This window comes from Camelus dromedarius, chromosome 15, assembly GCF_036321535.1.
Source record: "Camelus dromedarius isolate mCamDro1 chromosome 15, mCamDro1.pat, whole genome shotgun sequence".
In the NCBI taxonomy this organism is placed as follows: domain Eukaryota; kingdom Metazoa; phylum Chordata; class Mammalia; order Artiodactyla; family Camelidae; genus Camelus; species Camelus dromedarius.
The window spans coordinates 19,040,254-19,101,201 of NC_087450.1; the positions used below are offsets into that span (position 1 = coordinate 19,040,254).

Here is a 60,948-nt window from a genome sequence, read left to right on the forward strand (position 1 = left end):
CTGATCAGCAGATATCTCCCTTTGCAATGAATAAGTAACTTGGGGAGTGACACCCTGTTCTGCCTCGTTCACTTTTGTAGCTCTCAGTTCCCAGCTCTGGCCAACCCCAGTAGATGCATGAGTTCTACCTTGGTCCTACAAACTAGAGTTGAGCACAAGCACCCAGATCTCACCAAGGCATTTCCTTTAACGGATTACCCTGGAGTAACCGAGACCCTGCAGCCCCGAGAGAAGGCAGTAGAGATCCTGGCGCAGGTGCAGGAGGGTAAGCTTCCTCTGCAGATGCCTCACGCTGAACTCCCAGACCCACGCTAAGTGCTTGGGAAGAGCTGCTTTCTTTCAGAGACTGCTGGGGGCGGCTACCCAGAACTTGGTAGAAGGCAGAAAAACAAAGATTTTAAAAGCTGTCATTTCAAAGCTGGGAACAGTTTTCTGCCTGCAGTAAGGAAAAAAATCTCCTTTTTTTCTTGGAAAACCACCTGCCTCACTCGTTAATGTTATGCAAATGTTAAGCAGAAAATGAACTAAATTGCTTATTATAATGTAAAAGGGTGTCTAATGTTTTTGCAGAGTCAAATTTCTTCAGTTTGTTAGGAGAAATATGATTTTGTTGTTGTTTTTGTTTTGGGGTATGTATGTGCGCACACGTGTATTGACTAAGCATGGTTTGAAAATTTTCTGCATGTTAGAGTGGATCTTTACTGGGATGAACACATTATCCAAAAGTTTCTTGGTTCCTGGAATTCTGAAATACTTTAAACCTTTTAGCAATAAAGATGGGGAACAGTCCACTAATCTCTACTTATCTCAAAACAAATATAAATCCCCCTTCCCAAGCCCCAGGGGCAGACAATGCACCCTAAGGATTCACTCTCCGTAGGGTCTTGGGCAGCACTGGGACTGATTCTGCATGGATGGATGTGGTTGTAGCCCAGGGTCAAGATATCAAAGTCTTGTCATCTTTATTAATTAAATGTTTTCACCTTAAGAATATAAAAACAAATATATGTATATTTATGCGTGTATGTGTATGCATGATTGGGACATTGTGCTGTACACCAGAAATGGACACATTGTAACTGATGGTACTTCAATTAAAAAAAATGTTTTCACCTTAAGAATTTATCTATTAAGATAGTCATATAGTTTTTCTGTTTGAATTTGTTAATACGGTGACTTTAATTGATAGAATAAATCCTACCTGGTCATAATTATCCTTTTTAGCTACTGTTGGATTCCATTTGTTAAAATTCTGTTTAGAATTTTTGCATCTATGATTATGCTAAATATTGGTCTGTGGTTTTCTTGCAATGTCTTTGCCCAGTTTTGATATCAGAGCAATGGTGGTCACATTAAATGAGATGGGAAGTGTCCCTTCCTCTTCAATTTCCTTGAAGAGTATTTGTGAAATTGGTATTGTTTCTCCCTGAAATATTCAGTAGAATTCACCAGTAAAACCAGCTGACCCTGCCTGTATGTAAGACTCAGCTGGGCTCAGAGTGGAGAAAGCAGGAAGAAGGAATCCCAATCTCTGCAACAAGGAATCTTCTCTCCTGCTTGATGTGAATGGGAGCAGATCGAGGCTTTGTGGACCCTGAAGCTGACATAATTTTGTGACCCTCTTAAGAGAAAAAACAAAACTCCAAATATGCATAAATTTTTTTTCTTAAAATAAGGAAATTACAACAAATTAAAAATTGTATAAAGAGTAGGAATAAAGGAATCCTAACTCCCCAATTACAGATTTTCATAAACTGCCTAAGACCCTTCTATAATGCGTTTCCCCTACATGTTTTGGTCTCCACACTCTGATCGTACCTCACAGAACAACATTTTTGTGAAATGATTTTTTTTTTTAGAGAGAGAAGAGAAGGATCATTCAGTCTTTCTTCTACCATGTTTGATTAAAACTTTCTTTTCATGGATGGTTTAGAAAAACCATCATTTCAGCTTCGTAATTCATTTGTAATGCCATGTATATTGTTAGGATTCTTCCCATATTTGGGGAAAACTATCAAGTTCCTCCCACATAGGAGCTATAACTAGTTTTAAGAACTTTCAAGTTTTCTTATTCAGTGAATCATATTATTCTTTGAATTGACTACATTTATCACCCAGTTTGCCTCCAACATCCTCATAGTGGCTTATTATGAGCTTTAGGTTATGTCAGTATTTCATATCAGAACAGCAGAAACTTAGGCAGACTCTACATAGAGGTGCGTGGGAGAGGCTATTTCAGGCAGAGGGTGAAGCATGAGCACAGGTGGGCCCAGCAAAGACGGAAGTTCCATGAATCAAGAAAAGGGTACAGGGATGGTGGCAATGGGTGATAAGAACAGGGTATTTGACTAGGTCAGAAAGTGAAAAATAGTGTCAAATGTAGCAAATATCTGAAGACAGACTCTCATGCCTTTAAGTTAAGGAATCAAGCCATTGATGAACCACTGAGAAAATGAAAGTCAGTGTAGTCTAGCATTAAATCCATGAGATGAGCCTTGGACTGAATCCTAAGTTTGCCAAGTACCAGCCTGGGAAAATTTGCTAGTAACAATGTGACTCTACACAGAAGGACTGCAAACCGCATGCATGTATATCTCTCAGTCCCACAAAATGTCTCTCCCAATCAACTTCTGCTTAGTCAGATCCAGTCAGATCCTCAAAATGTCCCCACTCATTGCTACACCACCAGACTCAAGAGGAAATATGAGGGAGGGAAAGCTGAAGTAGTAAGAGGCACCAGCCCTTACTGATTTCAGTTAAAATATTTTCTGTCCACTTTACAAAAACGTATGACTATGTGAACATACTGCTTAAGACTTTCCCAGGGCTGTGCAAGGGGATTAGGCAAGTAAGGGGCCCAGAAATTTAAACCTCACTAGTTTCCTAGTAGATCTATCTCTTGGTGGAGAGCATAAAACAAAACACATGCACAATGTATCATTTATCTCCTGTTGAGTAACAAATTATACCAAAACTTAGTGCTTCCACATACATTTATTATCTCATAGTTTCTAAGGGTCAGGAATCTGGGCACAGCTGAGTTGGGTCCTCTGCTTTTGGTCTCTCAACAAGGCTGCACCCACAATCTGTTGGTCTAGGGTCTGCAGCCTCACCTGCAGGCTCCACTGGGAAGAAGCAGCTTCGAAGCCCATTCATGCAGTTGTTGGCAGGACCCACTTCCTTGAGGACTGTTACAGGCCTCGTTTCCCAGAGGCCACTCTCAGTTCCTTGCCACACAGTCCTTTCCAACGGGACAACTTGCTCTATTAAAACTACCAAAAGAGAGAGTCTGCTAACCGGAAACCATTTATAACCTAATCATGGAAGTGACATCTCATTATCCTTGTTGTATTCCATTGTTTAGAAGCAAATCTCTAAGTTTAGACACTTGGAACCTCCATGGAGAAGCTGGTCTCTGGAATAATTTTCTATCTCCTTCCACTGGCGGGGACACTGGGCAGGACTTGACCCAGATGGTTGGCCTACAGTGTGGGGCAGAAATTAGGAGTATTTGTTACCCACTGTGGCTGTAGGCAGGGCTGGAGATTGAATGGCTGACTCCAGTCAAATATCTCGTACTGAGATTCACGTCCCAAAATGAGTCCTTCAAAGCAGGACTGGGACAGACATCAAAACTAAGAGCAGAGGCACACAGGAGTTGGAGGACAGGACAAGAGTGATCCAGGTAGTCCTTGAGGTTAGTGACTGGCACCTGTGGCCAGGTGTTTACTATCCTCAGGTTATTCTTGAGTGGGGGTTTGAGTCCATGTAAGGGGCCAGGATAGGACAGACAGAAAGGATATAAGAGCCAGTAGGGGGATGAGTGAAATGGGTGAGGGAGATTAAAAGGTACAAGCTTCCAGTTACAAAAAAATGAGCCATGGGGATGACGTGTACAGTGTGGAGAATACAGTCATTAGTAATGTAATAACCTTGTATGGAGACAGATGGTAACTAGACTTATCTGGTGATCATTTTGTAACGTATATAGACAGCGAATCACTGTGTTGTGTACCAGGAACTAACATAGTACTGTAGGTCAATTACACTTCAAAAAACAAACTCATAGAAACAGAGATCAGATTTGTGATTGCCAGTAGAGGGTAGGGGGAGAGGGAATTGGATGAAGGTGGTCCAAAGGTACAAACTTCCAGTTACAAGATAAAAAAGTACTAGGGATGTAATGTACAACATGATAAAATATAATCAACACAGCTGTCTGTTATGTATGGAAGTTGTTAGGAGACTAAGTCCTAAGTGTTCTCATCAAAGGAAAGCCCATATTTCTTTTTCTTTTGTTTTGTATTTTTATAAGATTATGGATGTTTACTGAACTTATTGTGGTGATCATCTCATGACGTAAATCAAATTATTATGCTGTACACCTTACACTTATACAACGCTGTCTTTCAATTATATCTCAATAAAATTGGAAGAAAAAATATTCAGGTAAAAAGCGCCCCACCCAAAATAAAATAAACATTAAAGAGTTAGCAATGATGTGGAACAAACACGTCCCTGCTCGCTCTTCCTTTCCTCTCTGGAGACCTTTTGATTGTCACGCTAACTTTTCTTCCTCCAACAAATACCACCACGTTCATCTATTCATTATTCAACAGCTCTCTACTGAGCTCCTATTATGGACAAAATACAGGGGAAACACAACAGATACCTGCCCCTGTGGAACTTTTCACCTACTTTCCCATGAAAACCGAGTGGAAGAGAACAAAGATTAAATTCAAACCAAATCAGTCAATCTGGTTAGTACAAAAGCTTAAGAAAAACACTGGAAATCTGAAACTATGATCTATTGGCTCCCATACGTCTTCTTTCGACAAATGTTACTATGTTCACGCATTTATTCAACAACTACCTCCTGCAGTCCGATTGTGGGCGGGTGCAGAGGTGAACAAGACAGACACACCCCCAACCCTGTGGAGCTTCTCTTTTGGAGGATGGGAGACAACAGGCAGACAGACGTCAGTGTCCTGAAGACAAGAAAGTGGAGGAACAGGACAGCAGGCACCAGGGACTCGGGGACAAACAGGACAGACTCGGCCTCATCGTGGGTGAGCCCCTGTCTAACAGGGTGACAGATGGGAGGGCAGCAAAGGGACTGAGCCAGGAGAATAGCAGCCTTCGCCCCAACTGCACCCCTGTTTCCAAGCAACCAGCTCACAGACAGGCAGGGGTCTCAGGGCACCGTGGAATCAGAATGATAGAATTTCAGCATCAGAAGAGATGAGGCCTTTGATTTGTCACCAGAACTGGGAAGAAGCGTATGGACACCTGAGGGGAAGCGTTAAAAAGACAGTTCTCATGGACAGTAACCCTCGGAGAGCCCAACGTGTCTGCTGCTGGTATTGGAGGAACAGTCTGATTTGACTGATTTGGTCTGTTTTGTGTAACACTTGGTATTGAGGCCCTGCCTTACCTTTTTTTTTTCTTCAATATGGTGACTTTTTTTTTTCAGTAACAACTTTATTGAGATATAACTCATATACCTCACAAATCACCCATTTGAAGTATACAGATCAATAGCTTTCAGCATATTCACAGGGGTGGGCAGCATCACCACAGTGAATTTCAGATGATTTTCATCATCGCCAAAAGAAACTGCACACCCTTTATCACTCCCCATCTTCCTCCACCGTCACCTCCAGCCCTAGGCTATCACTGACCTGCTTCACCTTCCACTGCCGCTTTGAAATGGAAAGGTCACATGATCTAGGAGCCTCAGTCTTCTCACCTAACTGTATCTTCTTGGTGGTCACACATCTGCATCAACTAACACTGTGGGTCCATGAGCAGGACACCAGGCTCTCTCTGCACAGTGAAGTGCCAGGGTGGGGCTGGGGTCTGACTCTCAGATGACAAAACCCGAGTGGAGTAGCTGATGGAAGGGGGAAAAAAAGTCTCTAGACAGTGGGGTCAAAGGCCAAAGGACAAATACAAGCTCACGGCTGGGGACCTGGGCAGAGATGCCCCAGCACTGGTGGCACTTCCTGGGACTGTGATGGCCTTGCTCATCCTCCTCTGGAGGGTCTGGGGAGACAGTCCCACAGCAGGGTAGAGCCGCTGCACTTTGGAGTCAGACACGCCAAGCAGACATTCTGGCTCCCCACTTGCTAACTGTGTGTCTCTTTCCTCACCTGTGAGCTGAAGGAGGAAACCACGGCGGGGCTCTGCGGTCACAGGGCACAGACACCCTGAACCTCCCTCCCTGCAGCGAGCATGCTTGCCACACGGCTGGACACCTGCCACTCCCTCTGAGGCATGGAGGTCTCACCTCCCAACACCTGCCAGCATCAAGCACGTTTTCAGGAGTGGCTACGTGGACTATGAAAGCAGGGGACCGTCGGTGAGTGGTCTCAGGCCCAGGAGAACCCTGGGCAGTGGGGAGCACAGAGCTTCCTAGTAAGCGCCCATCCACCTCCCCCTCATGGCTGGGCCGGGCTGCTCGTTACCCCACCGTGGAGCTGCCGGGGTCAGAACCCAGACTCTCCCCCTACCAACCATAGACCCCACACAGCACAGCTGCACCCCACACACGGGCTGTACAGGCAGCTAATCCCTGACCAAACTCTTCCCGAACTGCTAGCATCTTCTTCCAAGGAACTGGATTTCACACAAGCAAACACACGCATGCATGCCTCTTCCTTTTCTTTTTTTGGCTCTTCACGTGTCAGCAGAGCAAACACTTACAAACTGAGCCTATAAACTTGACCCTGAGAGAGAATCTGTAAACTCTCTCATCCAGGGATCTCCAGCCCAGCACTGGACACACTGTGGGAGAACGGAAAGATGACTTCTTACTCCCAGCTCCTGCTTCCTAAGTTTTTCCACACAGATTCTTTGACCTAAGACAAGTATATAAGCTCCCATCCTCAGCTGCCTAGTGGGAGCAGCCAACTTGAAGTCGGGTGCCTTGGTGTAGGAGTCTGGAGGCATCCTCAGCTGGGCTCAACCTAGAACTCAGGGCAGGATCTAGGCTTCTTGGGTCACTCAGGACCAAGAAAGCCAGCTCCAGCAAGCCTGAGAGCAAAGGAAACCAGTGCCTCACATAGCCAGGAAGGCCAGGGGTGGACGTGGACCCAGGGCTCTGAGGCACCCACGTGTCACCATTGCTCTCTCCACCCCCTCTGCCTGTGGCCACACGTGCGCCCTTATTCTTTCCCTCTGCCGGTGGGAAGCTTCCTGCGGAGAGTCAGGGAGCTGGTGGGGGAACTGCCTCAGCCCTCTCCCAGCCTGGGAAGGACTCCTGTGGGCCCTGGAGGGGTCAGGTGCCCAGCCCTCCTGTCCTGAGGCTCAGTCTGCCACCTAGAGGAGGAGGATGGAGGAGTGCATGCTGCAGGCAAAAGTAGTGTTTAAACAGGCCCCTGGATGGCAGCTATTTTCAAACATGGGAACTTCATTTCTGTGTCAAAATAAAGCCCGAGTGTTCTCAAGTAGGGGAAGAGTCTGGAGGCCAAGAAGTCTGCCAAGAAGAGCCATTCTGTAAATAAAGCTGTGTGTGCCAGAAGGACAAGGAACCTCCTGGAAAGCAACCCGCAGCAGGCATCCTGGCGCACAGGCATCTCCTGACCTTGGCCGAGGAGCCCCTGCTCTCATCTAGAGGGAACCACGGTGGCTCTAACTCGGGCACCCTTGCCCAGAGCAGGAAGCAGGGGCTCTCCCACAGTGGGTCTTGGAGCACCCTCCACCCCGCACCTGAGTCTCCTCCACCGGTGTGACCCCGAGAGTGGCTCAGTGCAGCAACCCACCATTCAATGGAAAAAGCTCCACTTTCTACCCAAGAAGGTCTCCCTCTGGCTCATTCCTGTTCCAGGCGTCAGCGAGGTGGGGGGGTCTCTTCTTCAGCCTGTCCCTCCAGGTCCACGAGGAGTATGACCTTGGGTTCTCGGGTTCTGGTTCAGATTCCACCCCAAGGGATATGGGCCAGCAGGGCGCCCCCAACCAAGGTCACCTCTAAAGCAAGCACACCGTGCAAAGACAGATGAGCCCTTCCTCCTGTCATCACGACGTCCCCCTCACCCTGGAGTAGTGGCAGACTCTTGCCCCACCCTGACCCCCACGTGCCGAGATGCAACCTTCTCGAGGCCGCAGATATTCTGAATGAGGATTCCAATTCCAACGTGAGGAAAGGACCAGGACAGGTGGGATCAGCAGGGGATGCAGAGGATAATGAAGGGAAAGGAAGCAATGCCAGAGGAAAACCAGGGACAGAACGGGGCCAGAGGCAGCAGTAATGGTGACGATGAAGAAAAAACACAACAGCGCCTTCAACGAGCACTCACGACACACCAGATTCTAAATGCTTCACATGCACCAACTCAGTTATTTGACAGAATTTCAAGTGGACAAACGTCCTCCGAGACATTCCTTAACTGCAAAGAGAAAGATAGTACCTTGCAGAGGAGAAACCCGGTGAACAAGGTTAAATATGCCAGGAATAGGACATATTGACCCCAGGAGCCCCCGACATGAGGCACTGAGGACAAAACATCGCTTCTGTGGTGTTCTTGCCAAAAATACATAACCTCGTGCTAATCATAAGAAAACATCAGACAAGTCCAAAGTGAGGGACATTCGACAGATAACCAGTACTCTTCAAAAGTATTAGTCATGACAGGCTAGGAAAGGTTTAGAAACCAGTAGATTGGAGGAGGCCAAGGAAAAACAACTAAATGCAATGTGGGCCTTAAACGAGATTCTAGAAATGGACATTAATGGCAAAAACTCATAAAATTCCAATAAGGTCTGTATTGTAGGTAACAGACAGACAATATCGGGGTTTCCTGTTGTTGGTCGGTCTGATGTTCATTTTGATCCCTGTGACACAGTTATGTAAAATGCTAACATAAGGGAAAGGTGGGCAGAGATACACAGGTACTCTCTACTCTACAACTTTTCTGTAAGTCAAAAGTTAATTCAAAATTAACATTTTCAAATTATTTCTGAATTTAAAGTTTCTAAGTGCAAGATTCCACAAACAAATCAATCTCATCTCAGAAGAGTAACTTGTTGGGTTGGTCTCCCAATGAAGAAAAATGCCCAGACTTTGAATGAAGCAAAAAATATTTTCAATGTTCACCATATTATTAAAAATCTGCCACAGCTAGGTTTTTTTAATTGCTATCCTATCTCCTATGTGTCGAGCAGGTAGTCAGTGGGGGGAGGGGGGCCCACACCAATTTCTGGAGGTGTGACCAACAAGACAGGACGTGAAAGGCACCTCCTCCACCTTGCGGGCCAGCAGGCTCTCCCTGGGGCTGTTCCGCATCTTCTGTTTGTCTTGTTTGTCTACTTCTTCAATCCAGTAGGACTCCGTGTGTGAGAAGGTTCTCCAGCTTTCTTTTTTTTTTTTTTTTAACATTTTTTTTATTGAGTTATAGTCATTTTACAATGCTGTGTCAAATTCCAGTGTAGCGCACAACTTTTCAGTTATACATGAACGTACATATATTCATTGTCACATTTTTTTTCACTGCAAGCTATCACAAAATCTTGTATATATTTCCCTGTGCTATATAGTATAATCTTGTTTATCTATTCTAGATTTTGAAATCCCAGTCTGTCCCTTCCCACCCCCACCCCCTTGGTTCTCTCTTTCTTGACCGTGCATCACAACCCCTCCTCCATCATTCCTTCCACCCTGACTCACCGTGGGAGGCTTTCGCAATCAAATAAATAAAGGCATTTCCCACCAACTTTAAGCCAGACAACTTTACCCCTCAATGTTCACCTTGCATTTCTCACGTCCCCCAAGAGGAAAAGTACATGTGAGATGATTGCTATTTATTTCAGGTTTGCCCACGTTTGATCATTTTCTTATTTTTCTCTCTTTGTGTTTCTCTGGGCATCTCCCATCTCACCAGCCAGGAGGATAACAGCAGATCAGAGGCTACAGAATCTGCAGCTCTGGCTCCTGGTTGACTGCTGCTCTAGGTGTGCTGGTCCTCAAGGTCCAAGTGGCAAAACAGGCAGGACTTGAGCTTGGTCACTGTTCCGGACCTTGGCACTCGTCATCTGACCGTGGGTCTCTGCACAGTTAGGTTTTATGCTAGGCCCCCTTGCAAGCCTGCCCCTTGGCTAACTTTGTGATGTGCTAACAAAGTTCTGTGTTTCCCTCCTCTTCTCTACCCACAGACTGGAAATAAATTATCCAATGATTAGTTAACATCTCGTGACTGTTATCCCATTTTGCAATGAGGTGTGACAAGTGGGAAAAAGCATTCTGATCCCAGTGCCTTGAACCCTTGAACAAGAGGAGAAGGAGTCTAGAGGGCCACTGATTCAAAGGAGGCAAGAGCTAGGCCTTTCTCTAGTGTCCAGGGAGACCTTGGGTAGGGCCAGACTGTGGCTGGGAAGGCCTGGCCACTTCCCACCCACTCAGGAATTTTTGGCAGCTGAAGGCGTGCTGCCTGGGCAGAGTCAGATGTCTGTGAACCAGCCCCAGAGCCCCCTCCCTGGTCATCTCCCCACCTCCACCCCACCCCTCAGTACCTTCAGCCACTGAGCTATGCATGGGGGCAGTGTGGAGGACAGGGCAGGGGAACACAGCTCTGCCCCAGGCCCTTTCAGGCCAGTCCCCATTGTCACCACCAGGAGAATAAAGACAAACAAGGGAGGGAAGGAGAGGCCTCACTCCAAGGCAGTCAGAGGAAGGTCAGAGGTGCTCTGAGGGGGAGCACAGGGCAGATATTAACGAGGACAATGCAAGCTAGCAAGTGCTCTGACCCCAACAACAAAGGAACTGAACTTCCATATTAATATTTTTCCTTGATCTGAGGGGCATTCACACGTCCAGCACACTCCTGGGCAACCCAGAGCCACTTGGAGGGGAACTGAAGGTCTGCACCACCCCACCGCACTCCCCACCTGCTCCAGAGGTAAGAGCATTCAAAGAGATCAGGAACCAAGGACCAGTCCTTTTAAATCAGGGGGAAATTCATCCTAGAAACCATACAATGGAACCCCTTCCATTTTGTAAGGCCTCCCCCAGACCCAGGGACTTAGAGCCCCCCTTTCCCAGGAGGGGGTGGAGGCAGGGGACACTGCGGGGCTTGACTGAGATCCTAAGCAGCCTCTACCTGTGGACAAGTATGACCCCGGGGAGTCTGCTGGGCTCCGGGGAGAATGCAGGCAGGCAGGTCCTGCGGAGGCGGAGCTGACTGAGGGAGAGGAGGGAGGCTCGCCAAGGAGAAGGCAAGGTCTCCGAAGAGGGGCGGAGGAGGGGCAGTGGGCGAGAGACAAACTTGAAAGGTTTCCCATTGGTTCTTCACTGGAGGTAGACGGGAAAGGGGACTCAGTGGAGGGGGCGCCCAGAGATAACCTTGAGGAAAGCAGGAGGAGGACCCTAAGGGAGACGCCTGGAGGAGACTGTGGGAGCTCAGAACCAGGGAGGTGACAGGATTAGGAGCCCAAGGATTTCGCGGTGGCGCAGGGTGGGCGGGAGAGCGCCGAGTGCGAGGCTGCAGAGGTTCCGGAGGACAGGGAGCAGTGCCCGGGAGCCCAGGTCAGAAAAGCGCAAGGCCAGAAGTGTTGGCCTCCTCCCACTGCTCGAATCACCTTGAAATGACAATAAGGAATACAGAAATGAAGAAACCCAAGACAGCACCGACAACAAGGATGGTACCAGCAACAGAAGATTTCCTCTCTGAAAGATGGGAAACACACGGAATTGTGTTAACGGACAAACTAGGAGAGCACAATCCAGAACATGAATGAGAGAAGGCGCAGGGGATAAGGGGCCCACCTTCTCGAGGGAGCCCCACATAGGCTTCCTGATTGGAGGAGGTAGTGGGGGTGACTTGCTGGGGAACTGGCTGCACAACAGCTGGATTAACACCCCACCCCTTATACACAAAGTTGGGTGAGCATGAGCTCAGATGCTAAGAAATGAGCAGAGATGCAGTTGTGCAGGTTGGGAGAAGCAGAGCAGAACACCCCAAACAGACCCAGAGCAAAAAGAGGAAAGGCAGCTCTAGCACCTGGGGTCAAATCTGCTCGTTCCCCACCTGCTCAGTCCCTGAAAGGACATTGGCCTAAACCAGTGACATATACTCATACAGACCCTCACTCCCAAAGCAGGGAAGTGGCCTTCGGGTGACCAGTCCTGAAAAAGAAATCCTTCTCAGGAACGTGTATGTCAGTTCAGTCCTTCATTCATAAAATGGCAAATAATCACTCTCTTCCCTAAAAATTGATAAACTCAGTATAACAAAGTCCTGAAATAATTCATGAAGAATTGTCGAAATAAAAGTCTAATTTATTCTCTTGAAGGAAGTCATTGCATCCAAAAAGAACAGGCTGCTATGGAAAGAGGAGTAATCAGAGAACAAGACCTTGTTTTGGAAATTTAAAAAAAAAAGGGAAAAAGATGGCCAAATTAAAATTTTCTATAGAGGGCTAAGTAATAGAATAGTTGTAACTGAAAACCAAATTGTTTCTGCAGTGGATCGTAGCAATAGTCACAGCACAACCCTAATCTACCCAAGGTCACTGTACACTTGAAATGGGTGAATATTGTGGTAGGAAATTTATATCTCAACAGAGCTGTTACAAAAAAAGGAGCCCAGCCCCCTCAGGCCGGAAGGTGGGTCACTATGAGGCCTGTTTCCTGCACTGTTCTTCAGACTGAGCTCCAGTTCCATGCTGCCAGTTGGTTTAACACACACTCCACCTATTGGCTGCCTTCCTTCCCAAAGTTACTTCCCCATGAACCATGGACCTGCACTTCCCAAAACACTAGAGAATAGAATCCTCCTAAGATCTATTTCTGGAAGAACCCCAGCCAAGAATAGGATAATATTTTTTCATTTTGATTCAGTGATTTTAAAAGAAGAGGTGGTTGATGTTGGTGCCAGGATGAGGGTAACTGATGACATTTCAGTAGGATGGTTAGGGAGGCCAGTCTGGGGGAGGGCTTAGCTGATGAGCTGGAAGAGAGTGTCAGTTGAAGACAGGCTAGGAATGGGCTGGACGCAGGATGGCAGGATTCCAGGCAGTGGATGATGCCATGCTGTAGCCGGCTTACTGCTTGAGTAGAATGAAAGAGCATTTCCCTGATGCAGGGCAGCTGTCGGGAAGCTGCAATCACCACTGTTCACTGCCAGGCCCCTGACTTCAGAATAAGCTCTTGGATTACAATCAAATTAAAAACTACTTCTGCTGCTTCAGCACAATCAATACATCCCCTTTCACAATGCACAATAGACAGGAAGAAAACAACTGCCAGCTCAGAAGCCACTATGGTTGCTTGGGTGAAAATTCCTGACCACAGATCAAAGTGAGAGAGGCAGGAAATCAACCTAAATGGGGCCCCATCTTCCAGTTTAAGGGTGCGCGTGCGCGCGCGCACACACACACACACACACACACACACACAGGATTTCAATTATTCTAAGATTTACTATTTCACATTTTAACACCTCTGCAACTGAGGGATATCATACCATTGATACAAGTCACATTCAACTGGCAATGGGTTTTCTTTAGTGGTATACAGAAAGTATTGCATCTTACAATTAATAAACATGGGATTTCATATGTGATGTGAACAAACAAGATTTTTGGCACTCCTTAAAGACAAAAATGCATCATTCTCGGCCTCTGTCTTTCAAGATGATATTAAAGGCAAAAACTTCCAAGTGTATTACTTTCAGACCTGAATGAATTATATTTTAATTTTCCAAATTGATTGTTAACTCTAATAAGGTAAAGTTCAATTTCAAAATTGTTTGGCAGATGTTCCGAACATTTAAAAAATAAAGCCAATGTAGAACTAACAGAAAGGAAAAACGAATTGATCTTATAAATACACAGGCCAGCACATGAAGCATTTATTTTCTGTTCTAAACAAGAATTTTTACTTTATCTGATATTTTTCTTAAGGCAACTCACAGAGAAGTTAACTTTCGGCCCAAGTAAAGGCTTTGTTCATTGCAGCTTTCCTGGAATGAGCCATCCTTTACCTTCATAAACTTATTCTCCCCTTCTGCTTCTGAGGGAGCCAAGGCAACCCAAAACATCAGAACTTCCAGATCACACCAATTGGGGGTAGAAAAGTAGGAGATAGTCAGGGTGCCTTTAATTCTAGATTCAACTTCAAGGGTGACTCCGACTTCCTGCCCTTTTCTATTCTCCCTCAACCAACTCAAGAAAGGAAACCAGGGTCAGGGATGGAATGAGTCGTTCTGGTCGCTTTCATCCTTTCCCTCTTAAGGCCGGGCTGGTTTATGAGAAGTCCAAACTCTTGCAATGCTCCTTTAGCCTTTTGACCTTCAAACTCAAGACCAACATGACTTGGGAGTAACCACGAAAAAGGTTCAAATACCAATTTCCCCTGAGGTTTCAGGTGTTGAACAGTTCCCTAAGAATGAATTAGACTCTGACGCTTACATCCAGGAGCTGGAAGCTCAGGTGAGAATCCGTCTCATGGGCACCAAGAGAGGGCTTCATAGATTTAAGGACCAGTCAGGACCAGAATTGAGCCCAAGTGTGTGCAAAGCTCTAAAGCCAAGTATCCCTGTGCTGGAAAGCCCGTGAGGTCAATGACCAGTGCTGTGGGCGCAGGTCATGACTGCAGGAGAACTTCCCCCAAATAAAGAAGAGCAGAGATCATCTCACCCACCAAGTATCATCAGCGCCAAGGACTTCTGTTCAAACAATGGCACGTGTCAAGTGGAGGCTCACAAAAGGCCCTCAGTAGCCCTTCCAAAGTGTTTCAAAACCTGCTACGTCTCTTCTGTCTCCACAGACTTGAAATCTCAGTGGAGAACCCATAAAAGAAAAAAATTAAAGAATTCTTCCTCAAAGGAGAAGTCTATTACCTGAGAAGGCCTGGCCAAGTTATATGGACAGAAGCAAATGGTGAACCAATTACTTGTGAATGTTCTTAGAGCTTCATTATTCTTCTCTAAACCTGACGTGCTGACGGAGCCCTCAGGAAGAGGTGCTGGCAACCACTGGGGCAGAGAGGTCAGATGCAGGCACATGAAGCCTTTAGGAGGACCAAGCATACAAGTCCCCAAAACCCACTTCACACAACTGTGCCCTCACATACACGGCCTCCACGTGCCCAGCGGGAGAGGACAGTGTGCCAACTGTTCTCACAACACTAATCCTTCTGTTTTTTGAGTTTCATCAAATGTTTACTTGTTTTTAATTGAACATTAGCAATTTCTTCTCAACCTAAGTCTAGGAAAGACACTTGAGTGATCAGAGGCTGCTCTATATTTCATCACTGCGGATACAAACCCCAAAATGGACATGGCTTACAATAATACAGTCTTTAAGATGGTGCTCCATGTCTTAAATTCCTTATACTCACTGGAAATAGGAGCATAAATAAATATTCATATCATCCTTTAAAGACTCTACATGGGAAAGCACTTTTACAAATTCTAAATGCAAATACAGATGACCCACTGGGACAGGGAAAAAGGTAGACTTCAATATTATGGTAATAGTTTCTAGGGGAAAAAATGGCCTCTTTGGGGTAAAATGCAATTAAATACAGGAAACAGATGATAGATTACTACACATTACACATGACAATTAAAAATACAGAGACTTTATTTCCAACTTCTTACAGTCCCCAGTTATCACATCCGGTAAGAATCCTCATCTCTATAAACACAAAAATATCTCAAGAAAGCATGTTACAAGATAGAATATATAAGCAATAGTTTGGTAGAATTTTATCAATTCTAGTAGTTCACATCCCCCCCCCGCCAAAAAAACCCAAATTTTAAAATTCAAAAATAACAATTACCTTTATTTAACACATTACACATTAACACTTAAAATATCATGCTCTAGTTAAATATATCATCAACAACACTGTATACAAATAAAATATTACACAAAATATATTTAAGAAAATGTTTTGGTCTTTGATCTGAACAATAAATAAAAACACAGGCACTTCTACACTGAGACAGGGAAGCAGTTGCTACTCAGAATAATTATTTTTGTATAAGCAACATGTGAAAAGACGGCAAGTATAGAAATCCTGCAGTTTTAAACCAACAAACCATTCATGAAAAGGTCTGCAACTTCAATCTTTTCACTTAAAGTTCAAAAGTTACACATGTTTTCCTGGTCCACAATGAAAAATCAGAAACATAATATGGTTGCTGGAGTCAGGTCAATCTTCAGTTTGAAGATTATGGAATTACACTCATTATTTTCAGATACTAAAAATAGAGAACTATTATGATACCATCCAGCAAACCAAATACAAGACAGTTAAACTTTCTCCTGATGACTATAAGACCATAACAAGATAAACTGGACGCCACATGGTGATGATTCTCATTCTGTAAAATCACTAGATTAGCTTAACAAAATACTGTTGGGGTGGAAAGAAATTTTGACAGAAGTCAATTTTTCTAGACAATTTGAAAAATGAGTCCAAATTTCATGAAAATAAACATAATTCCATTTCACAAAAACCAGAGTCCAAACAATGAATTTGTAGCCAATAGGTGTATGGACACCTAAATTGCAGATAATTCAGTCATTATAATGGGAAATAGGAATATTATCATGTGAGGGTAAAACAAAAATAACTTAAAGTGGTCAAGTTCCAGGAACATGATTTCAGATAACAAGGAGGGTAAATCAGAAACTAAGGCGCACTGGACAGCAGGAAGGGTCAGAGCCAAGTGTCTCACGACAACCTCCATAAAAAATCCATCTGCTCTCCCTCTTCAGAAAGTACCACACAGTAGGGTTTAGAAGCCCTCAAATGGACACTATTTATGAAGGCAATTTTGATGCTTTAACATAGAAATTACCCCTAATGTGAGAGAACACAACAAGGGAGCTATTCGAGATATGTCTTTCTATGCAAAATTTAGTTTGTATATAGTTTAGCAATTTAAATGAGCGTTTTGCAACCGAGACCAAATATCAATCATCTCTTGAGGTTTCCTACTGTGTACTAACATCAGATCTAGATAGGAACAAATGTTATTCTTGTTTTTCTCTTCTATATCAAATGTCCTGAAGCCTTTGTGTTTCTCTGGAACAAGGCCGAGTTTCTGAAGGCACATTCCAGTATAAACGTCATCAATGGGGTAGAGGAGGACCCGGTCAGTTACACTGTACAGCCGCAGGGCCAGGTGGCCCGAGTAGAGGAACCCTCCTCCCCCTGCATAAGGCGGATACACGCCAGTGTAAACAACTTCCGGGATGTAGTACTTCAGTTTCTTATCCCGATGAGGTCCAGCATTGTGAATCACATCGCCTATGAACAAATCTTTGGCTTTGTTCTTGGATAAGCTATTCAAGTAATTCAGGATGTGATGAGTGTTCACAAAAACATCGTCATCACCCTTGAAAACGAACTCGGCATTTGGGCAGGAAGTGCTCACCCACCTGAGAAACAGTACTTCTTTCAGGGACAAGTTGAAGAACGTGTCTCTGTAGCTCCACATGAGGATGTCTTGGTGCTTCTCACTCTCAAATTTCAGCATATCTGAAAGGTCGGGATGGTTGTCCTCTGGGGGAGTCTGGCCCAGCAAAAAGACTCGCACCACTGTTTGGTTCCCCACATTAGTTTCCTTGCCCCAGGATTCTCGAATTGCCTGCCTTCTATCGAAATGTGAAGTGAGGGACTTAATTGCCAGCAATAAGAAAGGCTTCTTTGCACACTTATCTGGTTGATCAATAAGCAGTGAATAATTTCGACATCTCAAATACAGCAGAAAGTCTTTAAATCTGTCTGGCAAATTGTTGAAATCTGAAACCACGGATGTGACCCTCAGGTCAGGTTCACAATAATTCAGATGGCTGATGTTGGAAAATCCGGATACTTCCCCTGTCTGGTTGGGCAACATGTTCAAAATGGGATTGTACCTCCTGTTCAGCTTTTCTTGTTCCCTGTTCCAATATGCTGTGGAAGGCTCAGATATCTTCCAGAACTTTTCTTTGGGTATTATTACTTCCCCCTTTCCATTTTTTTCTTGGCTACTGCTTTTGGAGACTTCCACAATCAAATAAATGAAGACATTTACCATCATCAGGATTCCCAACAACTTTATTCTTCGACGTCCAACACTCATTTCTCATATCTGAAATAAAAGAGGAGGACTGTATTAATTAGCTTGTTGTCCATTTGCACATGCTCCCATGTCACTTGCCTCTTTGTCTTTTTTTTTTTTTTTTTTTGGAGAGGGGAGGTAATTGGTTTGTTTGTTTGTTTTAATGGAGGTACTGGGGATTAAATCCAGGACCTCGTGCATGCTAAGCATGTGCTCTACCACTGAGCTATACCCTGTCCCCTCTTTGTCTTTATGTCCTCTCAGAATAGCAGTTTAGAGCAGATTCTAGACTTGTGCTGTCTGGGTTCTAATCACAGCCCTAACATTCTAGATTCGAACTCTGTGACTTCAGGCAAGTTGCATAACCAATGTCTCAGCTTTTCCATCTATAAAATGGGGATAATAACTCACGTCAGAAAATGGATGGGAGAGCTATATGCTTTTCTATGTAAGCGTATAAAACAGTGGCTGGCCCACAGCGAGCTGTACATAGTGACTGTTAACACTGGCTGTTTTTGACACCAAAGGACAGAGATATTCATTTACTAAATAATTCATAGGTGGTTCAACTTCCTTGCTTAGACAAAGAAATATACAAATCAGTGTGCTGCAAAGGAATGTGCTCACAACTCATAATAACAAATACATTTTATATTTGTTATTATGTACGCACATGTACAGTTCTATGTAATTCATTGATTCTCTATTTCTTCTTCTTTTTTTTTTTAACAGTGGTTGCAATCTTGAATTGTTTCCTAACTTACCACTTTACAGATGAGGAAACCAAAGCAGAAAAATTAAGACATTTGCCCAGGATTGCAGGGCTAGGAGGTGAAGAAGACACTAACTATACTGAGTGTTCAGAGAGTTAAAATGAAAAGACGCACACCAGCTTTATCTGAATAGCCCACAACTGACACCAACACACATACCATCAACAGAAGAATAGATTATGAAACTGTGATATATTCAAACACTGGAATAACCCCCAGCAATAAAAACAAAAACTACTGCTACTAGCAACAGCAGTACAGTACTAGCGAGAGACAGACCTCAAATTCCGTTTACGTTAGGTTCAAGAAGGCAAAATTAATCTAGGCCCTGCTGTCTATAGCAAGAAGGAAAAGAGAAATGAAAATGACATTTCAGTGAAATATCAAAGGCCAAGAATAGATTTCAGGCTGTGGGCAACAAAGAACAAAGAAAGAGCAATGAGATGGTTTGCTAGGGCTATAACTCCAGTCAAACACTCTGGAGATGGATGACCTGTCCAAGAACAACCAGTTAGATAAGCCTGACATTAAAAAGACAACCTAAAAACCAAAAAAGTGGAGTGGCAATACACTGCAAAGAATTTTCTTATCAGGTTAATTCTACAACTGAGAATGTATCCTTAGAAAACAATCCCAAAGTAGAACTCCTTCTCAGGCACTGGGCACTGTCTCGATACAGTGAGCCTATGAAGTAGGTATTGTTACCTTTATTCCCATTCTATACTTGAGGAAACAGATTTAAAGAAGTAACTGTGTCAAGGGCAGAGCTGGAATCCTAGCTAAGGGGACAGGGTTCCAAGACCACCATGTCAAATGGTAGCCACTCTTCTCTGACTTCTAGAACAAAGTGTTTTTTTTTTTTTCTTGCAAGGGGGCAGGGGGTTAACAAACACTGATTCTTCTAAAATTTCAGTACAGATTGTGAAAGCTGAAGAAGAATGGTGTCAAGGAAACAATTTGGTTGGAAGAGCATAGGATTTTTTTTTTCAAGTATAGTTGACTTACAACGTTATATTAATTCCAGGTCTACCACATAGTGATTTGACATTTTTACAACTCATACTCCATATGAAGTCATTACAAAATATTGACTATATTCCCTGTGCTGTATATTACAGCCTTGTAACTTGTTTAGATTTTGTATTTTAATCAAGGGTAATGTTTCCCTTTTTTTTTTTTTAATATAAGATTTTTAAGTTCACTGGGTTCTAACAAATAGCCCCAAGGTAGAAAAAGTATTTGTCATGCTGAGAATGCTATGAAGCTATCATAATGTTGAACAGCCCAGATTAGATCAACAGGAATTCATGAGCTGTTTCATGTTTCTTAACAACTGTCCATTAGATCCTAATCCAGTTGTTTGTATTTACCACTGATAAATAGTTTTGGTTATGGACATATAAGTAAAACAAGTTTTTAAAAAAACTGTCCCTACCCCATACCCACAACTCCCCCAGAGCCTTGCACATCTACAGAACATCGCAGATGAAGTGGGTGCTCTCAGCTCACTCAAGTAAACAGCCTCCCATCACCACCCACCACCCCACTCTCCCCTCACTTCTCAACCACTGCCCACCCTCCACCCCTCAAGAATCCCACTACTGAGCGATCAAGAAAGGGCCTTCTTAAGCTTCCTCCAAACACAGTGGTTTGAAGCAAAAAAAATCCAAACCCCACAAGATATTTTCTACCCCTAAATTACAGTTCTAAAGGGCCCCAAGTCACACACAACCTGAATAATTCAGAACGTCCACACCTAAGGCTAGAGTCCACACCCTCCTTAGGTCAGCTCTTTCTGGGGAGCCTTTGAGCACAGCTGCTGAGAAACTGAAGGTCTGAGTCCAGTACACCTCTGGCCACCCACACTACTCTGCTCGGGGCCTAACTTGCAAGGACTAGAGAGCTCAAATAGACACTTTGAATGTATTTGCGTGGGAATCTGATAGTTAAAGAATTAGTCATCTTTTTAGCAAATAAATCATGGGTGGTTTTAAGCTTTTTTTTTGGCTTCCAGATTTGAGACAAAACACTTTTCAAAAACAAACAACTCTCTGAATTAGGATGAACAATCCTAAAGTTAGAGTAGCACCTGACCCATTATCACGGGTCCTGTGGTCTTGCCCTTTTACGTGAACAGGCTGAAAGGAAGACAAGGAAAAGTATGAGGGTGAACAGAGAAAGACGACAAAGAGGAAAAACACCTGGAAGGGTTCTCAGAAAACACAGCACATGTTATGAACAGCTAACTACTTGGCAGAAATTTTCAACTCAGAAAAATAATATGGGTATCAGTAGAATATTCCTGAAATCTCTAGAGTCAAAGATGACAGCGTAACGAAGGGAAAAAGAGAAGCTCAGCACTTTACATAACAGGTTATGAACCTCTAAGCTCATTCTCCCAGGGAAAGATTCAGGGTAAATAATACGACATGATCCAGAGCAATGAGCCAGTTACGTGTCCAGGTGAGGGGGCAGAGCCATGGGTACCTGCCATCCGCCCAGAACTGTCTGAAGTGACGGTGTGAGGTTTCTTATCACTGAAAACACTGGTCCTTCTTTTGGGACTACTTTTTGAGGATTACATTAGGTTTGCTGACACTGGCTAAGGTTTCAGCTTCATCCACGGCAATTCAGGCTTTTTATTTCTACAGTCAGGATCTAGCCAAGACCTCCCATCCCCTCAGCCAAAACAGGGCTTTGTGGCTCTCAAAGGAAAACCACACTCGCCTTATGTCTGCTCAGGGATTCCAGTCTGCAGAACACCTTCCTGCCAATTTCTCATTTGTGCCCCGTAAGGGAAGCTGAGAGGATACCACTTTACCAGTGAGAAAAATGGAGGCTCAGAGGGGGTTAATTGAGCTGCCAGTTACCTAAGACTTCAGTGATAAGGCTGAGATAACACAGCCTTCAGGCTCCAATCCAGGGCTCTTTGGACCTCCTACTTCTACAAGGCACGGCCACATTCTTGTAACCTGGTCCAGGTCAACTGTATAGTTGCAAGGGCTGGCTCAAGACTGAAAAGACCCAAGGCAAATCATCAGGATACATCTGTTTGTTGATAAAATTCTCCCAAGAAAGGGAAATGGGAGTCTAGAAGCTCCCAAACCCTCTTCTGAGAAGGGGCCAGCCTTCCTTATCTAAACTCCCAAAATGCAGCTCGGGCTAACTCTTATTACTATTTCTAAAAGGCATTTCTTCCAAACCAACCTGAGGAGGAAGGATGGGAAAATCACCAAGATTCTCAGTTACACATTTCCGTTAGGTTTAAATGTCATCTTTCATTTGTGACCTAGGCGCAGCCCCTTGCATGAGAACTAGACACTTCCAACAAACCAAAGTTCGTGGAAAGGATAAAGCAGTGACCTCCATAAAAATATCTGTGGGAAAAAGCTCTCTGAATATCTGACTAAATATTCCCATTACAGACCTAAAACCAATTCCATGTCCTTTTTTGAGCAGGAAGTTACACTGCTCAAAAAGAATCTGAATGAGAAAACCTACCCTGAAGCTAGGGAAGATGTTACACAATCCTCACTGTGAAACACAGAACATTGCAAATAACAGAAATAGAAAATCCCAAATGCAAACACAGAACAGCCTTAGCTTTCACCTTGTACTTGGGAGTAAATTCTCCCCAACAGGGACTGAACAGTCTTCAAATTTCTCAAACACTTCAGCTGATTTTGTTTAACAACAACTTCCTTCTTTGCAATTCAAATGTTTAGAAAGGTAGGGACACACACACAAAAATGTGTGTTAGCTGAAAAAGGATTATGGAACAGTACAGATGCCATGCTTAAACAATGTGAAAATCCAGATAAAAGGCCACACAAAACCTAAACCGGTTTAATCGGGGCAGGAGGATTACAGGTTATTTTGAAGTTCTTTCGTGCTGCCACACCGTCTCCCCTCTTGAACAGCCTCTATCCCACATGTCTAGACTCCCCGGGGGGGGAGCAAGCCACACACAAATCCTGCTGCGGGGTCCATTTCCACAGCCCACATCACAGCCCGTGCCTCGGCCCCACAGTCCCACAGACTCTCCCACACAACAGCCGTCCCTTCCGCAGGCCCGCGCTGTCTGCCTGAGGCCATCTATTAGAAAGGACTCCTAAAAATAAGAGTAAAATATGAACACATCTGCTTTAATACATACTTAGGCGCCACTGGCTATGTCCCAGGTACCAGTGATCCCTATGAAGCAGATACCCACAAAGAGGTGACTGAACTTGTCCAAGGTCACACAGCTGGCAGACGGCAGAGCCAAGATTCAAACCTAAGCGGTTCAGCTCCAGAATCTGAGTTTTAAACCATGGTGCCAGTGAACACTGCAGCCCAGGCTTATGATTAAAGGAATGAAAGGGATGACAGTCTGATTTTCAATGGTTAATCTTCTTAAAAAATCATTTAAAATTTTCAAAGCTTTATATCTATACATTTTAACCCTCAAAGTACCGTCAGTCAATATGGGAGGCAGGGTGATATCGTAAGTAACATCTGCTGAATGACTATTCTACAGTCATTTTATTTCCCAATATGCAGTCCAAACAATCCCAATGTTTCATTCCTGGACATGAGACTGGGAATCACTGAAGAGGATGATCCTTAAAGGTTTCCTCCAGTTCTGTCAGCGAAGTGCTGGCCAGAAGACATTTAAAGTGGTCATCGGCAGCCAGAAGGACTCATTCTCACAAAATTCTGAGTCAAGGACCGACTCCTCCCCCACCAAGGGGCTCAGGCATGTTAGGTAGATGGCCACCAAGAGCTAGTGACAGACACAGCCAGCAACCATACCCAGGCCCAACCCAAAACCTGAGTACAAGACTGTTTATGTACCACCCTCCACCAACCTACCCAGTCCTAAGGTTAAGGAGAAAAGAAATGAAATGATGACATTTCACTGTAATCATAAAATGAAATGACCAGCCACTTCCGTCCAGGCAGGCTGAAGCTGGGAGGCTAGAAATCCAAGCCCCTGATTAGGTGTCAGGGGTCTAAGCTAGCAGCCTCCGTGTCCAGGGGGTCCTGCTTCCTGTTCCCTGTCCTGCACAAACTGGACACACAAATCCTCAAAGAGAAAGAACCCAACTCCTCTGCCATGTCATGGGGGCAGGGGACTTGAACGTTACTCTGCCTGCCCAATCACCAGCACCATCTTCCTCCCCGCTCCCCATCCTGGCCCCAGAATCCTGGCTGGAGTGGCTTTCTGAAATCCTTACCTCCCAGGCTGCTAACATATGCTGCATGGTCCTTGCCAGCCCTCTCCAGGTTCCACTCAGATAAAGAGACAAGGACAGTTTGCAGCTAAGTGATTCCGAGGGAGAGAGAACACACCCCAGCACTCAGGGTAGACAGCAGGGTGATAAGGGTGTGAGTGCAGCAGCTCAGTGGGAACAGAAGAGATGAATATACCTAGAGCTTGTTCCTTAACAGGAACAGAAAGCCTGGCCTGGGTTCTTGCCATGGCCGGGGAGCCCCAGGATTCCCCTACCACCTCACCTAGAAGCTGGCACGAAGAGGAAATGTGTGTCTGACTGCTTTCTGGTCTGCAAGTCACGGAACTACTACCAGCTAAATTCAAGGACTTTGGCTCATGGTCACTAGTAGTACCCTTCATGTTCAAAATTTAAAGGGAAAAGTATATATGATGAATCAATTCACCTACATGTCCCCACAGGTGACATTACACATCAAAGTGTCTGCTGGACAAGTTCTGGTCCCCACTGATTATAGTTTCCCCAAAGCCCAGTGTGGCTGATTTTCTCAAGTGGTATTTATCATTTAAAATCAAATCAATCACCAAGTTCATTCTTCAAATAACACATACAGAACTTTCAGAAAAGGAGGAAGAAAATTTAGTAAACAATGACAGGGAATTAACCCTCTCAGAGGCCATGATGCCCCTATCTTTAGTAAAACTGGTAAGAGTTTTAGATCTTCAGTCTACAAGATTATGTCATAATAAAACAAGGCTGGTAGATGTTCGAGGACAGAAATGTCCCAGGATCCATTTTTACTTTGGAAAGTCAGCCTGGTACCCTGAGTCAGACAGCCCAGAGTTAAATTCTGGTTATGCTACCTACTCGCTGTGTGACCGTATGCAAGTTACTTGTCCTCTCTGCGTCCCAGTTTCCTCATTTGTAAGATGGGGATGATATAACCTACTACACCAGTTTCTTGTCCACCAAGCAATGGGCACTCAATAGTTCCTCCTGGGTTCCGATTTCTCCACCAAACACTAAGCGCATTTTTCAAGTTTCGTCATTCATTGCCTTTCTCTAGAAACCCACCTGAATAAACAGTATTTTAGTCATCTGGTCAAGTTCATGGAATACAGGTGTTCAGTAGAAATTAGATTAATTAAATACACACTTTCTTTGAAGAAGTGACACTGGAGAATCTCATGTGTGCTGGGCAACGACATACATATATTTATGTAACTCTGCCTCACTTTATAAAGTACTATACTAGGAAGAATTTAAAGGATTTTCTAGAGTTTAGGGGCGATAAGGATATCAGAAGTAGTGAGTCCACATTAGACCTGGGGGTTGGGGCAAGATCTGAAGAGGTAAAATTGGGGTGAAGAGCCCAACCCAGCCCTCATTTCCCACCAGCAGCCCCAGACCCACCCATGTGGGAATGCAGGCACACGGGACTCAGAGGAGCTTCCTGCTGAGGGCTCCGTCCCTCCTCCGGCAGCACACCCAAGCCAGCAAGCCTCCACCCATCCCTAAATAGAGGAGCCTCCACACTTCCTTCCTGGTGAGGGGAGCACCTCCAGCAATTGTTCCCCCTACTGAGGCCATGACTGTAGAGGGACAGGGTGAATGTGCCTAAGGGAAGGAAGGCCCTTGGTAGACACTTAAAACTTGGGGGCATCTATTTGCCTGAGTGGGAAACCATTTCAGAAAAGAAATGCTGCATGTAATGCAGGCAGTCACTTCCTGGGAAGCTTAATGTGTCTGGAAGCCCTTGTTGAGAGCCTGTACGTGGCTATGGCTTGGTAAGTGTTTCCACTCCAAGCTCCAGAACCTACGTACAAATGGGTATAGTCTGGCAGGCTCTCAAAACACCCTGAGAGAAACCTTCTAGAGATTTCTCTCAGATTCATCCTTCTGTTAGCTTAGGTGGGCGACACAGGATGCATTTTAGTCTGGGTCCAACCAGGAGGCAGAAACCACATAGTAACTGAAGCAGGGGAAGTTCAAATATAGGATAACTAGTTTGAATAACTATAAAGATAAAATAGAACTCTAAAGGGTGCCCTGCACCGGATGAAAAGTACTGAAGCAAGGATTCATGGAGAAGAAAGGTTCAGTGCTTGCAGTAGAAGCTACAGGTGGCAGCTCCCGGGTGCCCAGGCCAGAGGTGGTCCAGTCACCAGGAAAGCAGGAGCAGCACTCTGGGGTGCAGGCACAAAGCCTGGAACACACTTATCCTTTCACTGTCCAGCACCCAAGAGCATGGAGCTACCCATGTTGACTGTGGACACTGTCCTTCTTTTTAAATCTTCACACAAAAAAGGAGCTCTGCTTGTTTCAAACGACCCTGTCGTTCACGTGCGAACTTCCTGATTTCCACTCCTCACGCCCTTTGACCATTTTCTATGTTGGCATGTTCGAATCTCATTAAATCTTCACAAAAAGCTAAAAAATGTGAAGCAATTATTCTGAGGTCACAAAGCTAATCCGGGTGGAGCCAGCACTTGGACCCTGGACCCTGAACCCAAATCTAAACTCTTACTCAAAGAGGATTTCAAGAATCCCCCAATAAAGTTGTACCTAAAAAAAAAAAAAGTTAGGAAATTAAATCCTGGCATTTGTGGGTACCTGGAAGATGTAGGTAGTTCCAAGGAAAGCCAGAGGGTCGTTTTATTTTTCAGCAGCACGGAAAAGTAATGACGTAGACAAAATCACCAGCTGGGAACCACCTGCTGGCGGAAGGTGCCCAGAGGTCCCGGTGTGCTAAGGCAGGCACCTGCCCTGCCACGGGTGGAATCCCTGCAGGTGTGTGTTAGGTATTTTTCCACACTGAAGGTAAGAGACTGGCATGGGCTTAAAAAGTGGCCTGGTCTAACAAACCCATCCTTGCATCAAGAGCCATCTACACAGAGAAAATACTGCCTTTCCCCCCACCTCGCCTCCCCTCCAGCACCACAGCCTGAGGCTGAAGGGATCCCAGCACAGTCCTCCCACCTGCTAGGGGTTGACCCCGAGCTGCCTAGAACCCAGCTCTCCCGGCTCTGAGAGGAAGGGACACCAGCTTGTGTCAGAAAAGGTGACGGAAGAGCAAGTGTTGGCCACAAACTGTGCCCTCTCACCCTCTTACTTGTTTGCTCTGGAACACGCACACACATTCCACACACAGGCCATATCCCGATTTCATGACCACAAAGAAGCCATGAGAACTTTTCCCAGGGCTGCGCAGCTCTCTGACTCCAACCAGCTCACTTACAGAAGAAGAAACCAAAGCACAGCGAGAGGCACAGAGCCAAGGTCAGCACAGGGAGGAGTCCCTGAGTGGGAATCATAGGTGACAAAATCCTCTTCTCACAGTTTATAGCTTCAATTCTGGGCCACTGACATACAAAACACAAGGCCAGAAAGGCCAATTGCCCCAGCATCACCTTCTGTGGTGCCTTCCCAGGTCCCTCCCCTGCCAGACTATGGTTTTATTACTTCCTCTCTGCAGTTTTCACACCTCGCACAATTTCTCTGACTTACCACACCTTGTTGGTAACAACTCCACAGGGCCCCCAGGGCAGAGGCTGGGCCATGTCACTTCTGCATCTGTGGTCTGCCCCTCAGACAGTACAATAAATAATTTTGAGGACAAGAAGGACATAAAAGGGGAGGGGCAGTAAAGAAGCAAGGACTAACTAAAGGAAATCTGTAATTCTTTGATCTTTTTTGCTCTCTTGCTCTAAACAAACCAGCGCTGAGTAATTTCACACCCAAGCCCTACATTTCCAGGCCCCTGGGATATCCTCCCTGGCCCTCCACTGTCTGTCAGTCCAGGCCACTCCTTTTCATAACCATCATAAGCCTTTCCCAATTCCTGCACTTTCCTCTCAATGCCCCACGCCTCCCCAACCAGGGCAGCATTACTGGATGCCATTTCAATGCAGGACATCACCTAAAGAAATCTCAGGAAAGTCTCATACGACTAAATAAATCTGTAAACAAACATAGGCCCAAAGGATGAGAGGAGGGGAGGAAGAAGGCAATTAAAAATTAATAAAAATGCTTAAACATAAATTACAGTACTGGGCTAGAAACAGAATCCCATTATACAAATTAAGTTATCAAACTGACCTTGTATAAATGCTTCTGGAAACAAGCAGGCCATGAGCCATGGCTGGGCAATCTCAGTGGGCAGAGGTGGGGAGGAGGAAGTAATTTGGTGCTTGCTATGTGGGCAACTTGTGCCTACAGTCAGTCACACACAGAAACACTGGCGAAATCAATTAAGAAAGAATATTTTTATATTTTTTGGAAAAGAATCTGGAAAAGAGATTACTGTCATTTTACACAGTAAAATGCATGAAAAGTTCAATTAAGACTAACTGAAGAAAATTAAAAGTTGACTTCCCTCACAGTTTTAGGATTGACTTTCAAAATTATATCATTCCTCACCACTTAATTCCATGGGTTGTGATAAATGACCACAAAGAGAAGTAAACATTTTCTTTAAATATTTTATTTTATTTTGGGGGGCAGGGAGGAGGTAATTAGGCTTATTTATTTATTTACTTAATGCAGGTACTCCCTGTGAGAAGTAACATTTTAGACTTTAAGACAATCACTTTAATGTTAAGCACTCAGGCAGCCATTTTTTCTGGCAAAGAGATTCACCTATGTCACTTCTGAAAGGTATGCTATAAACTCTTCCAAATCAATCACTGCCCTTCTCAATCCTATCAAAGTATATCTGGCAATTCTTGTCCCCATGAAATGTAGTTTCACAGTATCTCCAACAATACTTGCAAAACAAAAGTTTACATGTGTTCACATTTATTTCCAAAGTAAAACCATAATCTCAAAATAAACATTGTTCGAACATGCAGCCAGCTCACACTGCATATGGCATTTTAAAATTAGCCTTCTTTTGTAACTTCAATGATATTTAAATTAATACCAATGACATTCATTGCGTTTATCGTAAGTAATTTAATAAATTATCTTGGGAAATCTCAATTTCATGGCTGTTGGGATGAAGGCTGCTGGTGACGCATTTTGGTACAACAAAGGGGATGTTTGTTAAGGAGCATGAATCACCTCACCTTGGGCTCCAGGACTCCCTGCTTGGCCATGTGGAGTCTCTCAGAGAAGCAGCTTTGAGATAACTGCCTGACTTTCTTAAAAATACACATGAAAATCACAGAGAGTTGTGCAGAATTGGCATGGGCAGAGATTTACATAATGTTGTATTAAAATAAAAGGAATCAACAGGTCTGACATTTTGGGAGAGGGGAAAAAGCCATGAAATGAAGAAATGGGGTTGAGGGACCAGGGACACTCCTTACAACAAGAGAAATGAATGAGAGCACACCAGCCCCAACCTGTTCTCGGGGGCTCGACCATGTGCACAGGCCGGGAAGCGTGCCAAGGGCCCAGTGGGATACACGGTCCTGGGAAGTGCTTCCTGAGGTTTTCTCATCTTACAGATAAGTGAACTGAGTGAACTGCTTCCAGAAACTTGTCTGAGGTTCCCAAGATGGAGAGTCAAGGGAGGGAGCAGAAACTGGGGACCCAAATGGGCAGCTCCCAGCCCACCAATCCACCCCAGCAGCTGTCAAACTTGAAGACAGGCATGGAGCTGTGTGGCTGGCACAACCCAGATGGAGGAGAGTACACATCCCTCACTACGGGCTCTCACAAGACTCAATCCTAGATCCAAGTATGCTACCCTCAAAAGCCCCTTCTGGGCCTCCTGGGCCCCAGCCCGGCTTAAGAACTGCTGTCCTCATTCACACCATGGCTCACACTGGCTTCTCCCAGCCTGAGACATCCATTCTCTTGCTTCTTAATCCTGCCCCTATCCTTAAAGGCCCAAGTTCAAATCCCTCTGCCTCCTCCATGACAACACCCTGGGTTCCCCCAGTGCACAGTATTTAATCCTCTCCTCCTGGCACTTGGGGTCCCCAAAACAGAGGCCCCTCCAAAGGAGTACCAAGAGCTAGTTACCTAGAACCATCTCCACCCTCAGCAATGCTTCCTAGCCCGAACAGTTCCAGGTGAGCTGAGAGCCGTTCTCTTTAACACTGAGGGAGGCAGGACCAGGGGCTCCGCACCCTGGGGGCTGTACCAGTGCCAGGGTGGGGGGAGCACCTACCACCTACTCGCTGAGCACCAGGCACTGCTCCTAGCTCACACATATTGAGCATCCAATTAAAATGGGTGCTCCCCTGGGATGCCACCTCTGCTCCAGAGTCAAGGGCCATCCTCCTCCCAGAAGACAACCTTTCCAGTGACAAGTGACTCTGGGGTGGCAACTTCAGGATGGGGTACCAAACAAGCAGAATGATTCCCCCTCTCCCTCAGCTCCCATCTTCCAGATGCCTATCCTGTTTCTTTTCCCTTTCTCAAAGGCTGTTAAATTTCAACAAGTTACTGATAGATGCTTGAAGATTGTTGTTTTTAGGGTTATTTTTTAATATCAAAATAAACCATATGAATTTAAAATATACATCCTCAAAACAGTGACATTTTGGTCTTCTGTCCAAATGTTCTATTAAAGCAGAAGGTATTCAACCAAGATTTATGTCTACACATTTAAAGAAGGGATGAAATAGTAACATTGCTTTCTCTGGCCACCTGCCAAGAAAAATTTATGTTGCCAAAATAAGAGAGAACATGCTGTTTGCTCAGTATAGGAGCACACTGCTGAGCAGCTCAGAAATTGGGCCTCTTTTACCAAGCAGTTTAAATCACCTAATTCTACATGTGTCTGTGAATGTTACCTTCATATATCATACACTATCACCCCCATGGAAACATCAGGGACCATGGCAATCCCTGTGTCTCCCAGCACCGTTTGTTCCCCCTGTCCACTCCTCCCTCCCCCTGGGGGTCCAATCGCTCCGAGAAGTTCCAAGTCTCTACACTGATGACTCGCACACCCATCCCTGACTGTCCAGCACGGGCTTGCCCTCCCACTCTGGGTGGTGTCCAAACAGCCTTTTAGTCACGCGTGGGGTAGGGACAGAAAAAGAGAGGCCACTGTGCCGAAACCAGTGATGGCCACCTGAGGCTTCATTACATCACTCTGTGTATTTGCACTGGCTTGAAAATTTCCATTATAGTTTTTTTTTTTCCCCTCAAGAGGAGCCATCAGAACCTTGAGAAAAGAAAATTCAAGAGAGAAAACAGTCAGTTAAAAATAGGAGTATTCATGAGAGATATTTTAAGTTCATTTGAAGAAAATAATTCCTTATGTGGTGAAGGGAGAAGAAAAATAAAAGGCTGCATCTCATTTACTTAAAGAATAAAAGCTACATGAGTTCCTTATAAACAAGTATCAAATTTAGCTATAAAATAATAAATGTAAAATACTCTGTCATTAGTTCCAAAGGTTAAATATTTAGAGCAGGTGGTATTTGTACCAACCCCACTTTAACCCTTTTAATGTTAGACAAATAGATTTGATTCTGAAAACATCACCAGGCTTTCACTGAACAATCTAGAGCCAGACTTAAAAGTTGTTTTTTGTCTTAAACATAACTGTGCTACCCCGTGATCAGGACTCAAAAAAAAAAAAAAAAACAAAAACAAAAACACTTCTGAGAAGCATTTGGATGTTGAGTGCTTTTCAAAGAAAATAAACAACAATAGAATTCTGAAGCACAAATTATAAGTCAGCAAGTTTATGGTCCATGGAAATAACCTTGCTGGAGTGTTAACATTTTCATATTCATGACTGCACTGGATTCAAACAATCAACATAGGAGCTTGGCTGTGCAGGCTTTTTCCTATTAGGCAGGGGGTGGAGAAGGGGAGGGAACCTACTAATTGGGTTACCCTGGTTACAAAGATATTTGATGTCAGCTCAGGGACCCAAATCTGCTTCAAGCTCTCCACATGGACCAGTCTCCCTTTTCAGTAAGTCGCTCCCCAGTCTCTGCAACATTACTGTCCCTCTGACAGCCCTGCTGACCCCTGGTGTTCTGTATCAACTTCACCCTCCCCTCAGAGCTCTCCCTCTCCAGTAGCTCCAGCATAGGCTCCACCCCTTCTCCGTCAACTTCCTGAAAAGGTTCCATTCCTGGTACGCCCCTGTGTTGTACCCAGACCTTCCCAATCCCCTTCACTCTCTAGAATCTTTACAGTCCTCAGCCTCCACTAACTTCCCGGAGCACCTAACACTGCTGGCTCTCCACTGCCTACCCCAAGTTCAAGACCACCCCCAACCCCAATTCTCTACTGGTTCTCTTGCATTTTGGCAGCATTTGCTTCTGGTCCCATCTCCTGAAATGGGCACTCTCCACAGTCCTGGGCTCAAGCCTACTGCTGGGTCTTCCTTTGCCCTCCACTCCTGTCCTGTAGACCCACTACCAGACACCACCACAGTCTCCAACGTCCCGACGTTAAAAAAAAAACCCAGTATACCTGCATCTATGGGCCACTTCCTTCACACCTCCCTGAACTGGTTTCCACATCTCATCCCATGAGACTCTTTCTCTCACATTCCCTTTCAAATAGATCACACACATACACTTTAATCCTTTACCATCCCTGACCTGCTTTGGACCCTCAGTTTTCCCCCAGCAAGACTGATGCAGTGACCTAATTCAACAAATATCAAGCATCTACTTAAGCCAAGCAAGGTTTCGAACAGACCACAAAAAAATGAAGTTACGTGGTCGATTATCACAAAGTTGATAAGCGTTTAGACGCAATAATACAAAGCACAGCACGCACGCACAGTACCACAGTACGGGGAGAAAGATGGGGCCAGTCAGAGAGAGAAGGTGGAGTGAAGGGGGAGGGAAGATTCCAGGAAGAGGAAACAGCCAGTGCAAAGGCCAGAGACAGGAGAGCTCGAAGGCCGAAGGCCAGTGTGAGCTGGGGGAGAGGGAGGAGCAGGAGAGAACTGAGCCAGGGGCCTGACAGGTGACACAGAACTTTGGTTTTACTATGAGGGAGCCTGGAGGATTCTGAGCAGAGAAGTAGGTAAAGCAGTTTCAATTTTTAAAGATTCCTTCAGCTCCTTCCAAAACAGACTATTGCAGGGCAAATGGGAAGCAAGGAGTCCCATTAGGAGGCCATAAAATGACCATGATCACACCTGCCTCACAGCCGCCTCTCTGGCTCAAGCTCATCTTCTCAAATGCAAGCCTGACCATGACATGTCACCACATCCTCTCCACGACAACTTTCCACAGCTCCCCAGGACCTCTGTAACTATCGAATGCCACTTCTCTGCACAGTCACCGTGGCCACACTGTGTCCTATTACCCCTCCCTAAGCACCCTGCCCTTCAAACCCATGAGATCACCTGCCGTTTCCCTGACACACCACAACAAGCCTGCAATCCTCAACTGCCTCTGCCCTCCTTTCTTTGCCCTTGAGAAGTTATTTATTCATCTCTCAACGCTAAGCCCCATGCCACTTCCTCAGGAAGCCTTTCTTGGCTGCCCCCCAAAATGCACTTTCCTTGCACCTCTACCAGAGCACTCTCTCGTTCATTCCTGGTTAGAGTTCCCCCTAGACTGCTAACTCCTTGACAGCAAGAACTGTGCTGACCCATCTCGGAATACACAGGGGCCAAGCACAGTACAAGACATCACAGTGCTCAATCAGTGCATGCCAGCTAAGTGAACAAATTGATCCTTTTGTTATATTTCATCCTGAGGTCCTGGTAGGGGGATTGGGGTGGGTGGTGGTTGTCCAAGGACAGGTTCACCCCCTTGGCTACTGTAATCTGGAGGCCAGGGCTCCCTCTGATGGAGCCTCTGGGGACTGCATGGTACAGACACAAGTAGGGGCCAGAGTGGGGATGGAGTTGAACCCAGGCCTTCAAAGCCTCTGCCCTCTCAACCAGGTATCTCTAGGAAGGCCCACAGAATTTGTTCTACATTTGCCTACAGTGTTGGCAATGTGTTTTTCCTTGTCTCATTCTACAAGTACGCAGATGTAGAGAAAAGCTTCTAGAATGATCCCAACCAAGTTAATAGTAGTTAACAGTATTAAGAGATGATGGAATTAATTTTATTTTCCTTTACTTTATCTTGACTTTTTTCTCCTAAATAAACATCATAAGAAAAAAGTCTTTTAGAAAGAATGCCAAAGTACCACCAAGTTACCTTTAAAGAATGGCTCCAAAAATAAAAACGTATTAAAAAAAAAAAAAAAAGAAGGAACACATAAACACTGGAGACAATTGACTATACAATACCACTTATAGAGGAACACTATAAAAAGTGAAAATGTTTTAAATGGCTTGTCTGAAGCATGCAAGTAACAACTAGTCTTGTGCTTTCATTTCTGAATTAATTATTTCACAAAACATAAAGCAGGAAAATGTTGTTCTGGGCATCCTGGGTACTTACTGATGCCTCTTAACTAAATGAAACTCTTCCATGGGCTTCATAATCGAGTGTAAACCAGCTGTCATCACTGCACCCTAGCTCATAACACACAGGTGTCCGATCAGCTCTAAATGGGACACTTCAATGACTGTCATTTTATGCGTAACAGAGGAAAATGTTAATTAAAAATGATAAGGGACCAGGGGAAGGTCTAGCTCAGTGGTAGAGTGCCTGCTTAGCATGCAAGAGGTTCTGGGTTCAATCCCCAGTATACCTCCATTAAAAAAAATTAATAAAATGTAAAAGAAAAAACTGAAAAATAACAAGGGATCAACTATCAACAAATAATGTCTTATTTCAGCTAAATGCTACACCAACAAAGTGTTAAATCAACAAAGATTTGGCTTCTAACTTTCAGTAAAAGACCTACACAGCTTTTACAGGGAAATAGCACATTAAAACACAAAAGATGTAGTTGCTTTAGTTATCACCTTTTTAAAGAAATAAAAGGGGGACAAGGAAACTGTATGTCAAGGCATGATGCTAGGTATTTTATATGTGCCATCACATAATTTTCTTAGCAAATCTGAGATAGGGCTTTATCTCCCCTATTTCACTAACTAGTAAACTGAAGCTTAGAGTAGCTCATCACACGGTGCCCACAGTCACATAGTAAGTGGCAAAAATGAAACTCAAATCCAGATCTGTTTCACAAAAGACTACACATTCTGTAAATTCCACTTACATGAAGTTCAAAACAGGCAGAACTAATCTATGACAATATGAGTCACACCCTAGATGATATGTCAGAATTACAGTTCCCTCTAGGGGCTGGATACTGGCTGAAATGGGATACAGGGACCTGCTGCGGTACTGAAAACGTTTACCTCCTGACCTGGTGGTGGACGCACATTCATGAGCTGCACACTTAGTATCCGTGCACTTTACACACTCTACTATATGCTACACCTCAAGGTAAAAAAAAAGTCCTCCTCTGATCGACTCCAGGTTCACGCTCTTTAACCACTAAAACACCACATGACCATTTTGACAGAATCTGGCCACCCTCTAGAATTGATTCCCTTGGATAATAAGTTTTTTTAAACACTCTGGTAAGCAAAGTACATGCTAATCGCATTAGAGTGAAGACATCTGAACAACAAACCTGTTTTTAAATGCCACAGAATGAAAAGTAGAAAGTATCAATTTCCTTGCTACTACTGGGAATTTCCCCTCTGTAACCACATCAGAATAAAAACAATTTTGAACCTTGCTCTAAGGGAATGATCATAGATGCACAGAAAATAATTTGTAACGAAGTCCTTAGAGTTATCTATGGAAATACCTAAATCAGACTACACAAAATATTTCAAGAAATACGTTATAACTTTATCAACAATGCCCGCTCTCAAAAGTTCGAATTTCGTTACAAAAATTAAGACAAGGCAAGAAGACAAAGCTTAAGGGCAAAGACCATAAAACTCACAGCAGGGGCAACACGCAGTGAGTGTAAAATCTCTGTGCAGAGTTGTAACAAACAGAAAACTTGTACAAACAACTTTTTCCAGTAGTGAAGTAATTGTGTCACGTATGCCCTAATCAGTTCTCCATCGGGTAGCAAGCTCTTCCCACCTAAGCTCTGCTCAGACTAGCAAAGCCTCATCATCAGCTGGTGATGATGAAATCATTACATCAATTCACTCGAAGGCTAACCCTACACATACATATACCTCTTATTCAAACGGTAATTGCCTCTCCTGAGAGAGGAATTTATTCATCCTCCAAGTTGGAGACGTATTTAGCAAGCACCTAGTAACAGTTATCCCACCTTGGGGGAAGGTGAGAGGGAAAGCTGGATCCACACCTGTTGGGTGTATGTATGTGCTTTGGTCTTTACTGGGTGCTTTTGATTTTCCAAGTCAGGAAACACAATTTTCAAATGATCAGAGCCCAGTTTAAATCATGTTTTAACATTCCGTACACACCAAAAATGCCAGGCAAGTGACTGAAATGATTTTAGTTTCTCCTGACCATTTGCATATAAGATCAAAAGGCCTTTATGAAGATTTTGCAGTACCAGTAACTTATGCACCACCGCGGGCATGCTGCAGTGGGTTACATAACCAAGTATTATCCCAGACGCAAGAATGTCAATGTTTATAAAAGTAACCACTTGCATTTATTAATTTTTAAAGTCTTTAACAAACTGTCCAATAAAACTGTCAAAAAAGAAAGTAAGTAGAGTCAAATATTGTGGCTATTAAGCAAGTTAGGATGAAATTTAAAACACTGACCTGGTATGTTAAGAACAGAGTGTGATTCAAGCACATTCACAGCCCTGGTTCAGCATTCCTAAATTATGGTTTAAGAAAACACCCCAGGACTGTCAGAAAACATTAAAACTTAAAAGTTTTGAAGGGGAGCAGAATATGCCACCCCAAAATACGTCACTTTGACACACTGGTTATTTTGAACTAAAATTACTTGAGAAAACAGCCAGCAAAGGACACTCTGACCCTCCTTTGTCCCCCCTGAAAGCAGGAAATAAATCTCCCACATGAAGGTATCCTCCCTGCACCATGAGGGGAGAAGGCATTCTTATCAATAGAGATAGGAAATTCAGGGCTGAAAAGACTATACAAACAAACCTCGTTACTTCTTCACTAATTAGCTACCCTAAGCCCAAACTCCTTTGTTTTGTCAATCCTTCAGAAATTGGTTTCCTTTGGTCATTTCTTTGAGTTGTGTACTTTTATGGGATCCTGTACACAAGAAATCAAATTTGTTCTTCTCCTGTTAATTTGTCTTATGTCAATTTAAATATTAGAGAGCCAAAGAACTTAGAAGGGAAGAAGAGAAAAGTTTTCCTCTCTACAGTTTCAAAATTCGAGAAACAAAGGATTTACCTTTTCTCTTATCCCTGCCTCAGCTGAAAAAGTCCCACACATTTTTATCCAGAAATCTTAACTTTATACCAATGGTGCATCATGTAAAGCAAAATGATTAACTTTTTTGGATTCTCATTAATTCCTAATGTGACTCTTCTTTTTTAAAAAAAAGCCACACACTTCAACAAACTGTAGAGTGTAAAATCAACCATGAATTATCAGTTCCACTTCCTACTTTTAGCAAAACTTTAGTATCTTAGAGAAATGTGAATTGTGAATTTGAAAACAAGGAAATCTGCAAAACTACAAACCACTGATGTATACTCAGCTTTTCATCAGGGACTCAAGAAAAAAAATCAATTCGTAATTTTTATAAGCATATTATGTTTATTTTCCTCAAAAGGTTACCTCATTCCCTGGATTTTAAAAACTATCCACATTTGCCAAATTTGGCTGATTTCAGTCTCAGTCAGACAAATCTAAATGGTTATTGTTTTTGGTAAGGGGAGCTGATGTCTGGAGGAACTTCTATATTGATTATACAGTGACCACCACTTACTGAGCACTTCTTCACCCCCATGATGCAGAGCTAGGAGTTTGGCAAACCTTATCCTATTTGTCCTCGAAAACAATCTTGTAGAGCAGACACTACCATTTCCAAAACCAGACATGGAAAATGAGGCAGGGATGATAAACAACTTGTCCAAGGTCACTGAACAGTATGTGGCAGAATCAAGACCAGTGAACAGTGAGGGTGGGAACTTGGAACTCCCAGGGAGAATTAAGTCTTTTGTCATACACGTGCCATTTGCGCAAAAACTAAATGAAAAGCAGTGAGCTCCTGTAGGGAGATTCCCAAGTGAAAAAGCAGTATTCCAAATTGAAAAAGTACTTCCAAAGAGAAGACCTAAAGATAAAGACATCAGTAAAGGCTCGGCGGAGGAGAAAGGTTTACTCAATTAGAGTTCTGCAGAGCTCCCGAACTTCCCTGGTCTTAAAACCTAACTCCCAAATTCCACCAGGCTTACTAACCTCTACTCAAAAGTAACAGAAGGGGGAACTAGGACAGTGGGAAGAAGTGACCGCCCAGCCCTGTCCTTCCTCTGAGTCAGCTGTCAGATCCGCACGGGAGAGACCATGAGAAGGCTGGGATTGAGAGCCCCAGGCCTGGGCTGGGCTGGGCTCGGCTGGGCCCCCGCCTTCCTGGCCCCCGTCCTGGCCTTGTCGGCCACCTCTTTAACCATCCCATTACCTCCCGAGGCAAAATTACTGTGGAAGGATTTGTTATAACAAGCCCATATTCACCAACTGGCTTTGCAATCTGAAATCTACAGCAAGGCTCCAACAAGGGAGCGGCAGGAGAACATGGTATAATTGTTCCACTATCGTTCTACGAAGTTGGGGAAGTTCAGGAGGCCATGAGGGGCAGGAGAGACAAGACAAACACACCACCCCTACGTTTTAGGAGAGGGAGCCTCCTCGCCAACCCAAGTTTAAAATGTAGATATTATTTTCAGAGATGAGCTTTTCCTTCGCCACTTGTGGAGAATATCTAGGCTGTTCCTCCCCACTTGATGGGTAGACAGTGGCTTCTAGGGCTCCCCAGCCCTGAGTGGAGAATACAGTGGCCTGGAAATTAAGGTGACTCGGTTTTACTGCCTCCAGAAGGGTCCCCCTGCCGTCCCGGGGCAGCTGCCAGGACCTGAGCCTCAATACCTCAAGGAGTCGGCACCGAGCACCCCCACGCCCACCCTCCACGCCAGGTGTTTTGCAGCAGTCGGCTCGACAAGCTCCCCGCAGCACCCACCCTTCCCCCTGCCCAGGTTTCGGTCAAGTAGCGTGGTTAATCATTCAACACGGGCGGCGTGGAATATTTTTGTAGAGGTCAAAGCGAAAGGTTCTCCCTAAGTTTCACAGAAACTACCCTTTAGGGACCCGGAGGTAGCAGTGGTAGGCGGGTGGGGGTGGGGAGCGACTGCTGGCGGCTCTTTGGCTCACAAAACACCTGATCTCCCCATGCGGCACCCGAGGCAGCGCAGTGCGAGGGTGTGGGTGCGGGGGTGCCAGCGCAAAATTAAGCACAGCCCCCTCCCCAAAACGCCCGTGCAACCCAGATGAGGACGCCTGGCCCCAGATGCCCCCTCCCAAAGCCTGCATCACTTCGACGCGGGCTCCCCCGGAAGTTGGGGTGCAGCGGGGAGGGGGAATGTTCCCTAGTCCCGGGGGAGTGGAGGGTGTGGAATGGAGCAAGAGGCTTTTTAGACACGCTGCTGCGGGTTTCGTTATCCACTTCCTCTGGGGTAAGGAAGGTGGCCGGGGACCGAGGGGGAGTACGGAGACGCCTAAATGCAGCAGGAGACACCTAGAGACAGTTTCCTCCGCTGCGGCGCCGATACGAAGCCGGAACCGGCGAGGAACCGGGTTGTAGGGGGAGACAGAGGGGCCAGCGCAGGGGAAGCCGGGGACTAGACAGCTAGGAGGGAGCAGAGGGAGCCTGGGGAGGTGGGGGGAGGGGAAGTGGGGAGGGAGGCGGCGGGAGTGCACACTCTCCCGGCCCTACCTTGTCCGGGAGCAGCTCCTGCTCAGCGGGGCGGGGGCGGGAGATCGCGGCCGCATCCACGTCCCGGCCGCTCCGCGCGGCTCAGCCCGGCGACCGCCGCAGCTCTCGCTCCATGCGTTGTGCCCGCGATGGGCGGCCGGACTGTGTCAGCGGCGGGGTAGCTCCGGCTCGGCTCGGCCTGGCCTGGCTCAGCTCCGGCACTTGTTGCCGCCGCAGCCGCTGCGCCTCACTCAGGGTTCCAGCTCCCGGCGCCGCCGCCGCTGCCTCGGGGCTCCTTGGCCCGGCCCCGGCCCTGCCGGACGCGCCAATCAGGCCCGGCACCGCCCCTTACGTCACCGCCCAGCCCAGCCCAACCCGCCGCCCCGCGCCCCAAGTTTGGAGAAGGCGCCGCTCCTGCCTGTCTGCCAGTGGGTGCCTTGGGACCCGCCCAAGCTCGTGTAACACCTGGCTTCCGGGGACCCTGCGGGCCCACACCTAGAAAGCAAGAGGTTAAAAGGGGAAAAGCGGACCCCAAGAAGTAGACCTTGTGGGGAAAAAGGGCAGCTTAAATTTCAAAGAACTGTTTTCCAACTCCAGTCTAACTTAAATCCCCCTTGCAGTCGCCCCTTTTGTAGACATCTGATGTTGGAAGACTAAGTACGTGGCCTTGTGAGGACTCCAGTGGCCTCTTCTGGCCGGAGCCGGTTTGTGACTAGTGCTAGACCGAACCCTGGCCACCCAAGTGCTTGGGCAGATGTGCCCCCCCTCCCCAAATCCAGGGTTCCACCATGGAAAGTGGGGCTTGGGAACCAAAATGGGACTTGACCATTGCTCTCTGCCCACTTGGTACCTGCCGCCACCTCTTAGGTGCCCAAATGAAGTCTACTTGGCACTGCTACCCGATCTTCGGGTTTATGAAGTCGCCCAGGACATGGGGAGGGGGTGGTTTTAGTTCTCCTCTTTGTGCTGTCTTGCAGAGAGTTCCCTCAAAGCTCCAGGCGACTCTCGGGAAGCCAGAAACTCAAGGTACCCTGATGCTGGGCCTCGAGTCAGCGCCGCAGCCCAAGGGACAGGGTGGATACCTAGATGCAACCTTAATGGCTGAACTCTGACACACATACCTCCAGCTCCCTCTGGCTGAATGGGGACTTGGCGCCAACCACACCCACCCGCCGCAACTCCCGAGACCACTGACGCACCCTCCTATCCCAGCGCCCCCGTCGGCTCGCCAGAGCATTGCATTCTAAGGTGAGTCCAAGCTGTGGCTGACACAATTTTGAGGGCCCCAGGTGAGCCCGACGCGACCCTGGTTTAAAAGGTCCAGTGCAGTCAGCTCGTCCTCTACACTCCGCGGGGAGGTAAGCCCAGAGGCGCACCTGATAGCGCTCCCTCTCCTCCCTTCGTCCTTATCTCTCCGGGAAGAAAGCAATCCCTTTCAGATAATCTGACTAAGGAATTAAGAACACCACAGCCTCAATTATTTGCATTTTTCAGAAGTCCTTCTGAGGCAGAATTAACTGAAAGAGAAGGAACTACTAAAGTAGAAATTTCAGGTTCCTTTGAGCTCAGCTTACTCAACAAAGGGCCCTTACGCTTATCCAAACTCAGAGCAAAAGAGCAGGTTGCTGCTGGATGCCCTGAGCCACGTGGGTGCTGTCCTAGAAACAGGAATTCTGAGTCAGATCTGGGAAAGTTTTGATTTGCAGTCTTCAGACCTTTTTATTTTTCTGTTAATCACATGATTCTCCTAAGACTGGGACATAAAGGCCAAGAAACAGGTGGATTTTTATATATTCATAGAAAAACATCTGGAAGGAAGCAGACAGGCTGTTAACCACCATTATCCCAGATGTGGGATTGGGGTATCAGGAGGGGAGATGAATTTTATACCCTTATTGACTTTGAATTTTTTTTCCAGTTACATTAACTTTCATAATTTAGAAAACTAATAAAACATTTTTAAAGAGATAAAGGTATAAGAAATTCCTTAAGAACTCTACAGAAAGTATAAATGAATAAACAAATGAAGCCTATATCTTTCATTCTGTGTCAAAATAATTAATCCTGAGTCCATGTTCATAGATTTAAATAAGAATACCTTCAGGCTGCTCTTCTGATTTTTAAACGCTGTGATGGGACAAGACTGGCATCTGAAGACTCTTTTCTGCCATCAGATGAGTATATTGTTTCTACACATATGTGTCTTCCCTTTAAATGCACTCCCAGTAGCCACAGACATAGTCTCAGGGACTGCCAGCCAAGGAGTTTTTAGTAAAGGAACTGCTACAATGTCAGCTGGCAACCAACAAGGAAATTAAGCTGTATCCTCTACAGCTGCCAAAAGCTGCCCAGGCCCTGAAATTTAAAAATACGGACATTCTTTTCATAGTGCCGTTAATTAATGCAGCTGGGAGTGTATCTGTAACAGTTACAATGTGTCTTTAGGGGAATTACTCAATGGTGAATTCCACTATTCAACTAAATTACCCAACGCTAAATGCCCACTTGGCTAATAGTCTGCTCTTGAGTTGCAGCAGAGTCCATCACCAGTAGATAAAGATGTATGATTCATTTATTTAACAAATATGTGTTGATCACCTACTAAGTGCATGGCACAGGGCTGGGCACTGGAGTGGTAAACACGGCAGACAAGCTTTTCCCTCTTGGAGCTCACAGTCTAGATGGAAAGAGAAGAGCTTAACAATTAAAATGCACTATCAACTGTATAATTACAGTTGTGATATGGGCCAAAAGGAGTGCAAAGTAGAGGGACCATTTGTCTGGAGAGTCCAAGGGGAGGCGACATTTGAGTTGAGCTCTGAAGAGTGAGAAGGATTTACTCAGGCAAGGAGCAGCATGGAACAGAGTTCCTGGCTGGTTCAGGCTACAAAAGGGGGTGTGGCTGAGGAAGAGGTTGGAGAGGTAGGCAGGGGCTAGATCATGTACGGTCTACTATACCATTTTCAGTAAGATCACTCTGACCACAATGTGAAGAAGGAATAAGGGAGGGGGAGATGTCGGGTGAGGGACAGTTAGGAGACTGTTGCTATAATATAAGTGAAAGGGGATGCTTGTCTAAGCAGTAGAGCAAATGGAGAGGAGTAGATACCAACAAGACCTGGTGATTGTTTAGCTAGGGAGGAATCAGGGAAAGCCCCAGGTCTCTGCTTCTTCAACCAGATGGATGGTGGTGCCATTTTCGGAGCTGGGAGACCCTCAGAGAAGGAGGATTGAGAATACCATCCCAAGGTTCACATTTGGTCAAGGTGGATGTGAGGTGCCTGTATGATGTCCAAGTGGAGATGTTGAGTAGGTGGTTAGCTGTAGGGTCTGGTGCTTCAGTCTGGGACTGAAGTAGCTGGTTTGGAGGTGGTAATAAAGTCACAAGAGTGAGATGGCCTCCTAGGAGAGTACAGAGTTCAACCAGAAGAGAGCCTTGGACTGAGCCTGGTAGAAACCTTGTCTAAAGGCTGGACAGAGGCAAACTATCTGGCAGAGGAGGTGGAGGAGCAGCCAGAGAGCCTGGGGAAGTGGTGTGATGGAGCCCAGGGAAAGAATGTGTCATAGGCAGCAGCCAACAACACTCATAATGGCTGAGAGACCCAAGGGAAATGAGGACTGAATATATCCACCAAACTGGGTGACCTTGGTGTCGCTAGGGCTTTTACGGAGCAGTGACTAGGGGAATGAAGGGATGAGAGATAACTGGAGTGGATTGAAGAGTGAGCAAAAGGTGAAAAAATGAAGACAGGTACTGAGTACAGGCAACTCTTGAAAGGTTTGACTGCGAAGGGTCAGAGAGAGAAATAGCTGGAGAGGAATGTTATGCCAGCAGAGGGTTTATTTTACTATTTATTTATTGACTCATTCATTTGTTTATTTTATGGTGGAATAAATTGAATGTGTTTAAATGCAGATGGGAAAGGTTTTATAGAGAAGAGGAAGATGAAGGTACAGCAGAGAAAGGACAATGGACAATAAAGCTCCTATGACCAGGGGAAAGGATGGAAGCAGAGTATGGGTGGAAAAGCTGACCTTGTGCAGGAGGCCACCTCTATTATAAGAGGTGAGAGGGGGATGGGAGCAGGACTGAACCATGCAGGTTTGAAATAGGACGTAGAATCCTTCCACCTGATGACTTCCTCTTACTCTGGAAGGAGATTGGGAGTGGGGCCAGGAGAGAAGAGAGATTTGAAGAGAGAGGAGATGGTTTGATACAGCCACTGCAGAAGGTGGGAGGGTTGACATGAACAGAGATGCGGCAGGATGACAAGGCAGCAATGGCCACCCTCGTAAGGTTGGTGGCTTGAACTTGTAAGATGCCCTTTGTAAGGCCCTCTTAAGTGATTGCCTCCAGCAGAGCTCAGCTGTCTGCTCTGGTGCAGGCTCAAATGAGGGAATTGCTAGGGCAGGGGAACAAATTCCTTTTGCCAAGGAATTGAGAACCTTGGCAAAAGGGTAGTTGATATGATGCATGACAGCAGGACAGAAGTCAATGGGCCAAAGGAGCTCAATCATCGTGGAAGGGAAGGAGGCTGAATCAGAGATTTGGATGCTTAAGTTTGTGGTTCAGGAGGTGGAGAAGTTTAGGAACATGACAAAGCCAGGATGTGGTTGGGGGAGAGTAGAGAAGACAGTCACTGGAGAATGTAAAGTCAAGAGATTAAGAGGCAGGTTATTGGAATCATCTGTGTGGATAGTGAAACCATCCAGCAGAGTGTGGGCAAGAACTGGGGTCAGGGTCATGGTGTGAAGGCCATGGAGCTAGGAGCTAGGAGAGTGAGGGAATGACCAGGAGGTCAGAAGATGGGAACCACCAGCTGGGGGGATGAGCACTGTGGAATGATGGCAGGATAGAGGCTCCACAAGGGAACGACTTTGAAAACAGATACCAGAGGCCCAGTCTGTTTCGCCCCGGTTGTCTCTAGACCCAGGGCTCTGCAGACCACCGCCACATCCCCTCACTTCCTTCTCTTCCCCAAGATGTCCATCAGGGACAAGGGCATGTGGAGGCCTCCCTCCCTCCTCCCCCTCTTCTCCCCTGGAGGCTTTGTTGTCCATCAAATGAAACCCGCTGGGAGCCTGGCGGTAATCAGGAAACCCAGGCTTGTCTCACCTCTACTACTCACCTTCTGTCTTTCCTCAGACAGGCTGTTGACCTCTTCTGTCTCAGTTTCACTGTCTGGAAAATGAGGATGCTTAAACACACACCCCCTCTCAGGGCAATTGTAAGGAGTAGAGGAGATAAGTAAGTAAAAGCACTTTCTAAACTGTAAAGCACTGTAAGAATGTGAGTGAATTCCCTTGTTCAGAACCCCCTCACATCCACCCTCAGAAGCCCCCTCTCAGGACCTCTCTCAGGAGCCCTGCCAGAAAGACTGAGTCCCTGCTGCAGAGGAAGCTGTCATCTTGCCCTGGAGACAGAACACACACACCCAAAACAATTATAGAGGAATGCACAGCTGTGTCTGATTAAATGCTAAATTGTAAGACGCAGACAATGAGAGCTCTGAGATCAGACAAGGGAACAATTAGCCAGAGTTGGGAAAGTCTAGGAGACTTCCTAGAGAAGGTGGGTGGAAGGTGCCCAGGCTGCTCACTTATCCCGAGGAGAATATTTGCAAATATGCCCATTCCTTTGTGGCTGCAAAGACTGTCAATCTGACAATCGGACATGGGTCTACAGAAAGTTTCCCAGTCAAGATTTCTCTCTTGGAGCCCCTGCTTCTGTTGTCAATCCTATGCCCTACCCCCTCTCAAGTGCACTCCTGTGCTTCCCCTAGGCTGGTGGGCCACCTTGGCCCCAAAGAATCCTATGTGCTTGGCCCTGGGCCTCTCATGTTTGGGTCTCCCATGTCACCCATTTCCTGGTGAAGAAAGAGGTTGACCTTCAGTAAGTTTCCTGTGCCCTCTTTTGTGCCAGCACACACCTGGTATTTTTGCCCAGCCAGACTGCAGGCTTTTGAGCAAGCAGTCCTGGAGGCCCCTGGCCAGCCTAGAGCACCTGCATATTCATAGAACAAAAGCCTTGAGCCAGCTCCCACACCTGCTTCATTTGCTCTTTATTGCCTCTGCCTCGTTGTTCAGGAGCACCCAGCCACGTGCTGTGGAGCTGCCCCTCTCCAGCCCGAGTCCTGCAACCCCAGAGCTGGCTTCTGCCTCCTTGGTTATGTTGAAGTCAACTCCTGCAGCCCTTTGGATACAGTTCAGAATGAAGACCTTCCTCCTCAGTAGCTAGACCCCATGGCCTGGTCGGTGCCTCTGCCATGGACCTCTGTCCTTCCTTCACCACAAGCCTGAGAAAGACCCCAGCACGCCCCGGAGCCAAGCACTCACGGGTAGCGTCAGAAGCAGAAATCCCCGAATCTCAACTATGCTGTGGACAAAGGTTTCTCCAAAAGGACAGCAGTGATTTGGCAGTCTGTTAATCAGTCTCAGGTGGGGCTGTGAAAACAACAGCCACCTTCTGTCAACAGTTAAAATACTAATTTCTGATGGAAAGTGTGGAATTCTTAGAATTCTAGTCCAAATCCCTTGTTCCTTACAACTGAGAAAAAGAAGGCCCCAAAAGTAGCTTTCCGGAGGCCAAATTCCTGATCCTAGAGATAATATCTTGAATGTTGGACAATTAAGTCACATGTTAAAAATCACCTGACTTCTAAAGCAGACCCTTTCTCCCAAGGTTACTTTGACTTTGCAACAGAAAAACATAAAACCTCATTATCAGATGCAGAGGCTAGAAACCAATGTCATGATTCCCCGGGGATTTGTTCCAAATCCCACAAAGTCCTGATGCAGGAAGCACTCAGAATTCCCAGGTGAGTAAAGTCCAGCTTGTACATGACATTGTGGTGATGTATAAGGTCAGCAATTTGAAGGGGTACGAACAGTCATCTCTATTAGGGTCATCACAGTGTTTGGGGAATGGAATTCTCATTAAAGAGAAATGCAAAATTGTATTCCCAATTATTATCAAATTGCAAAATGACATTCAAGAGGAGAGGCCCATAATTGCAGCATCAAGCATGAGACAGTGCCATTAATACGATTATCAGGGCATAAGCCTATTAGAGAACTTAATGCCTCTTTGCCGGCATCATCGTTTGCAAAGCTTCCCCAGGTCTGGAAACCATCTCAGTTGTAAACACAACTGTTACAGAAGAGTGATTTCCAAGGGGCATAACAAAGATCTGCTGGCCTTTACCCAAGGTCAAAGCTGCCTGGCTAAGAACAGAGAACATTTCTGAAAAATGAAGACTCACCTGCCAACTCTAGTTGGCGTTATTGAGAAAGGATGTCCATCTAGCCCTGAGTCCTCTCCAGCCCTGCAGCAATCCAGTCATGGGTATAACTGTCACCTGGAGATATGCATGTGCCATTTAGGTGGGCACAGGGGCCCAAGTTTTGTCTGCTACAGGTGAAAAATTGTGGTATAGGAGTCTACGAACCCAGGTTCAAGGGGGTGGGAGGGGATAAATTGGGAGTTTGAGATTTGCAGATACTACTATATATAAAATAGATAAACAAGTTTCTTCTGCATAGCACAGGGAACTATATTCAATATCTTATAGTAATCTATAATGAAAAAGAATATGAAAACAAATATATGTATGTATATGTATGACAGAAACATTATGCTGTACACCAGAAATTGACACACTGTAAACTGACTACACTTCAATAATAACAAAGAAACAAAAACCCAGGTTCAAATCCTAATCTCAGAGAAAGCCCTGTGTGTCCTCATAGGTATAGTAACACCTGTGTCAAAGAGTTCCCAGGAAGGGAAGTTGAGGTTTCTTATAACCAAGTGCCTATAGACACCTGGTGCTTAATAAATGTTCATTTCTCCCTTGGCCTTGGCAATTGGACTAAGTCGTGACCTGAACGAAGCTCAGGTACCATCCTGGCATAGACTCCTGGGAGCGCATAGGAGGAATTGCTATCTGTCCTTCTTCCCAAAGAGTTCAGACATCATCAATCATTATCACCATGTAGAATGAAAAGATCTACTGGCTGTTCCTGGAAGGAGCCACCTGCTTGGTCTTTAAGAATCAATGGCTTATGAAACTCACTTGGCAGACTATCACACGGTAAAACCACCACCAGGAGGGGCAGGGCCTCCTCCTTAAACATGACAGTCAGAGAAATCTGAGAGCAATGGACCCCATGGATAGTCTTAAAAGGGAAGCAGGATACTTGTAACAACTTGTGGGTGTATCTCAAAACATGATGAATGAAAGAAGTCATACAGGAGAGAATATACATGAAGTTCAAGAAGATGTAAAAACTAATCTATGCTGATAGAAATCAGAATGCTAGTTGCCTTAGGGATAGGAGAGAATTAACTGGAAAGAGGCATGAGGGAACTTTCTGAGATGAGAGAAATGTTCCATTTGTTGATTGGAATGATGATTACATGTGAGCATACCATTGTCAAAACTCATCATGCTGTACACTTTGGATTTGTGCATTTTATTCTTTATAAATTAGACCTCAATTAGCCAAAAAAAAGGGGGGGGGGAGGAAGCAGCAACGTTTAGGCAAAGGGGAGCACAGGCAAGGGGAGAAAGAAGGGGGCGCCCCACCATCCCTCACTGTGCTGGGCAATTTCTCCAGCACCAAACTCTGGGGCAGCTATGAACTGACATGTCAAAAGAAACTACAGAAAGGAGATGCAGTTTTCTCAAAATGAATATCCTATTCTGGGCCAAACATTAGCTTTAAGCCCTTGTTCCTCTACAATTTGAAAACTTTCCATCACCATTTTCTTCTTTTCTCATCTAAAGCCATCCCAGGACATGTTTTTTTAAGAACCAGCCTCCTTTAGAAGTCCCCCTGCCTCCACCCACAGCCACACATGCACATTATTGCATAACATTAACTCCATAAACTTCCAGCCTATAATGCCATAAAAAAAGGAAGCTGAGTTTAATTGACCAACCAAAGTCAAATTAATGATCAGAAGTCAGAAAAAAGACAGTTTGAGTCATCAAGAAACTTTCAAGAAGAGAGAATCCTGACAATCAAAAATTTCAAAAAGCAGAATCCTCCAAACGGTAGGAAAATGGAATGTGCAGTTGGAACTGGAACAAAAATCAGATTGTAGACCCAGCTCCTTTATTAAGTACTTGTGTGCCAAATCCCTTCTGTGCTGTCAAAGGGGATCTATTGCAGATGACAAAAAGATCATAGGCAGGGTGGCCTTGGCTTCAGATTGACTCCTCTGCTGTTCTTTGGGTTCCACCTTCTTCCCACCTCTGTTCCTTTCTACAGTCATCTCATTCAGAGCAACATCCAACAGAAAAATGACTCTTCTTCCCCTTGTCTCTTTTTATGCTCCAGGAAACCTTCCCTACAGTTTCCTACCAGAGTCCCCTTTTCATCTCATTGGCTGGCATAGAATAACATGACCCTTCCTGAGCCAGTCACTGACAAGTTGAGACTAATGATGGTTTACTCCTGAGTCCTCACATAAAGAAGGTCTGGACCTCCAAACACAGTCCATGCTACCAACCAAGACAAAGAGGGTGTAACAGGTAGGGTTTCCCTGGCCCTGCATGGAGGAAGTTTATTGTGGAGTACTCTCAGCATCAGCATCTGGGAGGAAGTGAAATAAGCAGAGATGGACAAAGGGAGAAGTTAAACTGCAATGCAGTCATAATAAAATCCTTAGCTGATCTTTCAGAGAGCTCTGGTGCTGGGACGACTCAGAGTTGTCCCAAATCGTAAGGGGTAAGAGAGCTGGACCCTTTCACTCCTGCATCACCCAGACGTTGGATGTGGGCTGCTCCTGGGAAGGGTGCATTACCATGGCAGCTCTTCTCAGCAGAGGAAAAGTCTCACAGAGGGACTAGGTGGACAGTTGATGCTGTCAACTCTTTCAGTAGATGGGGAAATGAGTGCTTCAGGCTGGGAGGGGAATCTGGGTGGTTCAACACATCATCCACTATAGGAGCGATGGATGTTGCGTGAGCAATCCCTCAGGTCTCCCGGAAACCAACTAGGAGTCCACAGTCGTGTCCAGAGAAAACATTATATGTCAGCCTTTGCCAGGACCGTCTCTGGAACCCAATCATCTCATTACCCTTCCACTTCCTTAGAAGGGGGTGATGGAAGAGCCTCCAAGCATCAGCTACCATCCTGGTTTTTAAGAGTGGGGTGGCTGGGAGATGGCTATGTGGACTGAGTTTGGGCAGGACCCAAGCCCTCAGACTTAAGGAGCGTGATGCCCACAAGAATGAAAATCCACAGGAATAGTCTTGAACAAGCTGGGAGCCTGCTAAGCCCTGGCATCTGCTGAACTTCCCAAATTACACACATTAAGCTGTTCAGTTCCACATTTCCATAGTGTGCTTCCTGCCAAGCTTCCTAGCACAGTCTACACAATGGGGAAATCAAAACGAGCAGTTAGACCAATTATGGATATGACAGGTCAAACAAATAAGCCTTTATCTAGGACTTAAGCAGACATAGTCAACAAGAGTCTAATCCAAAACTTGAGATTTGGACAAAGAAAGGCTTTATAAAACAAAAAGGTGGGGGGAGTAGAGATACTTGCATGAATTTTTTGTCTGTCTCACTGAAAAATACTAAAATAACATTTTATCCAGTCTCCCCATGCGGCCCTGTCCGCGATCCTCCACCCCAAACCCCTTGAACATTCACTCTCTAGCTCTGCTACCAACCTGGCTGTAGGGCCAACTCACCGAGAAGTGTTACACTAGGGTGTAAAAATAGTTGTCACTGAAAGGAGCCAGGGAATTTTCTTTTTAGTTGTTATATATCTAGTTAAATATAAATTAAAGCCAGAGAATTAAAGCCATACCCAGGAGTGTTTGTGTATATATTCAGGAAGTGCAGAGGCTATGTGTCACAGAAACCCCAAGCATTTCAGCTAAGTGAGAAATTCTAGGTAAAATAAATTGCTTGAATCCGATAATCTGCCACCATGGTAGTAGGGAGCCAGATACAATAGAACTTTATTGTTTTATTATCATTTTTTAAGAAGAAAAACTGTTTACAAGTTTCTGATCACTCCTCATTCCAACAGGAGAGACCTCAAGTCTTGTGGCTACTCATTGTTCTGTGGAAAAGGAAATGCAGAATAGTTTCTTTCTTTCTCCTTTTTCCCGTCTCTGGACTAACAAAGGCCATGTACAGGTCATAATCCTTTCTGCAGTTCTGAAATCCATAAAGCTCTGGGAAACGAAAGCTTTTCATAGTGGCACTAAAACTAACTTGGCCGCAAAACCTGACTGGAACTTATAGGAAGGTAGTTCTGGTTTTCATTTATCCTGTATTTCACTACAAATATGTTCACGTGTTTGATCACAGGTGCTGCTCCAGACACACTAATATATCTGAATGAAGATACATATTTGGGGGAATTACCAGCATAGAGATGGTAACTGAAGTCATGGGAATGGTTGGAAAGGTCCAGGGAATGAAGAGACTGAGTGGAGAAGAGGGCCGAGGACCAAATTCAGACAACGGGACTGAGGGAGGGTCAAGGAGCCGGGAAGGACTGAGAAGAGGGAGGAGAACAGGGTGTGGAGATGCAGCCGCCAGGGGAAGAAAGGGTTTGGGCAGGGAGGGTGGGTGTCAGTGTTGGCTGCACAGAGATCAGTGGTGGTCTTGGCTCCTGGGAGGCTGAGAACTTGTCTTGAACCTACTTTATCTTTTTAATAGCACTGAGCTATGCTTTGTTCATGGTAGGTGCCCAATAAAGACCTGTTAGTTAACTGAATATGTCAGCTAAAGCCACAGATCAGAGGGGCAAACCGGCTTTTGTGAGATCTTGTTTGGGATTAAAGACTGGGAAGACAACAGAAAGGGCAAGAGAAAGAGCCTGGCAATGACTAAGAAGTGAGCCAAGTTTGCTCACTGGCATGAACAGCTGGAAAGGAGAACGTTTTGCTTCTTACTACATGGAAGAGCCAGAGGGCTGGGTAACGTGAAACAGTAAAATTAGTAGGTCATTGAAAAGAGTAAAAACCCTGGTAGAGAGAGAAAGTCAATTAACCAAATAAACATTTACTCTTAAACTATGGGTCAGGGCAATTTATAGAACCTTAGAGATAACCAAATCAACTGTCAGTTCACAAATGATAAAATAAACACTCAGAGAGGCGGAGAGGCTCTCTTAAGGAAATAGCAAGTTACTGGCAAAGCCTGGACTCAAACTGAGGGCCCAGGCCCCAGTCCAGTGCTATTTCTACTATAAACATAAAATCTCTACAATGGAATACTATTCAGCCATAAAACCCAACAACATAACGCCATTTGCAGCAACATGGATGCTCCTGGAGAATGTCATTCTAAGTGAAGTAAGCCAGAAAGAGAAAGAAAAATACCACATGAGATTGCTCATATGTGGAATCTGAACAAACAAACAAACAAACAAACAAACAAACAAACAAACAAAACTTAAATACAAAACAGAAACAGACTCATAGACATAGAATACAAACTTGTGGTTGCCAAGGGGGCAGAGGGTGGGAAAGGATAGACTGGGATTTCAAAATGTAGAACAGATAAACAAGATTATACTGTATAGCACAGGGAAATATATACAAGCTCTTATGGTAGCTCACAGAGAAAAAAATGTGACAATGAATATATATATGTTCATGTATAACTGAAAACTTGTGCTCTACACTGGAATTTGACACAACATTGTAAAATGATTATAACTCAATAAAAAATGTTTAAAAAAAAAACATAAAATCTCACTCCTGGGCGCCTCTCCCCATTTCCTGCCTGTGTCTCTATGCTCTTACTAGTAAAATCTGGTTAAAATGAACATCTGGGCAGAGTGGGCAGCTGAGGAGGAAGAGTCAGGGTGAAATAGGCTATTTACCACTGTGACCAGCAACCTCTCAGAATCAGGTTGTGCCAGATACAAACCAGGCAGGGCTCAAGGGAATTCAATTCTACTTTCCCTCCCCTCTCTCTTTTGGTTTGGTTTGTAGGTGAACCATTGTGCAAGTCAGCAACTGGCACAGGGAAGACTATAAACATATTTTCTTGACTTGGTGAGATGAGAGATTAGTTAAAGGAAGGAAAACAGACACTGGAGAATGGGTGAAGCCATGTGACTTTGGGGGAACCGTTTCAGTGAAATATTACCTGAGTGTCTGTTATAAGCAAGACTAAGAAGAGTGAAACATGGTCCTTGCCCTTAAAATGTGTGACTGTTTGCTGCTCTATCTTCTGACACCCAGCACGGTGCCTGGTAGGCAAAAGGGGCTCAATTAACCTTTGAATGAAAGAATCAGATGTCCATTCTTGAAAAGATGCAGCACATCTTTTAGGTAGAAAAAAAATTCCTATACCTTTTTCCTTGATTTTTTAGATCCATTAGTCCCAACAGGTACTCTTTGCTTCCATACATCAGGAAAACCAGGCCTCAGGGGCCAACGTTTCCCCTCTCCTGGTATTCAACACTGCCCAGTTAGCTATCCCACTTGCATCTGTCAGCTGGCCCTCAGAGTCTCAGGCATCAGGAGAAGACTCAGACCCCAGCAGAGTCTGCTCCAAGACTACCAAGTTCTCATGTCTAAGGTCAAACAAGCCATCCTGGCTGTAAGGAGACAGTTTCTCCTCATTTAGTGGCAAGATGCAAGCCTGTCTGATGGACTGTGGTTTCAGGGGCCAAAAGCTGTTCTTATTTTGCTCCCGAAAATCACTTTTGCTTACCAGAAAAGGGAAATTTTAACCTCTACAGCCTGGAACACAACATTCCAAAATAGTTGGAAAGTCCTTGGAAACTTCTCAGATGAAATGAATTAAAAATTTCCTGTGCCCCAAGGGTCAAATCCTGCTGTTCATGGATAACCTTCAAGTTGCTGTCCAGCTTAGTCTCTGGATGAACAAGTCTCCCAAGGACCTGGGAATTTGGGTTGGAAGGCAGTGTCATGCAGAAAGTGCCAACTGTTCCTGCAGGGAAACAGTTATTTTCTGCCTCATAGGTTCTAGGCCAGGAGTGTAGGAGACCCCAAAGACGTTTCTGCTAGCGACTTTTACCATGGCTCATACCCCTGTTTCTCAGCCAAAGGAATCCTATCCCTCCAACCCACCCCGGGAAGAAGACAGCTCCATGATGCACAGCATTGAGTCCTATGCTCACCGTCAGAAAGGCCAGCTTCATTCTGGGAAGAACTGATGGTGTCAGTCTCTCTGCACAATGCCAATAAGCATGTATCACTGAAACCAAGTAAGAGGGTTACCATAGCAGGAAAGCAGCGCCTGCCTTGCTCTCCTGCTACTGAGAGACTTCTTAGTGCAAGGAGCTGAGCCTAGCCCTGGCTTAGCCACACACAGCTGGGAGGCATTTCAGGAAAAAGGGAGCCATTGTCCCTAGTAGGAAGCACGCCTTGCCAGCGTGTCTCTTCATCAGCCCAACACAGGTCAGTTTCTCTGCCTGTGGATCAACAAAGTCCCTCTCAACAAATGTCAAATGCTTTTGTATGTGAAAAGATTGCCAAGAATGGATATGGTTGAGGTATCTAATCATAACTTAGGGGTTATTTTGTCCAGTCTAATTCAGTAAATATCGATTGAGTGGCTGACTTAGAAGAAATGCTGCCATGTGCTACTGGAAAACCAATGTAAGACCCAGGTCCCTGACCTCTGATCTCTGACCTCTGACCTCTAGGACCTTATCATCTAGTGGTAGGAGGCCCCGAGCATGTCAGCTGTGGGCTCTGCCACACCCAGTGTCTCCTATAGAGGGACAGCCTCCCCCACCTAGAGCCTCAGAGAGAGAGCACTAGGGTGTTCTATGTCCAGGAATGGCCACTGATTGGTCCAGGAGCAGGTGCCTAGCCCAAGGGCCACCCCTAATAGGCTAGGCAGTTGCCTTGAGTGGAATGGCCTAGAAAGATGGCAAAACTTATGGGAGCTGAGTGTACGTGGAGGAGGCTGAGGGTATATGCATGGGTAGGAGCTGGGTCCTTACAGCCCATGCCCTGGAGAGAAGCTCCTTTGATCTGCCTTTCCTGAGGCCCAACTGTTTTCCTTTTCTCTTGGCTCCTCTATATACATCCCCTTTTGATACCCATGCCTTAACACACACACCTCCACATACACACCTCCATTACCACCACTTCTTATGGTCACAAGAGAATCTCCATTCCTGATCAAAGGGGAAGAAGGATAAGAGAAGTCATGCAATCCCCATGGCAGGAACTGGAGGGCTTGTGATCTCAACCTTTGAGTCTAGACGTAGTTCGAGGCTTGCCTAGGCCTGACATGGCCACAGAAATTGTAAGCTCCATGAGGGCTGCCTTGTTTGTTGCTGTACCTCCTAGCTTGGTGCCTGCATAAAGCTGGTGATCAGTAAGTGCTGGCTGAATTAATAATGGAATAGACTGGGAACCAGGGAGATCAATTGAGGGTTAACAGTGGCTATCTCCCGTGAGTCACAATCTCTATTCTCGCTACTCCATGCCCGGGAGGCTGACCTATAGTTACATTCAAAGGCTTCCTTATCCCTGACTTCCAGTGGGGTTCAGCCAAATGCGGAACCCTTGCTAGTTATCAGAGAGGAGGCAAATGATATCAGGGTATACATGCCTCCACGAAGGCTACATTCATGTCAGGAGGCCTTCTCCATCCCACCCCTCTGTCTCCCAGTTCTCATACTTCTTTGGGCCTTCGCAGTGGTAATGACCCCCAACCCAATGTTACCAGCCCTAGGCAACACCAATCCTTTACGGTTTCCTCGCCAACCCTTGTAAATAACGCCTTTATTAAACACTCCTCAGGGCACCCAATTTGAATGTAGCATCTGTTTCCTGTTAAGATCTCAACTGATAGAGGTTCCAAAAATCAACTGCGTGCTTCTTGCTATCTGGTTTTCTCCATGTACTAGTACATTCCGCTCAGCTCTATCAGCAAACACTCATGGCTTCACAGAAGCAAGCTGGCTGGGAAGATGTTTGCTCAAACTGGCCCAGTATGAGGTGAGGGTGGTGGGGGGCAGAAGGGAAGCAAGAGAGTGTCCTGCCTCAACGCTAGTAAGCACACGGCATAAACACCTAGTGAGGAAGATGCCTAACTTGGTATCCACCTTCCCAGCATGAAGCTGGGGTCTGACCTTCCATTAAGCAAGGAAGTTTTCCTTCTCTGATAACATTGGTTTCTTTGGCTAAGGATGCTTTGTTTTGAGTTATATTTTATTGTACAACCACAAAATAATAATCAAAAAGTTCTTTAGGTGAGGATGCCATTGCTCTGCTTTAACTGCACATTTAATTTACCCAAATTAATGCAGCAGAAGCAGAGTGGAGGTGGAATCTTCTTTCTATGTCATTTATGTCTTTTAATATTGATAAGCTCTTGAAAAGCAAGGGTTACTGAGCATTTCAAGCTGTGTTCCTCTTTCAGCCTTTCGTGTGGGGTTAGGGAAAGTGGGTGGACGCAGTAGGAGTATTTTATTTTTATGACAGTTTACCCTCTCTGAACACACTAATGGGGAAAAGTTCATTTTTAATTTTCTAAAAAGGAGATTAAAAGGGTCTCAAGTGATCTGAAGCTTTCTCTCACCTCTAAAAAAATATCTTTCCACAACTCTCTGGTGCATATTATCTTGTCTACTTGGGATCTACTTTTAAGGCAGGTTCCCCACCAGGCAGATTCAACAGCAGTCTAAGGTACAAATGCCTGATATCCTACTTAAGACACAAATGGAAAAACACAGCATCTGAACTTACTTTTTTGTTTTTTTTTTTCCCTCTCCCTCATCCCCTTAAAAAAGGGTATACTGGTTTCTTCATTTCTCAGTCTTTTGGCAGCAGCCATTTAAAAGAAAGAATCACGCGGTAATTATTAATTTTGCATGGGATCAACTCTGGCCTCAGCTTTCATATGAGATGCAGTTACATGAAAAACAGACTGTGTTAATTTCATCCCCTCTGGGGTTGCTTGGCAACAAGGCCTTGTTCCAGATCATCTCTTCTTCTTGGCCTGGAGTGATCTCTTTAGGGCGTCGCTTATGCTAAGGCAATCATCACCCTGTTGCTGTCCCTTCTGAATGTGTCCCTGTGGTCCCGATGGTTGGTGGCTTTGCTCCAGTCATACTGGCTGGGGTCTGTAAAAGCCCTGAGCTTGTCAGCACAGAGAATGAACTATGCTCGAGGAATTTAAGATTTAAACAGTAGAGTTAGACAGGAAAGAGAGGGAGCATGAACAATGTCTAAAGCGAGGCTAGAGGACAGTGGGGCAGAGATGGGGTAAATACTAAAGGGATAAATACTAATGCACACGGGGTTTCTTCTGGGGGGATGAAATTGTTCTGGAATTGTGATAGTTGCATAACTGTGACTATACTAAAAACCACTGAAATGTATGCTTTAAAGGGTGAATTTTATGGCATAAAAATTATAAGTCAATTTAAAAAATAGAATGAAAAAAAGCAATGGGTAATGCCTTTAAAAATGTAATGAGAGATTCCATTTACCCTTACTCGTATGCTCTTTATTCATTTACCCCAATAGTAACATCTTGCATAACTATAGTGATGTATCACAACCAGGAAGATGACTTTAGTACAATCCACAAAGCTTATTTCAATTCCACCAGCTTTACATGCACTCGTGTGTGTGCATGCACATGTAATTCTATGCAATTTTATCATATGTGTATGTTTGTGTAATTACCACCACAGTCAACATACAGAATTATTTCATCATCACAAGGATCCTTCCTGCTCCCTGTTTGTACTCGTGCCCCCCATCCCTAAACCCTAGCAAACACTAATCTATTCTCCATCTCTATAATTTTGTTATTTAAAAATTTTAATATAAATTGCTATATGTTATATAAAATGTTACATAAATGTAATATTTTGAGTTTGGTTTTTCCTAGTCAACATAATTTGAGATCCATCTAGGTTGTTGTGTGTATCAATAGTTCATTCCTTTTATTTATTTTAAAATTTTTTGGTAATGCAGTACTATTTTATTTATTCTGTCCATTAATAGCTAATACTTAAGAACATTTACAATATTAATAGAACTAAATCTAAGAGAAGTTCAACTTACTTTTTTTTAAGTCTCAATACTGGTCATTAATAAAAAAAGACAGTGAAAATAACTGTCAAAACTATTATTTCAAAGACATAAATAATAAACAACAAGCTCATACTGTATAGCACAGGGAACCATATTCAATATCTTGTAACCTATGGTGAAGAAGAATATGAGAATGAATGTACGTATGTTCCTATGTGACTGAAGTATTGTGCTGTACACCAGAAATTGACACAACATTGTAAACCGACAGTACTTCAATAAAAATGTATGGAAAACAGTGAAAAAAGAATGTGGCAATGAATATATGTATGTTCATGCATAACTGAAAAATTGTGCTCTACACTGGAATTTGACACAAAATTGTAAAATGCCTGTAACTCAATAAAAATATGTTTAAAAAAAGAAATGTGGTAAAAATAAAAAGATACAATTTGCAAAAAAAAATAAATACCTGGTGTTAGTATGTCTACATATAACTCAGTTTCAAGTGTAAAGTTCTTTGGCTGCAAGAAAGAACAACTTGGTTTAGTTCACCAAGAGGAGTATTTCTTAATGCTGGAATGACTTCTCTTGGTATTTCTTCCACTGTTGATTGTTGGCATAGTTATCCGTGACTGTATGGACTCCAAATAAGAGTACATAGCTGATTACTGCAGCCAATTACCATAGAAATAGGAAGTGGACAGATAATGCAACTGCCCAATATTTTTGAGGCCAAAAGCTTAAGCCTGAGGAGTTTAGCTAAGATTCAGGAATAAAAGCCCACAGGAGATAGAGTGTGAGGCCAGATTGGGAGCTTAAGAAGAAAGCCATAAATCGCTCTTTCTGGCAATGATGATGGTGAATTTTCCACCATTTTCCTAGCGGCTTTAGACAATCTCAGAACTGAGTCTGGGGCACAAGCCTCGCACAGGGAGTGGGGCAGAGAGGAAAAACCAAAGGAAAGGCCAAGGGGCAATGGGGGCCCCAACCCCAGGCGCAGGTACACTGGGACCCTCTCCAGGGAGGCAGAGGGACCACGCCCACTCCTTTTATTTCGAAATAAATATTTATTTTTAGAACAGTTTCAAGTTTATGGAATTATTGTGAAGATAGTACAGAGTTCTCACATACTCCACATCTTCTTTGCCTTATCATTAGCGTTTCATATTAGTACATCTGTCACAATTAATAGACCAATCTGGGATACATTCTTATTAACTGAAGTCCATCTTTGAGACTTCCTCAGTTTTCCCCTAACATCCTTCTCCTGTATCAGGAGCCCATCCAGGATACCATACCACTTTCACAGTTTTATCTCCTTAGGCTCCTCTTGGCTGTGGCTGTTCCCCAGAACTTTCTTGTTTTTTGATGTCCCTTAAGAATTTTTTTGAGTCCTGGTCTGATATTCTTTGGTGAGGTATCTGTTGAGATCTAACATCACACTTAGTAGTGAGAAATTGGATGCTTTCCCCCTATAATTAGGAACAAGGCAAGGATGTTCTCTCACCACTCCTATTCAACACTGTACTGACATTCCTAACTAGTGCATTTAGGCAAGAAAAGGAAATAAAAGGTATAGAGATTAGAAAGGAAGAAACAAACTCTATTCACAGAAGACATGAAAATCCCAAAGAACTGACAAAAAACCCTCCTGGAACTAAAAAGTGAGTAAAGCAAAGTCTCAGGATACAGTGTTAATATACAAAGTCAATTGCTTTCCTATATACCAGCAATGAACTATTCGAACTTGAAATATCAAAAAGCAATTCCACTTACAAAGGCACCCAATAAGTGAAATACTTAGGAATAAGGCTAATAAAACATGCACAGGACGATATGGGGAAAATTAGAAAACTCTGATTCAAAGATCTAAATAAATAGAAATATTCCATTTTCATGGATTAGAAGACTCAATGTTGTTAAGATGTCAATTCTTCCCAACTTAATCTGTGGATTTGATATAATCAAAATCAAAATCTCAGCAAGTTATTTTGTAGATTATGACAAACTGATTCTAAAGTTTATATATAAGGGCAAAGGACCTAGAACAGCCAACACAATACTGAGGAAAAAGAACAAAGTTGCAAGACTCACACTACCTAATTTCAAGACTAACTATGGTATAAGTCTTTAATAATCAAGACAACATGGTATTTATGAAAGAATAGACATGTATGTAGATCAATGAAATAGACTAAAGAGTCCAAAAATGGACCCACACAAATATACCCAACTGATCTTTGGCAAAGGGGCAGACGTGATTCAATGGAGAAAGGATAGTCTCTTCAATAAATGATGATTGAACAAATGGTGATGGATGCCCATATGCAAAAAACCATGAACCTAGACACAGACCTTATTATACCTTATACAAAAAGTAATTCAAGATGTACTACAGACTAAGTAAAATGCAAAACTACAAAACTTCTTGAAGAAAACATAGGGGAAAATTCACATGACCTTGGGTCTGATAATGAGTTTTCAACTAAAACGTCAGTTGCATGATCCAGGAAAGAAATATTAATAAGTTTGACCTTATTAAAACTAAAAATGTCTTCTTTGCAAAAGACATCATTAAAATAATGAAAAGGCAAGCCAAAGACTTGGAGAAAATACTTGCAAAACACATATCTGATACAGGATTTGTATATAAACTATACAAAGAACAGTTAGAACTCAACAATAAGAAAATAAACAACCCAGTTTAAGAGTGAACAAAAGATCTGAACAGATACCTCACCACAGAAGATCTACAAATGGTTAATAAGCACATGAAAAGATTCTCAACATCATTTGTCATTAGAGAATTGCAAATTACAACAATGTGATACCACTACCAACCTATGAGAATGGCTCAAAAGAAAAAAAGAAAACCCAAAACTAAATACCAACTGCGGGGGAGGACAAGGACTTTTGTGGGTGCTCTTTGTCAAATTGGGGAAATTCCCCTCTATTCTCAGTTTGCTGAGTTTTTATCATGAATGGCTGTTGAAATGTTAAGTGTAGATTCATATGTAGGTATAAGAAGGAATACAGAGAGATCCACATATTTTTTACTCAGGTTCCCCCAATGCTAACAGCTCACAAAGCAATATTACAACAAGAATATTGGCAGTAATACAATCCACCAATCTTATTTAGATTTC

The 60,948-nt window shown here is 44.5% G+C and overlaps 1 protein-coding gene, 1 long non-coding RNA gene and 1 pseudogene across 2 annotated transcripts; 1 reads left to right on the forward strand and 2 right to left on the reverse strand.

The window, feature by feature from the left end:
• Positions 1 to 15,561: 15,561 nt before the first annotated feature.
• On the reverse strand, positions 15,562 to 40,050 carry B3GNT2 (UDP-GlcNAc:betaGal beta-1,3-N-acetylglucosaminyltransferase 2). Its single transcript, XM_031467111.2, has 2 exons — positions 39,804 to 40,050; positions 15,562 to 18,083 (listed from the first exon to the last, which is right to left on the reverse strand). The coding sequence occupies exon 2, from the start codon at positions 18,072 to 18,074 to the stop codon at positions 16,881 to 16,883; it is 1,194 nt and encodes a 397-aa protein (XP_031322971.1). The 5' UTR covers positions 18,075 to 18,083; positions 39,804 to 40,050; the 3' UTR covers positions 15,562 to 16,880.
• A 1,951-nt stretch (positions 40,051 to 42,001) lies between these two features.
• Positions 42,002 to 48,247, forward strand: LOC135323060 (uncharacterized). The gene is made up of 3 exons (XR_010384171.1): positions 42,002 to 45,030; positions 46,465 to 46,600; positions 47,659 to 48,247. It is a non-coding gene; the product is annotated as an uncharacterized LOC135323060 (long non-coding RNA).
• Positions 48,248 to 58,236: 9,989 nt separating this feature from the next.
• On the reverse strand, positions 58,237 to 58,676 carry LOC105097261 (phosphatidylinositol N-acetylglucosaminyltransferase subunit P-like; annotated as a pseudogene).
• Between the last annotated feature and the right edge of the window lie 2,272 nt (positions 58,677 to 60,948).

Coding starts and splice junctions, on each gene's coding strand:
- B3GNT2 (XM_031467111.2), bottom strand. CDS start 18,074: ATGAGTGTTGGACGTCGAAGAATAAAGTTGTTGGGAATCCTGATGATG.